The 72,089-nt window shown below is 35.4% G+C and overlaps 1 protein-coding gene across 1 annotated transcript; it reads right to left on the reverse strand.

Annotated features, from left to right (window-relative positions):
• Positions 1-13,931: 13,931 nt before the first annotated feature.
• LOC128223765 (large neutral amino acids transporter small subunit 2-like) lies at positions 13,932-57,053 on the reverse strand. Its single transcript, XM_052933134.1, has 12 exons — positions 56,262-57,053; positions 52,346-52,471; positions 48,848-48,947; positions 44,121-44,165; positions 29,729-29,852; positions 29,240-29,343; positions 28,537-28,633; positions 26,094-26,243; positions 24,982-25,066; positions 22,554-22,646; positions 21,574-21,673; positions 13,932-20,432 (listed from the first exon to the last, which is right to left on the reverse strand). Exons 1-11 carry the CDS (start codon positions 56,743-56,745, stop codon positions 21,603-21,605), a joined length of 1,479 nt encoding a protein of 492 aa, XP_052789094.1. The 5' UTR covers positions 56,746-57,053; the 3' UTR covers positions 13,932-20,432; positions 21,574-21,602.
• Between the last annotated feature and the right edge of the window lie 15,036 nt (positions 57,054-72,089).

Here is a 72,089-nt window from a genome sequence, read left to right on the forward strand (position 1 = left end):
TCCGGAAACCGTTTTTCTATTTTTAGTAACAGTGACCTTGACCTTGGGCCCACCAGCCCCAATATCGAACTTGACCTGTATCTTCTGATGTTACACCTGTGTACCAAAAAAATTTCAAATTTGTCTAGCCTTTCATGAGTTATCGTCTGGAAACCATGAAAACCGACAGACCGACCGACAGACAGACAGACCGACCGACCAACCGACAGACAAGCTCACTCCTATATACCCCCTCAAACTTCGTTTGTGGGGGTATAATAATTCCTATCAAAATGCAGAGCTTATCAGATGGGTCGTTTTCCCGCGGTGAAGACAAAAATGTGGTCAGTTAATGTATGTAGAAACTATTTTTAGATTATCGGAAATTGTCTGTTCTAAGAATTGGTTCTAAGAATGGGAATATGATTGTGCTTTTTCAAGTTTAATTGATAAATAAATGTTATTTATGTGTTACATAAATATCTGTGTAGAAATAATACAAGTATGGTGATGAAGGCTTCGCACACTTTAGATGTTTTACAGGTTGAATCCGAACTACTTTGCTTCATCAAGCATATGCATGACTCACTATCGTATCAGGGCATGTATGTTAGAATAAATTAAAAGCCTTATGTCCAAAGCAATGGCAAGAATTCACCGGAACGAAGCTATTATGCAAAAAAAATGAAAACATCTTATTAGAAAAGTATACGCCTAAAAATTACAGAATGAATAGTATTTTGTAATTGTATAGCAGGCAAATCATAGTATTTAAAGCATTAGCAACGCAAAATTGAGATACAACTATTTTGACTTTCAGACAATCATTATTGTATATACAATATATACCATTACATATACGCGTGCTTCAGGGTCACTACAGGTTATAATAACAAACCCTGCAGGCGATGGGAAACTTGCAGTCGGTAATAATTTCTAGAACATCTTGGGCTTAAAACACAGAGTGAATATCAGTATGTTACCTTCCTACCAGAGTCTCCATTATTTTGACCCATTAATCTGATAAATATAACGATCTAAAAATAGTTATATCCTGCTAAAAATATAACGCCGGGATACATAAATACAGCGCGGAAATAGCCGAACAACCAAGAACTCATACTCGGAACACAATACAACTAATCTATTTTTATGATTTCGTCGTCATTCTGCTAAACATAGAGCGCATTGAGACAAAAAAATGGGCAAAAACGACATGAATAGAAGTAGTTCTTTGGAGTTTGCGGTCTTAAGACTACCAGCGCGCATGATAGTCTAAAAATCATAAAATGGGAGAGGAAACCCCTCCCTGGCCCACCACCTTCACTCAGACATCCATAGATCCTGGGGAAAACACTGCATGTAGGCTATTTCTGTTCAAACACACTTTGTCTTCAACAAGGTGTTGAGCAGATATTAATTTCAAAATCGTCCCAAGAGACACAAAATATGATGAACAATGTCCCAAGAGACTCAAAAGTGAGAAAAACTTGAAAAACAATGTATTTTTGTTTGAATCAATACCTTAGGCCAAAACAAATTGATCATTTGTTCGTTGGATTTGCCGCACCTAAAATTTGAAAAACGAAAAAAATAAAATAAAAAAACTTCTTTTTGCGCCCGCAGAGACTTTTTGGCCGCGCATATTACTTTTTTTTTGTTTACTTCTGAATTTTCTCTATTTCTGACGTTCTTTTACATAGAATTTAAACCTGCAACGTCGACTTTGCCATTTTTGAAGCTATTTCAATGCTTTACATTCTTCACAACCAAAATTTCCTCGTTTCAGGACAAAATCAGGTCTGGGTTATCGCAAAACAGACGATATTTGTTGACAAGTCTTTTTTGTCAGGAATATTTTGCAGGACGCACCGTTGTTATTTATTTCCGGCATTAATTTTCAGGTTACTTTCAGTTTTCGTAATGTAAACAGGGCTTTTTCTATAGTACCCACGGGTCCGACTATCGGACCCATTCCCAAAGCAAAATATAAGATATTTTTCCCAATCTTAAGAAAAAAATCCCAATCCAGAAAAAAATAAAAAAAATATTATTTTTTTAGCAATTCTTTTTACCTGTACTGGTTCATTTTCAACATCCTAATAAATTATGTGATGTGAAGTTTTTTTGGTAATTGAACTCAGAAATCATTGATTTTCATCACATTCAGAGATATGAAATATTATCTGTCATGAATTATTGCAATAGATATTTACACTCCAAGGATTGATATTTCAGCCATTGTGGGTCTTTTAAAAGGAAAATAAACTAATATTAAATCATTTCCTATTTCACAGGAGACTAGACAGCTTTTTCTTTTCACTGTAAATTTTCCCAAATTCCGCATTTTCACGACGCAAAATTTCCCAAAATGTCTAGGGTCTTTTTCCCAAAATGGGCAGAAAAAGCCCTGGTAAAATACACGTTTTAAATGAAAATCAGCGTCATAGTCTTGGATTATAGTCTTTAGTAAACAACAACAGTTTCACAGCGTCGAAGGCAATAATTATTCATGTGAGTTTTAAGTAATTCATTGTTTTGTACTCAAAATTTAGTGTTAAAAAATTAATTTGAGTGCAAAATTTATATTAAAATACACCGACACACGATTTACAACAATTGAACATGTTTTCATGAGTTATTTTTTAAATTCTAAAATGCATTTCTCAGTTTTCTTATACTCATTATTGTTTTTAACAGATAAAAATAGTAGGAGTTGTAAATAATTTTAGAAATATTACCCCCCCCTCCCCCACCACCCCCACCCAGGGTCCGGGGGTAACCAGGGATAGCCGGGGAACTAGGCCGTGTTTTAACCTTCAGGTAGGCCCACAGTGCCGGCTGCTTGCGGTGGATTTACCAGGGGTTGGCTGTTGCCAGTGTTTCTTACAGGCCGTCATGATTTTCTTTTTCATGGCACGGACCAATAAACCATAGGTTCATGGTCAAGGCGAGGTCTTGGAAGGGAAGCATCTTTATTCCACCACCTGCTCTAATATAATGATCGGTGCCACATTTTTGGTGCTGCTTTAATTATGTTGTTCCGCAATTTAATCCACATAGTCTTTTTTTAGAAATGTTCTCTGTGTTATTTACATTTTCAATCTTCTGCAATGTCAAAGTCACTATAATTTTATCATGTGCTTCTAGAGGTTCAAATTTAGACCTGACCCAATATTTGGAAATGCTCAAATGATGAATTACTCTTACTAGTCTAAAACGTTTTTTGCGATAGTAAGTTACGGAATGAATACAATAGTTTTCTATTTGGTCTTCGATTAATTGCATGTTACTATGAGAAATGGTGTCTACAATATATCCACGTTTAAATTAAAGTTAATAGTAAAGCACTGGACCTTATTGCCATTTGTTAAATATTGAGACAGATTTTCATGTGATACAATCAAAACCTTTTCATTTATATCTGAGAACCTATGTTTGCAATTAAAAAGCATTTCTTGACATAATTGTATGATAAATTTGGTTAGAAATAAACTTTTTTTTTTTTAATTTTTATCTTTGCGCTCGCCTCTCAATTGCTTTTAAAAAAAGTTTGTTTTTTTCGCTCCTTTTTTTTTCCGTAGAACAAATGATCAATTTGTTGTGGCCTTAGCTGTAATGTGTGGTGTTTAACAAGTGACGATAACATCATTACTTCATATGGCAAACAATCAGCAAAATAATAATACAAACATATGGCCAATCTGTTGTCTAGAGGTAACATACTGGACAGTCAAGCCTGGGGTTGCTGGTTCAATTCTCTGCCTCATCACTTATTACTAAGGGTTCCTTGTCAGTGTTCTACACTGGCCCACATTATATAAAAAAAAATTAGATTATAGTTGTGGATCAATGGTCTAGTGGTTAACACACTTGACTGTTAATCCAGGGGCTGCAGGTTCAATTCTGCGCCGCACCATTAACAAATACTGATCGCCTTTCGAAAGGGACGTTAAATGGGGGTCCCCGTGTGACAGTGCTATATACAAGTACATGTTAAGGAACCAGTATAGCTCTAACCAGGGTTACATTCTGTCTGTGCACTATGCTCAAAAAAACGTATATGATTACCTTATAGTCGAGAAAATACGGTAGCACTTTCTGAATGGGCTTTGCCCAAGTGAGAGTTTAAATAAATTTAAAACGCCACATCTCAACATAATTATTCCTGTAACTGTTGGTACTTTTGAAATTGTTATTTTTCCCTGTCACAAGTCTGCCAATATCAAAAAATGTAAAAAAAGCTTCTTGCGTCTATTCAATTGACTACAAACTAGAATAACTTAATCCACAATAAACTTGATTATCACTGGTGTTGCTCGATTAAGTACTAATTAGTCCCAGGCCTGCGCAAGATTTTCAAAAATGGTATTTTTAAATAGCCCCAAAATACATTTAAAACTTAAGGGGTGGGGCAGGCGCGTAGGAAGGAAATTGACATTGGGGCTGCAGAAGAGGTGGGCTCAGGAGGAGATTTTTTCAATTTTAAGCATTGAAAGACTCGAAGTGTCACACCATAGAGAAAGTCAAATGAGGCCATCTGACTCTTCACACCTACAATGCGCGCTCTGGTCTCACTGTCTTTTGTGGTATCCCACGATTTCTGGAGAACGGAATAATTGTCTAAGACACTTTTCAAACACATCCCTAAACAGTCCATCTAGTCTTGCACAGCACACTAAATCCAGGTGTGGCGGGACTCATTTCCCTTCTCAGTTCTTCAACTTCAGTTTTTGAAACATCAAAAACAATACAAATAATTATTGTCTTATTGCCTCTTCTTCCACTTACCCATCTTCAATAATCCGCAGACTGTTTTCACGCCATTCACACGCCAATTAGCTAGATGGTCACAGGTTTAATTATGACATGGTGACCTGTTTATTCAATATTGTATCAGACTGCTATTGATCTATATATGCACGTAGCTTTATTTAAAATACGATTTTTAAGAAAATAGGTATCAAATATTCATGGCCCCATTGCCATTACTAGCCAGAATATTGGGGCCGTGGTTGCGGCCCCAGCTCCTACGCGCCTATGGGGTAGTCTAATTCATTGTACATTTACATTTTGTTTTATTCCTTTACGTGTAAATTCCTGGCAATAAAGAATCCCGTCTGGGTAACCAGCCCCACAAAAAGAAAAATTCAGCATTTTTTTTTTTTAATAAAATATTTTTAATATAAAATAAAATTGTATGTTTTGCTTCTAATTACAAGATTAGTGAAACAACATAGCTTTAGAAGCACATTATACATCATGAATTAAGAATCACAATGGGGTGGGGGGCATGCGCGGGAAGGCCTTCAAGCAAGGCGCGACAATTAAAGTCTATCTACGACCCTGGTATCGTCTACCAAAACACTCGTGACAAGCAATACATGGTGCAGTGACAAAACAGTATTATAATTTCCGTTAAATAATGAAAGAAATTGCAATTACCCATTGTCGTCTGCTTCTTGAATATCGTTAATTGGTAGAACCGCGTGGAAAAACGTGTATTTTCAAGGGAGATCACTCCGAGTTCAAAGTATCGAATGTACCCGAAGTAATTCGAACCTCAGAAGTTTTGAACATAAAGAGGTGTCGAAGCTTGGGTTTCGTGAAAGCAATATTAAAATAAGACTTTAGAAGAAGTTTAAAAAAAAATGTTGGGTAAATTTTCAACATTTTTTCATCTTTCGGGATAGGCTGCAAAAAATAAATATATATATATGAAGCAACTCGTTATTGCAAAAAAGTACTAGGCGCATAATGGTGACGGGGCAACTCGGCCCGATTATTTTTTCGGCCTTGTCCAAATCGGCCTACTTTTGCCAGGAAGCGTGTCTATGAAATGTCGATTGGTATTGTTGCTCATACCTAATTTACGGATTATTTGGAGCCGTCAATGTGTTACTGTAGAGTATAATCTGGGAGTAGGTATTAAAGGATCTGGGACAAATAAATCTTGCTCCACAAAATAATTATACACTGTAAATCATGCTTAAAAGGTGAGTTTTCACATATAAAGTCAGGGGTTGGATGGGTCCAGGTTTTTACGTTAGAAGGGGCTCGTAACTTAGGGGCGTAACGTTTTGAATTTCGCCCCATGCTTAGAACCGAAATTTATTTGGGTAAAATGTTTTGGCACGTGTGTGTGGGGGGGGGGGTAAATTTTAACAATTTCTAATCCGAAATGGTGCATTTTGGGGCGTTTACTATTACTTTGTTTCTTTCACAATGGTAGAAGATAGACCTGGGACCTAGACAGTGGGGGGTGGGGGATTTCACTTTAAAAAAATAGCCATATGGTAAATTTCTCGAAACTCTTCTGAACTTTTTGTTTGTATAAATTGATAGGTATTTTTTAAAGATATCGATGGGTTTTCAAAGGGTAGTCGGAATAAGCTTACAAACATCAGTCATTTACATGTAGATGGTATTTTTAAACAAATATATTGCATTTCATGAGGTGGTTTTATCGTCTAAATGTAAAAAATAGTTGACCAATTATGAATAGACTGAATGTAATAAATGAGGCCTGTCGAAAGATAGAGATAAGATTTGTATTAAATATAAAATATACTGATACAATTTTCTTATGAAAAAGAGGTCACGTTATTCTGATACCCTCGAGAACCCTGTATATGTATATTTCACACAAAAAATCCAAACAACAACAAAATTCACACTTTATTTCCCGTGACTCCATTTAATATATATATAACTTTACCTTTACACCTATCCTTTACGGTGACACTGTAAGATATAATAGTCACCTGGCTGCTTTGTAAGCTTTCCTCGCATTAAATGTGTGTATTTTTAGTCAATTGATGCTTTTTACTATGACATGTTTGTGATGTACACAATGCTTAATTGCCTAACAGGGAGCTCGCAGAGTCATTTTAGGTGCATATAACTTGTTAGGTAAAAGGAGTGTTTTAATCGAAAGCCCTTTTACCCACGTTCCATGTCAACTGGCTATCAGACGTTATGCACCAGTCAATTGTAACCACGCCCTCACCCAGGTCGGGGGTATACCGGGGATAGCCGGGAAAATGGGCCGTGTTTTTACCTTGCGAGTGGCCACGCAGTGCCGGGTGAATGCGGTGGTTTTGTCCCGCGCCCAAAATAGTATGGAATGGGCACTTGGGTGCGGGTGGGGGGGGGGGGGGCTTTTAGCGGGGATTTTACCAGGGCGGGTATTTTACCCGGGGCTGGCTGGACCGAAAGTCAAAGTCCCCGCTATTCCCCGGACCTGAGGGGGGGGGGGGCGTGGTACCAATTGACTGGTGCATAATGTACCATGGTTATAACACGCAACAGTCGCCTAACAGGGCGCTCATAATGTCAATTGTGACCTTGTCCCTTTAGTTTCCATTGTACTATTTGAAAACGCATGTGCTTTTCATGATACGATTAAGCGTTGAAGCCTGTCATTTGAAAGCAATCTTGAAGGCACTCTATGGATGTCCAAATAACTGCAACTATTTACATCATTTCAGAGTATACCTTGACTGACTTAAAACTTACATTTAAACCAATGCCCACTATGAAAAATAATAAATGATTAATAGAGTACCAATACAATGATATTCAATTCCAAAGGAACATTTATACTGATCAACATTTGGTAGATTAACAACTAAACGGTTATCAAAATGCTATTTTCATTGACCATCTATATCGAAGGCGAATGACGTGTTTTTTGTCATCTACCCGCTAGAAGATTATAAGTATATACATGGCCGTCTGTGTAAGATTCTAAGGTACATCCCAACCTCAGCAAAGGCCGGTGTTTTGTGGAAACGAGGTTTACCAAGTTTCCGCAGAACACTATGCCCGAGGTGTCGGTCGGGTCAACTCGGCCCAATTATCTTTTCTGTATAGTCCAATTCGGCCTAGTCCTTTTCGGCCTACTTTTGAAAGTTCACACCTAAATTACGGATTATTTAGAGCAGTTTTATAAATAAAGTGTTCGAGAGTTGACGTCAACCTATCTTCCACAAGCGGCCATGGTAGATGCTTTTACTCCCTCCTTATTTAAACAAAATAGATAAGAATTATATGTATTTTAATTAATTATTTACATACTTTTTATCTTTGCCTATGGGCAAGATAAGGATTTCCATCATGGCTAAATATTAAACCTACTTGTCTGAGGTGGGAGAAAAATGCTCCTGTGTTTCTTAGTAAAATGCGGATTTAACGCTTGATAAGGTGAATCCAAATGATTTTATATATATTGACAAATTCAGAAACGCGCCGTGTGCGACTCAAACCTGGGAGTATGATGAATATGCTTATATTGGTTCCAGACCCAACCCGCAAATCATGCGACAGATGCGACTAGCAGTGAAACGTACTCGTCCTTTGCGGCTGAGCTAGCCCAGCATGGTGTCAGGGCATTACTGACCATTGGCATTACGGACTAAATTTGGGGACAAATTACGGACCATATTTGGGGACATTTAGGACCATGATTTATATAAAATTTTACTTACAGTTTGTTTAACTATGTAACGTTCCATATTTGGGGACATTTATTACACGGACCATAATTTATAATTTTACTTACAGTTTGTTTTAACTTTATGACGTACTATATTTTGGGGACATTTACGGACCATGTATATTTGTGAATTATATGTATATTTTTATGTTCTTATATGTGCTCGATTGCTTTGTGAAATAAACTATATCTGTAAATATTTGATTTAATTCTTCCGTCTGTTTAATTCGACGTAGTTCCCCCTCCCCCCAAAAAACAACAACAAGAACTGTCACAGTATGTGACGAATGCCCCCGAATATGACATTGACCTACGAACAAGGTCAGTACATAAAAAGTTGATCTTGCCTTTACGTGTCACATATATATGGCAAGTTATTTTAAATTGCCTCTGAACATAAAAAATACCACCCATACTTGACAACCTACACTGTTATGTCCTTATATTCAGAATTCCCTTGTGAATAAACACTTTGTGTATCTTTCACCTTAGAGGTAGGGACATGGGTCTTGCACACGACACGTCGTCTTCGTATGCTACATGTAGCAAGTGATTTTAAAATCTGTCCATACAAGGGAAAGTAACAGCCCGGACATGACAACTTATACTCTATGTCCTTATATGCAGCACTCCATTGTGAATAAACACTAAGTGTGACCTTGACCTTTAAGGTAGGGACACGGGTCTTGCACGCGACACGTCGTCTTGGTATGTGGAACACATGTGGCAAGTTGTTTAAAATCTGTCCATACAAGGGAAAGTTACAGCCCAGACACGACAACCTATACTCTATGTCCTTATATGCAGCACTCCATTGTGAATAAACACTAAGTGTGACCTTGACCTTTGAGGTAGGGACACGAGTCTTGCAGGCGACACGTCGTCTTGGTATGTGGAACACATGTGGCAAGTTATTTTAAAATATGTCCATACAAGAAAAAGTTACAGCCCGGACACGACAACTTATACTCTATGTCCTTATATGCAGCACTCCATTGTGAATAAACACTAAGTGTGACCTTGACCTTTGAGGTAGGGACACGGGTCTTGCACGCGACACGTCGTCTTGGTATGTGGAACACATTTGGCAAGTTATTTTAAAATCTGTCCATACAAGGGAAAGTTACAGCCCGGACACGACAACCTATACTCTATGTCCTTATATGCAGCACTCCATTGTGAATAAACACAAAGTGGACCTTGACCTTTGAGGTAGGGACACGGGTCTTGCAGGCGACACGTCGTCTTGGTATGTGGAACACATGTGGCAAGTTATTTTAAAATATGTCCATACAAGGGAAAGTTACAGCCCGGACACGACAACCTATACTCTATGTCCTTATATGCAGCACTCCATTGTGAATAAACACTAAGTGTGACCTTGACCTTTGAGGTAGGGACACGAGTCTTGCAGGCGACACGTCGTCTTGGTATGTGGAACACATGTGGCAAGTTATTTTAAAATATGTCCATACAAGAAAAAGTTACAGCCCGGACACGACAACCTATACTCTATGTCCTTATATGCAGCACTCCATTGTGAATAAACACTAAGTGTGATCTTGACCTTTGAGGTAGGGACACGGGTCTTGCACGCGACACGTCGTCTTGGTATGTGGAACACATTTGGCAAGTTATTTTAAAATCTGTCCATACAAGGGAAAGTTACAGCCCGGACACGACAACCTATACTCTATGTCCTTATATGCAGCACTCCATTGTGAATAAACACTAAGTGGGACCTTGACCTTTGAGGTAGGGACACGAGTCTTGCACGCCACACGTCGTATTGATATGTGGAACACATGTGGCAAGTTATTTTAAAATTTGTCCATACAAGGGAAAGTTACAGAGCCGGACGGACGGACGGACGGACGGACGGACGGTGCGATTTTAATATGCCCACCTTCGGGGACATACAAAAATTACCCCGCTGTATGACGTATATCTCTTCCGTTTCACGACACAGTACAATACGTACAGCTAGATCACTACGTTTACTGATCGACTAAGCGTTGTCTTTGAACATGAGTTTAAAGCTAGGAAAGCACACTTTTATCATCTTTTTTTCATAAAATGTTCTCAAACGAAAAAGAAATGATAACATATAAGAATATTTATAAGAAAGTTAAAGAAATCAATTCGATTCTGTCAGGTTCCACGCAAAATTTAAGGGTACAATTGAAGTTTTACAATTTCCGGCTAATTCTATATTGAGCAGGACGAAGTTCGTTCAAGGAGTTGAGGAAGAAGACGTTCAAGGAGTTGTGGAAAGAAGATGCATCCGTTGAGTTAAATCGCCGATCGCTCTTTTTATAAGATTAATAGGTTTGTACTGACTAACTTTTATAACAAGATATACTATTAAAACCAAAAATATATGATATTTCGTAAGCGCGAACGTTTATTACCGCATGAAAGCTGGACCTATGATGGCCAAAACATCCAAGTCCTTAGTGATTTTAACTATCCAAGAACTGTTTTTAACTATACTGGTTGTAATGCATTAAACCAAGAATATTTTGCTGGAATATAAAGGCTTTAAATGTGTCACTGTATAAATGTAAAGAGTATAATTTAAAGCTTCATATATTTTGTCAGTTGTTTGATACTATTGTAGGGTCTATATTAAAGCTGCACTCTCACAGATTAACTGTTTCTCCAACTTTTTTTTTGTCTTTGAATGAGCAATTTTTTGCATAAGTATCTGCAAACCAGTGATAGAAGACTGCTGACAAAAAGATCAGATCGCAGATTTTCATATTTCCAATCAAAATTAACGTTTTATGGCTTAAACCGTTACTAACGGTTTAAGAAAAACGCATAAAACATCGATTTTGGAACGGAAATATGAAAATCTGCGATCTAATGTTTTGTCAGCAGTTTTACACTGGTTTGCAGATATGTTTGCAAAAAAGTTGTCAAAACGTTCAATCTGTGAGAGTTTCACTATTCACTATTCAAGTGAAAATGGGGTATACTAAATCGAAAGGAATAGATCGTATTCATTTGAAGTTCTGTAAAATATTATTACATGTTAAAATCAACACTTGTACTGCTAATGTATATGGAGAATTAGGCAGATATCCTATATTTATAACTTGATACTCAATCAATCAATCGTATTATTAAGTACTGGTTGAAAATAGCTAATACTAATAATATATTGTCAAGTGTTGTATATCTACAACCAGTAGCTGATAGTAATAAAGGATATTCCAATTGGGTTACCAATGTTAAAAAAACTTCTTAATGACTATGGTTTTACACATATATTCGATAATGTACAAAATGTAAACGTAAACGCATTTGTTCACGAATTTAAATGTAGAGTTATAGATACATTTAAGCAGGAATGGCATGACTCATTATCTAATAGCTCTGTTCTTGATATGTATAAGGTATTTAAAAATGCATTCCAGTATGAAAAATATCTGAATATATTACGAAGGAAATACCAGCAGCCTTCGACTCGGTATGGCACCAAGGACTCTTCCTGAAACTTGGTCGACTCGGTATGGCACCAAGGACTCTTCCTGAAACTTGGTCGACTGGGTATTAGAGGCAAACTTCTGCGTATACTATTATCTTCGTTTAAAAACATGAAGTGTGTTAAAAGACTAAACGGTGATATGTCTGAAGAGATAAACATTATGAAATCTGTAAGGCAAGGTGGGATCTTATCAACGTTTTTTTACCTCGCTTATCTAGATGAGCTACTTCACATACTTGAAAAAAGCAACAATGGATGCTCAGTTCTTTCTACCAAGAGCAGTAATCCGTCATTTGCTGACGACATTTCCTTAATGCGTTTATCTCCCTTGAGTCTTCAACGTATGCTGGACTTAGTGTGTCACTACTGCACCGAATGGAAGATAGCTATAAATGTCATGAAATCTCTTGTCTTAGTGTTTAGCAAAAAGCGAAATGTACCGCCCGTTGGCATGTTATGCGGAGATAAGTTCCTTGAACAGGCTTACAGCGCAAACCATCTGGGAATAAGACAAGACTTCAAGTGCAAAATTCGCATTGAGGAACGCTGCCAAAAAGCAAAAAAATGCGTTTTTCCGCACAAGGTTTACACCCTTACGGTCTCAACCCTTTAGTTTCTATAAACCTTTACAAGAAAATAATCACGCCAATAGTCTTATATGGCAGTGAACTGTGGAACAATATCCTAAATACGACATTATAACTATCAACAGACTGCAACAATTTATTGTTAAAAAGACACTAGGCTACGGTTACATCCGCTACACTAAGTCAAATAAATGCGATGCAACTTAGTTAATTGTGACCACAACTAAGTTTAGCCAATCAAAACAGCGGTGTCATCTTTGACTCTTTTTGGCCTTTACCGGTGATAGTACGGTGCTATGGATACCCCGTATATTTCGCCTTATTTAGTCAAGATGAAAGCAATAGGAAGGTGAAAGAGGATGAACCGCTGTCATGGTGGCGAGTCCTGGTTATAATAAAGACATGAAAGATAAACTCAAACCTACCGCTCAATTCATTCGTCAAGCACAGTTGTCGCAGACTTGTGTAACCATGATTACTTTCAGAATGCTCGACCACGTTGACAACAGACACAAACGGAACGAACGTCACAGCATTCTCTTAACGTCTTAACGTCAACGACCATAGGTCCCAATTTCTCGAAACTTCTTAAGCTTAACAGGCTAAAGTTGTTTATTTCAATTAACATTTTTATAAATGAAAAAACGGTTTATTGTGATAATCTTAACGATAATTCCTGTCTGAAGTATTAAAACTTTTAAGAGTATATAAAACGCAAAATATTGAAAGACAAATATAGTGGGTTTAGCTTAATCCTGTTATAAGAGACTTAAGAAGTTTCGAGAAATTGGGGCCAGTTCTCTGTGCAAAGGACGTAAACTGATTTGAATTATTAGGATATGACTTTTCCTCGAAACGGTCACAATGTTAGCATTAGAAAGGCCTTCCTGGAAGTAATCTGATATAGGACTTTCCCTGTCTTGTCCATATTTATTCACTTTTGCTGGGTACAAATAGCGTTTAGGTATCAGGGATGCTTAGTGTGTTTTAACCATAGAGTGGCAAAGATTAAATGGCTGTTTAGATTGACTGAACTAAGTCGTGGGGCAACAATTTACTAAATTCATTGTTGTTATCTTTTTAATGCTCTGTGATAAATATTATTTGCTTATGAATTAATGAAATATACATCAACAATGCAAACATACATCTGGGTGATAAAATTAGAATTTAAATCTGATCAAGGATGCCAATAATATCCGATTTGCATTGAGATGGTAACACACTGCTGGTAACACACTGCTTAGTCCGGAAATAGTCAGGGCTGGTACTGTTTTGCAGGTATGACTGTCCAGGTAGTTTCCCTCATAAAATTGCATTGCTTTAAATGGTGAGTTTAACCTTCATTTTTCAATTATAAATAAAAGTAACACAATTGACTTTTATAATCATTTATTCAAATCACAATCATTCTATAAATATTAGTCATCTAAATTAGAGTTTTGAAGAATAAGCCAGAATTTTCTTAGTCCAGTGTTTGAAAATACAAATAATAATCAACAATCCCTGCTTTATAAAATCCCGAATTTGAGCAAGCCCAGAAATCATTTTACCAGTGCAATGTTTGCTGGCTTATACTAATTTCGACCACTAAAATATGTTTGTTATCATAACCTCCACCCACCACAACATACTGAAGTTTGTACATCTCTAATACACAAACAACTACATGTATATAAAGCTACTAATCAAACAGGGACTAAAACTGCAAACTGGCAGTCAATGCTGCAATGCCTACTTTAAAATGCATTTGAAAATAAAACTGTGAACTTTCTTTAAAGAATGGCCCTTATGTCTATTGAACTTTTTCAGAGTAGAAGGTTAATAATTTCAGAGTAGAAGGTCAATAATTTTTATTTACTGCTTAAGCATGAAACACAACTGAACAAAAATTAACCTTAAATCCCAAAAGAAAAGCACAAATGAAGCAAACTATTTGCTTTAAAATGTGAATAAAAGACCTTGCTTTAAAACAAAATGTAAATAAAACCAACTACCTAAATTGCTTATAAACAGAATGTAAATGAAATCAACTACCTAGATTGCTTATAAACAGAATGTAAATGAAATCAACTACCTAGATTGCTTATAAACAGAATATAAATGAAATGAACAGTTTGCTTTAAAATAAAAATAACAATCCAAACACAGTACGCATTCAAATGAAAAATAAATGGACTTTTTTTATTTAAAATCAAACTCCTTAAAAGCAGAAAAATAAAAACACATACAAAGTTTAAATCACTCTCAAACAGGCTCAGATACACAAACATTACACTCATAAACATTAGCTAGTACACAACAGATAAGTTAGTGATTAACAACAAAAACACCAAGTTCTGCACATCAATACACCATTGAAAACTCACAAACTACACGATACATCTTTAAATACAGACTAACAATAACTATAACATTTCAATATACTTAATAAGAAAAGCTTTACTGGTACATAATCATAATTTTTTTTATTCACTTCATGGATAACATTTACGGTAGCACATGAAAACAGATATACAATTTTTTTTTAACAATATCAAGTCCCTCTTTGTTTCTTTCTATGGACCTTACTGTCTTTTGAAAAATACATGATCATTTCCATGTAATAAAATCAACCCTATTGTATATAATCTTAGGGCTATTCCAGTAAAACATATAACCCACCGGGGGATGGCAATAATTTACATAGTACAAAGGGGGTGTCTTTTTCGCTAATTTGGACCCCAAAAGGGTAAATTTGCTTTTTTAGCTGTGGCATAATTTAGAAGTGCCTTCCCCCAGGGGTTACCGGGTATATTATGTTCCCCCATGGGTTACCGGGTATATTATGTTCCCCCATGGGTTACCGGGTATATTATGTTCACCCAGGGGTTACCGGGTATATTATGTTCCCCCATGGGTTACCGGGTATATTATGTTCCCCCATGGGTTACCGGGTATATTATGTTCCCCCATGGGTTACCGGGTATATTATGTTCCCCCAGGGGTTACCGGGTATATTATGTTCCCCCAGGGGTTACCGGGTATATTATGTTCCCCCAGGGTTTACCGGGTATATTATGTTCCCCCATGGGTTACCGGGTATATTATGTTCCCCCAGGGGTTACCGGGTATATTATGTTTAAACGGAATAGCCCTCATTATACTTTCGGATCAAATAAACATATGTAATTCAGATATAGATCATTTATGTTATGAAACTATACATTGTAACATAGCATCTTTTTTAATCATCGTTGCATCGCATGTACTTTTTTAACTTTGACATAATATATATTTATGTAGAGAAATCTCCTCCATAACCTGTGTCAATCCATTCAAAATAGTTTAAAATGTTTTGAATACCAATTTGGACATTCATATATAATTATAAACTACATGTACACACATGTATGGTTACATTCAAAATCATTCCATAGGAAAAAAATCACTTCTGATTATAAGTTACCAGGAACATGTTCCGTCAAGAACTCTAGAAGCTATTTTGTAGGAAGGATTTTAAACAGTGCAGGGGACATATTCATAAACATTCTTAAGTCCTTTCTTTGCTTAAGTTTCAAAACTTAAGTCTTAAGATTTTTAAAGTTATATTGAAAACAAAAGTATACAAGTTTTCAACATAAAAGTTTGTATATTTGATATCCATCAAAACAAAGTACTTCAAATATTATAAGGGTATTAAACAGTATGACCAGCGAGATACATTAGTGAATTTGACAGAAGATAGGAAATAACTCAAGATGTCTTATGAATATCCGCCTCGTACCACCATTGTAAATATTTCCTAGGTTTGAAATCACACCTAGGAAACCTGATGAGATTCTCCCATGATAATCATAAAAAAGTTTTAATGCCCCCATGAGATTATTAATCAAAATTTGACTGAGATTAAAAAAGTTTCCATACACGAGAATTCTCCTCCAAGTTTGGTATGATAAATTATAAACATCTACATGTATCAAAATTAGAAATGGTGCGGTAAGTCTTAAAATATTTAACATGAATCATTTTAAATGTATATAATTATGATCGCTGTAAGAACAATTTGAAGTAATGTAAATTCATACCTTTATCATTAAAAGTCATGATTGTCATATAGTTAGAAGAAATAAAATTTGTAAATTGAACACATTTGAAGAAAAATGCTGTTCTTCCCTTTTACAATACATTTTAAGTTTAAATGATATTTTTTCCACCGATAAATGGAGATATGTTTTAATGTATTTACCCTTTTTTATATAATAGCCTTTAAAAAAAGGTACACAAAACAGGTAAATTGTAAGTAATGGCAATGGTTATGAATACTAGAAAGCTGTCAAATATTATATGTGGCACAAATGGCCAATATAATGCACAGAACAAGTACTGGAGATTTCTTTTATTGAACAATTGTTTTATATTCCCTAATCATGATTATATCCGGTAGCAAAAAAATAAAACAACACTAACATTAAATGTTAAAAAATTGCAGATGAAATTAATTGATATTTTAATGGAGTCCTGTCATATTACCGAGGTAGAAACAAAAAAACATTTTTTTACTCACCTAATTTAAGCAACTACAGAATGTAAGCCATACCTGGCGCTAGTTTGTGCTTTGTGTAAAAATTCAAAATTTGCTGTGCAGAGTACAATTTACAAAAAAACTTTCCTAGCAGAAATAAACCAGATCTTATTCTCTTTAAAAAATATATGAAATGTCCTTGATTGCAATTATATTTGGTAAATCATGAACTTGATATCGTATATTACTATTGCACATAGTAAACTTTGATGTGGAGAAAAGCGTCAATTAAACCACCAGCTAACACAGGAGTTTAAAAAGTCCTTGTACAAGGGACATGAAATATCAGTCAAGTAAAATGATGAAATAATAGTGAAGCAAAATTAAAGATTCATTTCATACCCTTGCCAAATAACACAAAATGATCATTTATATGTTTGAAATGGAATTTAACACTTTTATGAACTATCAACTACTCATCTTAACAATTCCTTAAGAAAACAGCTTTCACTAATTTTTAAAACCAAAATAAGAGCCGGTAATCAAAACACAATTATTTCCAATTACATTTATAAAAGGAAATCGTTCATTGTTGTTACTCAATTAAAATCAAAATGATGGGGTAATAGAAACTTGAAATACTCATTTATAATGTGAGATACCCAATATTTTTCAAAAGTGTGGAGTAATACTCAAATACATAGGAAAATTTATACATAGGAAAATTTATCTGTAACTCTGCACATATATCTGCGCACAATGTTCAGTAAATGGCTTTGGATCATGGCAACAATATCATGCTTAAACTGCACAAACTAGGACATAACAAATCATAGGGGGTAAAAAGAACTCAACTAAACTTCTATGTCACTTGTAACTTCATGGCAGTACCCCCTAAAAATACAGGAAGAAGTGTTCCTTCTTCACAAGTTTACAACTATCTAAATGGCTTATTACCAGTTATGCACAGGTAACATAATTCTCTATATATATATCTATAAACACACAACACATGTTGAGAAGGTTCATCAGCAAATCGGAATGAGGCTTTACAGTTAAAGCCAGGCAAGTAGATCAGAAAACCTCAAAAAGAGTTCTGCAAGCAGATATCAATACCTCTTAGCTCAATCAAGGGGGATAATGCAACAAATGTATAAAGAGTTACGGGTCTTGCCACACAGATGCATAATGTCATAGTGAAAATTAGTACCAAGTTTCCTACTTAGGTCTTTTTGCATGATACCTCAAATGACGGTCAATGAGTCACTACTGACCAGTCATCAGCTGTCAATCAAATAATCAGTGAGTCAGTGGTCACTTATAATTACGATTAAATTTGGTAAAAAAGAACAAAATAACATGACGTTTGTTTGGTGACCGGTCAATTGCTAACTTCAGCTTCCAGGTTTTCCTCAGAAAAGCAGATCAAACTTTTATAAGATGAATGCAAGATGAACATGAAAAACAAGTCAAGCCAAATCCAAACCATTACTGTTAATAGATATGACCTTAAAGCTGCACTCTCACAGATTGACTGTTTTGACAACATTTCTATTTCTTGTCTTCGAATGAGCCAATTTTTGCGTTTACAAATGTCTTGAAACCAATGATTCAAGACTGCTGACAGAAGATAGGTTATTTACTTTTGCAAAATTGATGTTTAATGGCTAAAAGATTACAAATGCATTAATAATAATAAAATTTTGGGCAGTTTTCCAAACAATTGAGATCTGTTCTATTTTGAGTTATCTTATATGACTGATTTGATGGCATTAATTGATTTTCATTGATTGCAAAATCAGCTGATTCTGAAAAAAAATCAAAACTGTCAATCTGTGAGAGTGCAGCTTTAATACTCTGTCTTGCTCTGATTTGCTTGCCCGCCTTGAACAGCGGTTATTAATAAATAATATTAATAAATACATCATCACATGTTCACATGATTCATAGTATGAGAGCTAACTACACCAAACCTGTGGTGAATTAAACCATCACAGACTATTTACAGATCAAGAAATAAAAGTGACAATGGTCTTTCAGTTTCTTGATTGAATGTCACTTAGAACCTAAATGCTTTTTTCCTCGAGATAAACATGCATAAGTAATAACATGTTTGTTCTATTTGATCTATAACATAGATTTATATGACATATGTGTGATAATATAAGTGCAGAAATAATCATAATTTGTACTTTGTGTTAGTGTTCAGTTTGACAACAAACATGGAAGATTACAATGTCTTCATTCTAAATCACAGTTTTAAAATGAAGCACAATTACAGCTTTGTTAAACATATTTTCTCACCGCTTGGAATAAAATACCTACGGTAAGATATTGCTCACTGTAAATTATATACAATTATGTACTTATTAATTGTGAAATATGCTGTCATATTGACCAAAAAATCCTTCATGACCGAGGTGATAGCAGAGGTCAATAATGATTTTGTGGTTAATGCAAACTGCATAATTTACAGCTAACAAGTAAATAGCTGTTTTATTACATGATACTGCATGATATATTATGACACCATGTGCTAAACTGTAGCCAGTCTTAACAGACTGTCAATATGGCATTTTTGAAGTGATTTTTTCAGTGTTATTATGATAAACTGTTTCAAGTCTATAAAAAGACAGATCAATATTGCATTTTATTGTCTGTGAAAATAGCTTTTCCTCCAATCATGAAAGGTTTATTTATAGATCATGTAATAAAACAATTACTCCAGAAGGTGCTGATCATAATTTTCGGTCCTAGGCAGCAGTACACTTATTATGTGGTTATGAACAAAAATCCAAAGGACACAAACATAATTACACAACAAAAAAAATCCAAAATCTTAAAGGAGATCAGAACAACACTAAAACAATAATCATAAACTGTGAGTTTTAAAAAATAAACTTTTAATTAAATGAACTGGTCAGTCAAAGAAATAATCAGAATGAATCAGGGTATTAGAGTTTGAAACATAAAATAGGTATTTCTTTTGAAAATAGCAAATTTCAAAAATGAAAAGAAACCTACTTTGAAACAAATAGAGGCGGTTGAAATTTAATTTAATGAATGAAAAAAATGATTCAAAAACAATTTGAGCATTTTCAAAAAGGACTAAAATCACTTACAAATTAAATAAAAGATTTTCATTAACAATTAAATGCTGATAAAAGACTTCAAGGGAAAGGTATTATTGATGTATGGTGCCGCCTTAGCTTCAATCGAAGACGGCTTTTCCAGTTTTGCGATATGGAACATGATTTCTTTTTTACATGAAGATGGCTTTGGCAAGGTCTCTTCTTCTGGCCCTATTTCCATCTCCATCTGACATCTGTAGATATTTCTGCCTAACGCAGTTGCCTTCATCATGGCAAAAATCTGCAAATAAATACATGTTTTGTGTAAATTAAGTCATTAAATTCAATTTAATGCTGAAAAAAATGACTGGGGACCAGGTACCTGCCAAAACCTATCCATCCATGCCCTAATTCTCAGTAGGTTTTAGTCATGGATTTCAGTACAATATGTGTTAAAGATGAGAGACACACCATGCTCTATTGGATATATCATTAAATTTGTATTTTTATCCCATAGAAAGATTGAACATACTCTGACCGAAAACTGTAGATCAAGTATCCAGTTATCTCCCTTTATAAGTATTCCTTATTAAGGCTTTGACTACTCAACCCAGCAAGGATTACTATATTCACATAGAGTCCTATCTACAAAGGTTATCTTTCATTGCATATCACTTTAGTTTCACTATTTAAGGAAATTTAACGTATACATATAAAAAGGACTTCAAACAGGTGTTCCCCTGTGAAAATTATTACTCAATCATGCAATTTTTCTATACATTTCGGACGATGGTTCCCCAGTGTGTGAATTTAATGGTAGTCTGATCGTCAATGTTTACCTCGACATTGTTTACTGACTTCAGGATAATTTCTCATTGGTACAGATAATTTCTAAAGCAGTGATCGCCCTTAATAAGCAATAATGTACTGCTTGAAATTAGTTATTTTGATGTAAATCATACTAAGACTGTCAATACTGTTTCTGATATAGGGAAATATTGAATAGTTGATTTTTTTGAAATAAGCTTTGATTATGTAATTACAACAAGAGCTGTCACACAGACAGCGCGCTTGACTATTCCGCCGCTTTTCAGTGTAAGGATTGAAAAGTTTTGGTGAAACATGCATGGATCACTTTTAGATTAGATTTCAATGCAATACGTGATGTGCGGAGATATTAACATAAATGTGGTTACATGCAACATTTTAACAAGAATATATATATATATATATACTTGCATTTCTAACTAAATAATATACGATATTTATGTACAGTTTTCATATCTTTCCTTGTCTTTAACCATCTAAAATACTCAAAGATGCCCCATGTTTTTTTGTAAACTGATTGGCTACGGAAATCTGGCTCTGGCTACAGAAATCTCAAAGTTTGAAAATATTTAAAATGATATTTAGTTTGATAGGATTGAGCAACTTATCCATACCTTGAGGTATCAAGCACCTCCATATCAGTTTATTCTCTCTTCTCAAACCCTTCCTCTGGGACACACATCATCAGTTTCTGTAGAGCTAATGTGGCTTTATCTGGAAATAACAACACAGAATTTACACTCATATATCCGACTCATATAGAACCAGACATCAAAATTGTGATTTACTTAAACAATATTTACTGTATTCAACAATAGCCCTTTTTAGTATCATTGATAGATCTTTTGAACAAGTATGAATACTTTATGTTTATATTATTTGAAGATTTTCATGAAAAAGCCACAATGCTTTATGTTCCATGTATAATTTGCTAGATGCTTTTCAACAAGCCAGAATATATAAACAACAAAACAAACTCCAGACAAGCTAAATAGCAAATGCTTATTTTGAAGTATCAAACCAAAGCCCATAATATTTCCATGAAGTTCACAAAAGATTACTAAAGATTCACATTTTGACAAATTGAGGGGCTCAACTCTAGAGTAGATAATACAATCTGGCTGTTGATCAAGCTCAATCAAGACATATCTTTACAAATTGTAACAAAGTTCGGGAAAGATTGAGTAAGAAAATTCAGTGAATAGACCAAAGGTACTGGGTTTTTTTTAACAACTCAAGGGCCATAGTTCTGGAGTTAATAGTGTGACCGGATTGCTGATAAAAGACAGTATGCCAATAATCGTAAAAACCAAGTTTAGTAAAGATTGTATAACAAATACATAAGTGTATAACTGCAAACAGCAACACAAGCAACTTTCTGGCAAAGAACATTGGCAGGGGCCGTATTCAAGAAGCAGGTTGAACTTAAAAAAAATAAAAAATAAGAAACTAGGCGTTTTGATTGGCCTGTATATTTAGCTGACCAATAGGCTGCATGAAATCCATGAGGCATGTCTAAGGATAAGGATAAGATCAATATGGAAAACTGGCCCGGGGCTTGTTCCCTAAACTCAACTAGAAACTTATTCATTACCTATAAACTGTAGAATGGACTTTGGTTTGTTTTCCCAGTAGACAAACACGAAGTAGACCGGTATTCCCGTGGAGATAATTAAACATCCAAACCCTGGAAAACAGATAGAAAGGAACATTAACTTAATTTAGCATTGTAGACAATTCAACAGTTTACATCATTCACAACAATCGTTGAAATTAGCAAATCTCTGCATGTCTGTCACAAGTAAAATTGCTGTCAGGATTATTTAATGGAGGCATAATCAGGCTCAGCTTCAAAGATATGTCAGGTATCTTCTAATTACTGAGTAAAGGCAGTACAACAAAGTTTGACCAAAATTCTTGAGCATAAATTGTTTCAGTATCTTATTTAGTGGTCAACATTTTCTTTTGACAAATGAAAAGGATGTATTTCTAAAGATGTCAAATACATTTATTTCAGTATATCAGTAGAATGCATGTATCAATGCAAAATTCATACCAAAACCCAAAAACTGTTCAGTTGATCTTGTTAAAACGACCATAAATTTGTTTTGAAAAATTGGGTCATTGTGAAAAATGATAACACTGAACTCATCTAAGAACAGTAAAGAATATTTAATACTTTGCTGTCACTGATATTGACTAAGAAAAGGATGACATGGTAATTTCATTTTTAAAGTCGAATGCTAAACTTTGATCATTGGTCAATAAATTGCCAGGGGTCATCCTCATTGCCATAATTGACATGAACTATATAGAGTATAGATTAACAAGTCTGTCATCCTTAAAGACAAAACAATTCATACACTCAATAAGCATTACTGTACACATCACAGAAAGATTGTCTGCATTAAATTGAAGCATACTGATACTGAAAAAAAGTATTTGTTTACATCTTCAGCAACACACAGCTGTTATTAAGCTTTGAACAGAGCAAAAACCTCAACAAAAAGCAACAACTTTGCCCACGTCACACTACAGAATGAGCCATGCCTGACGTAGTCATATCAATCCTGTTCAAATAAACATATGTGTCAGAGCTTTAAATAATGAGAATTGAGTAATATATTATTATTTACAACAATTCATGTTTGTTTTATTGACATGCCACAGGAAACAGCTTGCATGTAAATGTGGCTGGCAGTAATAAAGCTAAAACATCCAGCGCATATAGATTTTAAGCAGAATCAACTGGATATAATGTCAATGGCTTGTCAAAGTATTCTCATTATTATTCATCCACAAATTTCATTTTGTGCACACCAGTGTTTTCATGTTACTCAATTCAACGTAAGAAAACTGATGATCTGGCTACTTTTGACTACTAATTGATTATAACAGCAATGCTTAAAACTCATTCAAATGTCAGTAGATCATAATAAATAGTTTTTAAATTTTATTTGCAAGCTAATGTTTCGATTTTTAAAATACAAACATGTAGCTATGCATTTATATATATCATGAGTGACCTAATCTATCATGCCTTAATATTATGACTGGCCTTATTTCAGGACCAGTATGTATAGAACTTCTCACAATAGTTGTTAATGAACTTAAGTAATGGAATAACAGTTTTTGCTTGGTTAATCAGTTATACGCAATTCATAGTTACAATTATGTAAGTTGTTATTGTTTTAAAAAAGAAAAACAGTATGTTATTTGTTTAACTGATTTTTGTACAGGGATATCCCATTTAAACATACAATCCATCCTAGGACGTCATTTTCACCATCACCCTTTAGGTTATTCAACTTAAAAGAAACATAAATGCTCCTCAGGAACCCCTCCTTATATAATTTCTATATTTTGCCTTCATGGGCGATTGTATGTTGAAATGATAAAACCTTTATTCCTCCAGGTCACAAATGCATATATTATCCATGAAAATCAAAAAACACACACGACATTTTTCATGCATTTTGTTAAATAAAATTTATAAAACAAAACCTATTTCCCCAAAAATGTCTTCAAATTAAGTCAATTCCGCATGAGAATCAAAACATTACATGGGTTGATAACCAGAATGTATCATATGCCTAAATGCATGCGAGGAAATACTTTTATGTTTAATACAGGCAGACAATTATATGTTGTTTTTTGTAGTTATTTATGATGTATCAAAAATGTCGCACACAATTCTTTTGTACATTCATAACCTTAAAAATTGTTTTGAGAACATTAAACAAGAAATTCATCTGGATAAATTGTTTGAAGTTGGGAAAACAAGTAAAGTGCAACTGGCACGTCTCAATTGTTTCACGCCAATGCAAGCATCTTTCTATGTAAATAAGTCTGAATACGCATGTAAGCAATATTGCTGATGAAAGAATCCAAGGCTGTTCCAAATGAGTCTATATTTGATTTAAAATCCCTTATAAATGATTGATTTTATTATGGGAAACATATTTTATTTAAATTGTTGGAGAAAATGTTCCCTTAATACTATAGAACTATATTTAATTTACCTGTTTCTGTAGGACTAGAGTACATAGGTAGAAATACGAGGATCATGGACATCACTACATATATGATTGGCCAGATAATAGCAACCTGCAATACACATACAGTCATGTGGTTACCATAGAAACGTATTACAAAAGCAACCTGCAGTACACATACAGTCATGTGGTTACCATAGAAACATATTACAAAAGCAACCTGCAGTACACATACAGTCACACTGTTACCATAGAAACATTTTTAAGTAATTTATAGAACAAGAAAATGATTGAGAGGATGCCAACACATGTCTATTGTTTTTTTTCAGTCAAAAATGGGCATAAATAAAAACATTCTTCAAGAGTTATTGGCCAAATGCTTCACATGTGTGTGAATTTTCTTTAACAATGTATGCATCAAGTTTCACGTTAATGTGTTGAACTTTTTTATTACTTATTGCCAAGGTTAACAATTTTACACACCAACAACACCACACCAAGGTTTTCACATTACTCTTGCGTTGTCGGTTTTCGTAAACATAAAAGGTGAAAAAGGTTAAAATGTTCTAATTCACATTAGAAATATTGATGTTTAACAAAAACCAGTACGAAAGCATGCTTTATTGTAACTAAATCTTTACAAACTCGTACTCAAAATCTCAATCCATTTATCAACTATGCATACAAGGAATTTAAGTCTAGTCAACATGAACGCATGTCAAATGTTCATGGGTGCAAGCGGACCACTGCATTACTTTTCTGTACTTGGTTTGAAAAACTGTACTATGACATTCTTACAGTCAATTTGTGTCAAGTGGCATCCACTTTTAGTCTCATTAATTGTTCTCTTCTAAGATAAGCAGGAAATAGAACAATATCAAAATTGCATGTCAGCAAAATTATCATGTTATATTAAAATTCATCATCCAACATCATTAGAAGGGTGCTTTACATTTTAGAACGGAAATAAATCCAATGTTTTGTAAGTTGTTGAAAAATTATCTCTTTTTTTTCAACTAATACTCTGTCCCTGGGTGGTCACTCTTTATTAGGCATTTGCCTCTAAGGTACAATAACATAAGAACAGACACCCAATGGCAAGCCAGTTAAAATTCCTATGATCAATATGTGAAGCTCACCTTGATTGGTCTATCCATATTTGGGCGTTTCCATCTGAAGTACAATAGCACAGTAACAGACAGACCAATGGCAAGCCAGTTTACAAAGCTCACATAGTTGATGAGGGCATACATGTTGGATGAGGTCAGGTAGACTAGAGATAGCAGACCCTGAAAGGCAGGAAAATGTTATAAATACATGTACAATTGACAAAACATGGTAAGGTGATAAGTTTATAACCATTCATGAGTAATTTATATAAGTTAAAAGCTAATATTGACATCTTTGGCTTTATATCAGGGAATGGAATAGAAGTATCTACCATGGCCAAGAGTGTTAGATAGGTTCATCCCAACTCGAGTGTAGGGTGTTTTGTGGAAACAAGGTTTACTGAGTTTCCGCTGAACACCTTGTGCGATGGTTAGGATGAACCTGTCTCATACAAGCAGCTATGGTATATGTTTTTTTCTCCCACCTCAGGTAAAGAAAATAAAGTAAAAAAAATAAAATTCGCAGGAACTCTTGAGCGTAGTGGAATAATGTGTGTATAGATATGTGATAATTAGTGATTGTAACGGATATGCCCGCAGTGATTCAGATTATGTAAATCAAAATCAAATCACTCTTTAAAAAGTTCTGAGTAAAACATTATTTCTGGAATGGAGCATGAACAAAATTTATGGTGCCATTTGAAGCGAAAAATAATCAATTTGGTTTTTAAATATTGCCACCAGACAAGGTTTTCATGATGCTACATACAATGGTTTTCAACAAATTTTTTGATCTACTGATCTGAGGTGGGAGAAATAAAGGTCAGAATGTAAATAGATAAATACACTGAAATGTGCTTATATTCATTGTTGAACCACTGGTGTGTGGCAATTAGAACAGTGCTTATAAATAATGCAGCTTTTATATGAACACTGTATAATGTGTCTGCTTGTGATGTGATATTTAATAGTCTTCGCTGGCTGAACATACCTCATTAATTCTGAGCATTTCACTACATGACAGAGGCACAATACACTTTATAGATGCACAAAAGAAAGAGATTAATTTCAATGCATTATTATCTTTCATTAATTTGACTTAAATGACTTCAATGATAAAAAAAAAAGAATATGATTTGTGTACAGATAAAAAAGTAATTGCCTTTGGGGGCACTTTAGGCACCTAATCGGGGTCAAAGCGATTTTGTACCCTTTAGAGGGCCCTTGCGACTTCAAATTTGAAGCGAAGTGGAGTGCCAAAGTAGCTATCACGTACCTATCAACAAAAACAATTTAATATGTTTTTTTAGTCCCTGCAGCCATGTGATCTGCGGAAAACAAATCACATCCCTGAATATTAAGAGGTTTTCAGATTAAAGCTACATTGGATAAATGACCCAGTTAGAGCGCCAAAATATTGCCTTTCTTTTGTACATCCACCATAAACCTATATTCTGCCACTATAAATGGTAGTTTTAAATAGGGATGGAAGCGAATATCCGAGTATCCGGATATCACGCAAGTATTCGGATACCAAAATGGGTATTCGAATATTCGTTAAGAATTAAAATTTCAATGAAATAGCTTAGCAGAGACATAGCAATTGTTATAAAACTTTTCAGATGAAATATTTCAGGTGATCAACAGTGTCTGTCGCGAAGCGGGTATGTGTCACAAATCGTCTGCTAAGGACTAATTGGGTGTTTGCACAAGGCGTGATATTGTGTCCTTGTGCAGCACCCTGTGAATTTCTATGACCTTGTTTACAATGACAAGTGTTGTTTTATGATCTCAGATGTGCTTAATTGACACTAATTGGCACTAGTTGATATTAAACGGATTGATCATTAATCCATGTTTAGTTTATTGATAAATAAAAAAGTACACGCATGTAAATAAAGAAAAATCAGATTGTCTTTTTGTCTTATGTTTTCCGCAATTATATCCTTCATTACAAAACACCGCAGAAATTGTAGGTATTGCATTAAATCAAACAATGTAATGAAATAAAATTACAATCGACTATCAAATAATCAAAGCGTCATTTAACATGAAACCTGCTGATAAATAACAAACTCGAAAGCACGTGGCAGTAACCAAGCAACCACCTCGGCCGAAGTGACTATCAAATTCGCGAAGTGTTTATGTGGTATTCATCATGAGTTTAATGACGTAAAATGAGTTGTTTAGCTTTGATTATAACATTATAAATTATTAAGACTGAGAAAGAATGAATGAAAAAGTGATATTGCCATATGATGATTTATAAATTAAGTGGACAATTATGTCAAATAACAGGTTGGTGACATATAATAGGAAATTTACTTATTATGAAAACAATTTGATACGAGTATCCGGATAGTATTCGAATACTTGATACGAATATCCGGATACCGATTTGGTATCCGGTTTCCATCCCTAGTTTTAAAGGATGAAAATACCTTAACTTGTTGATAAATAAGCCAAGAGTTACCATGAATAGACATGCAGGCATGGGTGTGAGCCTCGTGATTTGAACCATAGAGAGGATCTGAGGCATATGTCCCTCTCTTGCTCCAACATAGAACAACCTGCAATACAGATACATGCAGTAAGACTGGTGCTCACGGCTGCCAAAAGTTTAATGATAAAATGTGAGAACATGATTTATTCAACAATATAAAAGGGCTATCTACTATGAGTGAGTGAGTGAGTGAGTGAGTGAGTGAGTGAGTGAGTGAGTGAGTGAGTGAGTGAGTGAGTGAGTGAGTGAGTGAGTGAGTGAGTGAGTGAGTGCGTGCGTGCGTGAGTGAGTGCGTGAGTGCGTGAGTGAGTGAGTCGAATCGAGTCGAGTCGAGTCGAGTGGGCAAAGCGAGAGTATATTAAATCTGTCCAAACACACTGATTTTTTTAAATGGGTTCTTAAATCAAACACAATTCTTACAGCACGCAGGAGAGTGAAACAGAAGCCATATTTCTTCAAATGAGAACTTAAATAAAACAAGAGTGCCACTGGAGCAGTGTTAGTTTACCTTCAATCAAACACAGTGTATAACTACATGATTGAAGTTAGAGATATGGACCAATACAGAGTTTCATGCAAACACCAATACCAAGGCTATCACAGTGTCATTATCTTTTAAACAAACTATCAAAAGCATCGTTTATTGAATGTCAGGGAATGTTGAGTTTCGTACCTGGATGAGGTGAAGAGGATACCATTCACGCCTCCAAACGTGGAGAGTGACACAAAGATGGGCATGATCACCCATGCCACATTATACAGACGCTTGGAAAACATCTGAAACACACACATCACCAATTAGTATCATACAGAAGCTGTATGATGTAAGCAAAGTCATATAGGAGAACATCTTTCACAAAACTTCACTGGTCCCCTGCCTAGGGACCTAGCGAGGACTTTTTTCTTGTCAACGTTATGCAACAATGACAATTTATCATTATGTTACAGCGCATCTAAGGTGTTGAGAGCCTTACCCCTCTGGCGTCCTACCAGTATTTGTTATCATGCATCTTTTGATAACATGATTGCTCGCTGATGGTAGGGACATGCAGTTATGTACATATCACTTCTGGTGACCAGATTGAAGTATGACTATTGTTGAAAAAGTTTTGTCAACTTAAAATGTCTCAAAACTTAGTAAAATAAAGAATAATCTACACACCACGGCAACTGCAGCTCCACTGAGAACCTCTACTCGACTCACGGTGGTAAAGTATGCCACGTTCGCGAAAGTGTACACTAGGGTTACCAGGCTGATTGAGATCCATATCGCCTTCGGGCAGTTTCTGGAATGAAATGAACCGGTGCTAACACTATATCTGAGTTCTCAATAAGAACCAATCGTCGGCCAAAATGTACCTTTCAAATGTACAGTGTAGAATTAGTCCGAAAAGAGATATATCATAATATCTAACTGTACAGCTTCCAAATAACACGATGTCAATAAGTAATTGAAGAACTTTTTCCTACAGAAATGCCTTAAAAAAGATTGTAAATGTTTTGGGTAGGGTTACATCTTGATCTTAAAACAGGTAGGGCTGGGTATGAATTTCTTAAATAATTTTATTTTATTTTACTTTATGTTAAAAAAAAAAATGAGTGTTATGTTGTCAATCTAAACTTATGTTTAAATATGTAATTAATGACAATACCCTGATTATATTGTCTTTTTTTTTGAAAAACTTTTCTTTTCATTTTATTTCAACAGAATGACTAAAAAGGGGGAGCAGCCTCAACCAAAAGTTGTTTTTTAGGCCTGATCCAGATGTCATCATAATGTCTGAAGAAATATTTTGCCAAGAATAATGAGAGATGCTCCGAATTTATTGTATTGGTCTTATTACTATGCGTACCTAGTTTCATGAGACCATCTTTAACAGTCTATGTTTTCGCTATGTCCAACATGTTAAACAATTGTGTTAAACAGTTGACATAAGCTTTGATTCCCAGGGAACTATTTGTGCATATTGAAATACTTTGAACTTATGAAATGAAAATATCATAAAAGGAAATGAAATATCAATGATGGATAATTTGAGAGTTTTACAAATGTTCACTGTTTAGTTTTCATTTCATCTCAACATTGTTTATATGCAAGCAAGATAATACCACAATTCACCAAGTGAACTTAACAGATGTGGCTTCTTAAGATATGTCAATTTTTCACTTTTTCTTATAATTTCAGAAATATCACCAGCTGTTGTGAATATGACATGACACTTCACTGTGAAACTTAAATTTTCAGTTTCTTAACCATTTTTTAACATAAACTTTGGTTTGAACGTGATAAACTAGCATTTATCTTTTAACTGGACCATATAAATTATAACTCATATAAATACCAAAAATCATTGTTTCTAAGTAATAGTGATTGTTTAATTTTTACTTTACTAAGGGTGATATAAAAGCTCATATAGATACAGCAAAAATAAATATTAACTGTCTTAGGCCACACCAAATTGATATTTCGTTCCGCGGATTTACCGCTCCTATTTTTTATTTATTTTGTGCGCCCGCACCTCCATTTTGATCGCCCAGCAGATTTTTTTTCAGGTAATTTATTAAAAGGCTAAAAATAATCAAGTTTACGCTAGTTTTCGTGTTTTTGTAAAGGGAAATTACCGATGCGTAGTGTTTTTATACTGTATATCGATCGGTTTAGCATGGGTTTCAATAAATTCAATCAAAATGGCGGCTTCCGGTATAAACAATGTGGCTCGAAGTTTGGAAATTAAATCTTATTTTTGACAATAAATATGTTTTGAGCATGCTTGAAGTCATTGTTGATCGTCTAATGCACTAAAGGATCATTATTTAAAGCAATCATTATGCAATAAAGCATGTGTATCTGAGACTGGTAGCGATTATATTGCGTAATTAGTGACTCGTTTTGAATGGAAATCGGAATGATCAACTTAGTACTATTTTATTCAAGTCATAAGACAAGGGACCAAAATTTTACCTCGTTACGACGATGCTGAAAATGACAGGTCAACTTAACTGGAACATGAGTCATTGTTTGGTCCAAAATGATATATCAAGGTCATTTTTGATCAAATTCTGACAAAACAAGTTTTGAACAAATATCTTTTCACAAATAGCGATATAAACACTGGTCTGGATATACCTCAACATAAGTAAGCCTAAGTTTATCACCTTATATTTTGTTTTTATTTGCAGCATAATCCGGGATTGTAATGCACTTGTCAATTGTAACCACTGCCCCGCCCACCCCTCGCCCTTGTTCCATGGGTATACCGGGGACAGCAGAGGCAATGGGCTGTGTTTTTACCTTTCAGGTGGCCCCACAGTGCCTAGTGAATGTGGTTTTGTCTTCATATTGAAAATAGTCGGGAATGGGCCTCACATAGGTAATTGGGGTTGCGAGGCCATTTGGCAGGGATTTTACCAGCAGTGTGTCCCTGCAGGTCGGGTATTTTACCCGGGTTTCGAGAGACTGGAAGTCAAAGTCCCCGCTGTTCCAGGCTTAAGGGGGGGGGGGGGGGGGGGTATACAATTGGCTGGTGCATAGAAACATCTAAATAACCAAAAAAAGTACTCAGAAAAATACCCTTGTTCTTTTTGTTTTAATAAGCACATGTTATTGCATTTCCTGTGATAATAAAAACAAAATTTAGTCTTTGTTATATGGAGTCTAATGTTTGATGATGCCTGTGTAAGTGATCATTTTTTACAAATCCAAAATCAATCCCAAGTTATGTCTAAATACAGTTGAATATGATGTTAAACTGATTCAGGTAGATTTATATGTCGTTTCAAACTTTTTACTAAAAGCAGGGTTATTTATTATTATGAATGATCGTCATATTAAAGTACATTTTAATTATATAAGAAATTAGATTTATCCATATAATGTTTGTACTAAACACGGATGAATAAATAGTATGTATTTTGACATTTTCCCAATGTCTATTAGAGGTTCAGTTCAAGATGGCATTAAAATGGGTTTAAGGGCAATTATTTTGAACAATTTTTCTTATTTATATTGAATATAAGGAAAAATATATTTTTCGCTCTTTGCTCGCTTTGGTTTTTATGAAAACTGACAAAAAATTATTTATTTTTTTCGCTTGCTCGCTCTAATTTTTTTTTGCAAAAATCCGAGGAACTAAACATTAATTTGGTGTGGCCTTAGTGTTAATGCCTATTTCTTTCTACTATCCACTTAATCCAACCAATGAACGATTAATAGGGCCATTTCACCAAGGATGGTTTTGGTCCCAAGAGTACCGGATCCCTTTTTTAGTCGATCAGCCCTATTTTTGCAAAACAAGTCGGGAACCTGCGTGCACTAACGTGCACTAACCTATACCTTTGGGGTAAGATCTGGCACTATCACATTAGTCCCCCGAGGGTCAGGTACCTAGAAAGTGATCGGCTACTGTTTTTAAACAAGTTGAAAAACAGTAGCTGATCAAAAACCGTCGGCCCGTGGTCGCCTTGGTCGTCTGAGGGTCCTCTGAAGGTCCACTTGTCTCGCCGGCCTTCTGGAGCTTTCGTTTAGCCTCTGCCTCTCTCTTCCGAGGGTCGTGCGTAGTGTCGTCGGAGTGTACGCACCAGACCATCACCAGATCCTCCGTGAATCGTCCATTGCCGTAGTTCATTGGTCGGGACACAATCGGCTTAAAAAATGGGGACAATTGGAGGCGATTCAGGACGACAATCTCGCCGATCAAAAAAATACATAATTGGGGATAATCTGGTACAGATCGAGACGACTGGAAAAAAAACAATCCTTGGTGAAATTTGGGTATAAGATAAATGGAACCTGATTAGTCCTTTTTGTTACAAAGCTTTAAAAATGATTAACTCAAAATCTGTCAGCAATCTCCCATTCAGGGGTGGGGTTAGGGGGGGGGGGCATTATAGCTTAAACACTTAACTACATTTTGGCCACCCCTTCGTCCAGTTTCAAATTGGTTTCAACCAGCTAAAGCCAAACAGTGCACTTTTCATTCATCGGATATCTTCAGGGTCACAACCCAAACTACATGTTCAATGCTTAAAATCAGCTGATTTCAAGGTTTTTGGGCTAAATATGGAATTGATAAATAATGAGCTAGATTTATCACAGGTATTGGACTGACAGTCAGACATTTTATTCTTGCTCGTAATCCATAGAATATATTCAAATCTTTTCGATTACAATTATTATGCAATTAATCCCCGAATAATCAAAAACGTGCAGCTTAGTGTTTATCTTTGAAAAGTGAAATTTATGAGCTAAATGCAAACACAGAAAATCTTGGTAATTAAAAATTGAAACGAAATCAAGATTTTCGATCAACAAAATCAGGATATAATCAAATGGCAAATGTTTTTTTTCTTTAGAGAACTTTTTTTAATACATCAGATCAAAACTGAAGTTGTTTGGGTTTGGGTTTTCTTGCCAAGCTTTAAAGGAATAATTCATATCAGTATTCCGTCAGACTACAGAATCCATACTCAGTCTCTTTCATCATGTATTTTAGGAAGATTTATTTCCAAATGAGGCATTGTGCAAGAATTTGAAGAACTAACAATTTCCCACATGACAAATAAACTGCTGTTACAATAAGATCAACTTGAGTATTTCTGTCTAAATGTCATCCTAAAAGAATCTTTGCTCTCTAGTTGAAATATTTATGATGCTCTTAATGCATTAGCATATTTTTTTACCATAAAGACAGAGTGAATGAGATGGTTTTGTTTTCACACCGAAAGTACAGGGGAATTGGCCTAAACAGGGATGTACCAGGGATGTACCCAGTCCCCAGTTTGTCCCTGCAGGTTGGAGATTTTACCCGGGATTCGCTGGACTGAAAGTCATTAAGACCTGGGGGGCTGAGGTTACAATTATAGAGGCTCAAATCAATTATAACAGATATTGGTGATAACGTTTAACCTCCATAATCTTTTTATAACATAAATCTTTAAGAAATGATATTTTGAAGTTAAAGAGCATATTGAAATGCACCAGTCAAATGTAACCACAGCCCCCCTCCCATGGTCTGGGGAATAGTGGGGACTATGACTTTTGGCCCTGAGCCAAGCCCGGGTAAAATCCCCGTCCTGCGAGGACCAACTGCTGGTAAAATCCCGGCCAAATACCCCTGTACCCCAGGGACCCTATGTAAGGCTCATTCCCTGCTACTTGGTGCGAAGACAAAACCACTGCATGGCACTGCGGGGCCACCTGGAAGGTAAAAACATGGCCCATTTCCCAGACAATCCCCAGTATACTCCCGGACCTGGGGGGGGGGGGGGGGGGGGGGGGGGGGGGGAGAACCATTATCTTTCTACAAATATAAGCAAACAACTTCAATGAACATGTTTGTGGTCTTCAATTATAAGGCAAACTAGAGAATTGTAATTCAATCTAGATGTGGAAGGTGTTACTTGTTTAACAGGCTTGCACTAAGCCCTTAAATTACTCATTTTGCAGGATCAAAGGCTCACTGTTTGGACTTAATAATTCCCTGTGAGACTCACAAAAAAGTGTTGTTTTTTTATGAGATTTCTTTTGAAACTTATTGCAACTAAATATTGATAGAAGTTTAATTTCTTAAGTCACTACTTTTTTAACAGCCCTCAACACTCCTTTCAGGCAGTTGAATATGGTATTGCATCATTGTAAACAAAATTCAATAGCATATGAATTACCTTACAGTAAACAGTGATATTGCATCATTATAAACAGAATTCAATAGCAATGATGCTCACAGTTAACAATCGATCAGCAAAGTACATTCTGATGCAACAGGTTATTGTGGGCATTAAGCGAGATAGGAACCCATTCACTGGTTTAAATAATCAAGACGAAAACAAATTCATTCACAATACAAGAGAATGAAGGAAAATGTTAAAAATTAAAGCCGGATTATCTTTGGATATTGTGTCACAGAGTTATAAAACAGTTCATTATTTTAAATATCAAAAAATTGATTATTTATATTTTTCTCAAATTGATTGAATGAGGATTTCACTGCAAGTCCACATGAGGAAATCATAGTTGCTAATTACTATATATTGTTATGGTCTAGTACTAATTCATAGTCTTTGAAGTAGAAGTTACAGAAGTCTGCTAGTCTTGTTCTTAATTACTGGACATACTGTATCTTCCATAATTAATTGAATGAAACTTGGTAAGCAGTTGCGCTACTTATATCAAAGCATATAACATGAAGGTGTGAATTAGATTCTTATGAGTTCTGGTCTGAAGGTAAAGACAATAGAAGGTTACATTAGGGGTTTGTATGAATGAAGTTTGATAAGCTATTTTGTATGGTTGGTTATAATTATATATGGGTGTGGCCTAATGAGAAATTGTATGTTGTATTGTAAGTTTTATCCAGGTCTTGTTAGGGAGTGGATAGACAAGGTTAAGAGACCTCTCACAACTTAGCGAGTGTATTATATATGAATAAAATAAGGAGAATGTATTTGGAGCTACGTGTTAATAAGCCATAGTTTGGGGACGAGAACCTCGCCCGGTGACAATTGGTTAAAAGGCAAAAAAGTAAAAATGGTTTGGTTAGGGTAATATCCTTTTCACAAACAGGTAGGGTACTGGTAGGCATTTTTTTCATTTATTTATTTAATAAGGCTTAAAATAAGAACGTTATTGTCATCATCGGAGAATGGTGTTAAAGTATTTTGCTTCTGTTTAAAGCTCTAAAGGTTAAAACTACATATTACAAACAGTCACACTTAAAAAGATAAAAAAAACAAGAGGCCCAAAAGGGCCTATGCTCTACTGGCATGGCTTTTGTGGTCATATCAATCCAGAGCATGTATGTATGGGTAAAAGGCAACAGACATATACTTTGTTTTGTGTTTGGGTTACCTGAAAACGTAGCACGTTCAACATCTGAGCCCAGAAAGTATTGTAAGCAGATTAGTTGCATGAACTATTTTAATATGTGCCAAGTAAAAGTCATCTGACAAAAAAAAAATGCTTTCAAAGCTGTACTCATAGTAAAAATTTCTGTAGTTTTAAGTTAAAAAAAGTTGGTCAAAAGGTCAAAGTGAAGGGCATCCTAGGACAACATTGATCAATTTGAACAAACATTGACAATCAATTGTGCTGAGATGGATGCAAGAACACACAAAAAGATTTTCAAACCTTTCCAGATTTATGTTTACCAAACCTGTGAACCCTGGGTGTGGCCAGTAATGACACCAGGTGCATAACTTAAACATTCACAACCAATTTTGTTAAGATGAATGTGCAAACTACAGAACTAAAGCTAAAAAATGGCCTTTGGGCTTTCAACAAGAACAAGGCAGAGTAATTCACAAAATCAACTGCAGAAGCAAAAAGCAAATTGTCTCTCAAAATCCTAGACTTGCAAATTGTCTCCCTTAATTCTAGACTTGAATTTACATGTACATGTAAACTTGGCTAAAAATAGAATTCGCTCATGCAGACCTGGCTAAAAATAGACAGCATTTCTTTAAAACTTTCATGGCCCATAATCTAGGCATTTATGGGCGGAACTGGCTGGTTTTCGACAGGAACCGAGCTCTAATGGATATCTATATACTCAGGGTTCGAATTTAGACTTGCATACTCGCAAAATGCGAGCGATATTTGCAAATTGCGAGTGACTTTTATTCAAGCTCGCAAAATTCTGCGAGTGGCTTTTTCTACAGTACGGAGTCACGCTCTAGTAAGTTTTCAAAAATAGAACAATTACGGGAAAGGCCAAGTTTTATCTGGAATCTTTCCGGGATGCTCAAAGTGAATACAAATGACGTAATCACCTAGCTCGATCTTTGGCTAAATTTAGCGCCTTTGTCGACTATAATATATGTAAACCCCATCAACCTTTTAATATACTGTATCCGCCCAACTGTCAAAAAGAATCGACTTCGATATATTTTATAGTCCAAAGCGTCCACGCTACATTTACTGTTGCTTTTATTTATTTTAAATTTATAATGTTATTGTTTTTAATACTTATAGACTTAATGAAATCTGTAGCGTGCTCGCCCAATGGGTATTACCCGATGGCGAGGGTAAATAAGCTCATCAACAAGTTCCAGTAGTCAGCGTTCGACACTAACGGGAGTCCGGTAGTCCGAGACTCCTAAAATTCGGCTCGGACTACCGGATTTTCCGTCTAGGCAGTCCATCGGACTCCTTCATTTCAAAATCCAATTGTACACAAATCGTATCCGAAGGTTAAAAGTATCCGAAAGCTCGTATGGTTATTTTGTGACTCGTCAAATCGTTATCATTTAGACGCTCTTTAAAGTGACGTCATAGACTGGTATTCATGTATCTTTTAAAGTTTGTAATATGGTAACTAAATCGATAAAACGCGTCAAACAGTGTTTACAAAAAATATTCCTCGTTGATTTTAGATGTAAACAATGTTAATGTCAACGGTAAAATGGATTTCGCCACCGGCAGCGAAAATAAAAGAACTGAAAAAGAAAAAATGGCAAATTTTGACCAATTCAAGGGCCATAATCCTGAAGAGCCTGGCTGGTTATAGAACTTTGCCAAGAATATATACCAACAAACATTTATAGTAGCAAGTTTGGTGAAATTCGGATAAAAACTGTTCAAGTTTGAGAGTAGACAAAGCTAAAATGGCCAATTTTGATAAATTCAGGGGGCCATAACTCTGGAGTGCCTAAAGCGATTAGGCTGGTTATCGAACTTGACCTAGATATTTCACCAACAAACACTTTCATGAAGTTTGGTGGAAATTGGATGAGAAATGTTCAAGTTAGAGAGCGGACAAAGCTAAAATGGACAATTTAGACAAATTCAGGGGGCCATAACTCTGGAGTGCCTAAAGCGATTTGGCTGGTTATTGAACTTGACCGAGATATTTCACCAACAAACACTTTCATGACGTTTGGTGGAAATTGGATGAGAAATGATCAAGTTAGAGAGCGGACAAAGCTAAAATGGCCAATTTTGACAATTTCAGGGGGCCATAACTCTGGAGTGCCTAAAGCGATTTGGCTGGTTATCGAACTTGACCTAGATATTTCACCAACAAACACTTTCATGAAGTTTGGTGGAAATTGGATGAGAAATGTTCAAGTTAGAGAGCGGACAACATTGTGGAGCCGCCCGCCCGCCCGCCCGCCATGGGTGTTCCCATAATACGGCCATTATAAGATGGGCGTATAAAAATCATAAAGCGTTTGTATTTTATACATAAAGGATATTCAGCAAGCATGATTAAAAAAATTGTCTTGGCTGATGTTTGAACTGACATCTGTATGAGTACCTGACTGTAGGTAGCTTTGTCACTGTGCGCTCTAACGTGCGATTGAAAGCCATCAAAAATCTTTTAAGGGCCATGATAATATTATAAGCTAAGAAAATGCAAAAAAGGGAAAAATAATTAAGTTAATCACCAGCTGACTGCTTGTTAATTCAGCTGAACAAAGCTATCTTTGACAGGTAGTGCATTCTGTTTATGGATGCTGAACATTATTCAGAAATAAGGACAGTCCTACACAGACTATGTCACAACGTACCAAGCTTATAGTGCAAAGTCTGTTAGCATTGACACAACATATAAGGCATGTCAGTGTCTCATTGCACTGATTGCAGATGAATGTTCCAATTAAACAAAATTCAGTATTTGATAATTCACAAGAGGCCAAGGTTCTATATGCTAGATCGTCAGTTCGTGGCAATTTTTTCTAGTCATATTAGAATCTATAAGATAAATAGTTTCAGTCATGTTCATGTTATTTGAATAAAACAATTAAAATATAACTTAAATGTGCTCTCAGAATACAAATCTCTAGTTTGCCTTTCAGAAATGAAATACCAAAGGCTCTGTGAAATCATTGAATAAATAGTCATCAGTGCTCCAGCCAAATGACAATTTTGATGTGAATTAAATTAGCCTTTATGGGACACTTGCAAGGGCCAGTACTCAACTTTTTATGTAATGTGATGTTACTTCTTTCAATACGGTACTTAGAGTTTGTTACCTCAGCTGTTAACTTTAAGTCAGTGTCAAAAGTATGTACATTTATAACTCATTTCTGGACATTGACTGGCAAACAAAAGGGCACAGCAGTGTGTAGTAAAATGGGAACCGGGTACTTGAAAAAGGGCAGCGGGTGTCCCAACCTGTTATTTAGGGCTAGCTGGAGCATTGAGTCAATAAATTTAAATAAATGTTCTAATTATCCTGGACTCCTTAATTTTATGCCGGACTCCTTGATTTTGGAATTAAGGAGTCCGGTGGACTCCTTCTCTAAAAGTCTTAGTGTCAAACACTGGTAGTCGAGTCACTCAAGATTGATACTTTTTATATTCATAGTATGTCTTAGGTGTAAATATTTACTTTAATTAGACAATATTATAAGGGAATAAAGCAAATAATAAAATTGCAAGTTGATTTTTCATTTTGCGAGTTGCCTCAAAAAGCACTCGCAAAATTTTGCGAGTGCTCTTTAAAGTTAAATTCGATCCCTGATATTGTACAAGTTTCATCGAGATACAATCAAAACTGAAGACTGTATCGTGTTCACAAGCAATTGTTTACAGACGCACGAAAGGAAGACCGCACAGACGCACGGATGCACATACTACGTACACATTACCATCGCATAAGCTCTTCTGGCCTTTGGCCAGTAGAGCTAAAAATTATTAACAAATGACTTTTAAAACGGTAGGGGTTGGTGCCTATTTCATAGTCAGGGCTTTTTTCTGCCCATTTTGGGGAAAAAAAACTAGACATTTTGGCAAATTTTGCGTCATGAAATAGTGCATCATAGGTAGGGCTGGGTGACCAGAACCACCTGTTGTTGTTTTTTAGGCCTAAATGCTGAAGTGTAGATGTAATATGATCCCAACATATCTAGAAATCTGCATTGCAAGGACTTCTTTCCTAAATAAAGATATAATAATGCAGTTAAATTCTGAAGGTTATTGACAAAATAATTGCTTGTTTTGAGAGAAAAAATACCAAATTATATCAATCCTAGAAAATAAAAAATAAAATTTCACAATTTCAGTTAAATTTGACACAAAGTTATATATATGCGAAGACGTCATTAATAATAACATATTATTTTTTTTTCAACAATAATTGTTGCATAAAACTGAGTATATTTATGTCTGTTTTAATTCACCTTATTCCATTTCTGGCTTAGGACAATATGAATTTAAATTAATTGCTACATTTACATTTTCCATTGAATATGTGTTCATGCTCTTTCTAATTGCACAAAGACCATTAACATGAGTTTCTACACAAAGCTTATCATATTTATGCTTAAACAGGTGGTTTATATATAGATGTTTCAGAGAAATAAAATTATGTTTTACAGATTTAAACAGGGAAAATTCACTTTTTTGTGATATTCACCCGCTCATGTCGGAATGAAAATGTTAGCACACACAGGATTAGAACACAATTTAAATAAGAAAGTGTTACTTTCAGTATAAGATCACTATAAATTTCACCTTGTGTACCTTGGTTACCCGGTGAACTTAATTGTGATTTTACACTTAAAACTACCTGAAACTAACAAATATCCTCTACAATTATTCATCCTTTCATTCCCTTTCAACTACTTGACTATGCAATCTTCATCATAGTATGCATTTCCTACAGTTTCACTTCTAAGCCCGCATAAAATAAATATTTCTTCAACATCAAGATTACATCATCCGACCATATTAGCTTTGAAACAAACACTAAAGTCAAGGTCACTTATGCAAGAACTTGTCTTAAAAGATGTACTAATTCCTATTCATTTGTTTTTTCAATATATATGGAACAGTCTGTAATAAACAATATGCCATGATGTTAGGCACAACAATGGCTTTATATCTGAAAACAAGTAATATAAGACTGCAGACTTGACATCAGATCACAGGGACCAGACATTTATGCATAAATTGGCTTATTCCACGACAGAAAAAAAGAAGTAAAAAAGTTGTCAAAAAATCTAGCTTTAAACAAGAGGATGGGGTGCAGGAAAACATATTTTGGCAAATGATGTGACTCGTTACATTGAAAGATGGGTAAACAAAAATGTCAGCACACTTGTGAATATTTTCAAGAAATCTTGACATGGTTAATGAGCCACATTTAATGTCTTAAGGTTGCCAACTGTCTGAAAACAGTTGTAAGTGACATGTAACTGCACGACTTATGTCAAATTACCAAGGCTATAACTTGCCAAAATATTTAGTATGCAACAGTTTTTGAGTCAAGGCCATCCTGAGGACTTTTACATGGCAAAAGGCTTGACAATACATCAACAACTTTTCCTTATTAATCAGACAAGCTCACAAAGTCAACAACCTATGATACATTTTTTTAAAAGAATATAACGTTTTCTGCGACCCTTAAACATGTGACAGTATAAAGGGCAGAATATGATTGAACTGACCCCTGTACTTGCCCCATGAATGAGTAAGGGGGCAGAATGTGACTGTATTTATTCAAGGCCAGAATGCAATTGAACTGACCCTTGTCCTGACCTGTAAATGGGTTTGAGGGTAAAATGAGACTGTACTGACTTGTACATGAGTCGAAGGGCAGAATGACACCGTGCAAACCAGTAAATGGGTGGGAAGGCAGAATGAGACCGTGCTGACCTGTAAATGGGTTGGGACCAGAATGAGACGGTGCCAACCAGTAAATGGGTGGGAGGGCAGAATGAGACCGTGCCAACCAGTATATGGGTTGGAGGGCAGAATGAGACCGTGCAAACCAGTAAATGGTTTGGGACCAGAATGAGACCGTGCTGACCAGTAAATGGGTTGGGACCAGAATGAGATGGTGCCGACCAGTAAATGGGTCGGTGGGCAGAATGAGACCGTGCTGACCAGTAAATGGGTCGGTGGGCACAATGAGACCGTGCCAACCAGTAAATGGGTTGGAGAGCAGAATGAGACCGTGCCGACCAGTAAATGGGTTGGGATCAGAATGAGACAGTGCCGACCAGTAAATGGGTCGGTGGGCACAATGAGACCGTGCCAACCAGTAAATGGGTTGGAGGGCAGAATGCGACCGTGCCGACCAGTAAATGGGTTGGGACCAGAATGAGATGGTGCCGACCAGTAAATGGGTCAGTGGGCAGAATGAGACCGTGATGACCAGTAAATGGGTTGGGGGCAGAATGAGACCATGCCGACCAGTCAATGGGTTGGGACCAGAATGAGACAGTGCCGACCAGTAAATGGGTCGGTGGGCAGAATGAGATCATGCCGACCAGTCACTGGGTTGGGACCAGAATGAGACCGTGCTGACCAGTAAATGGGTTGGAGACAGAATGAGATCGTGCTGACCAGTAAATGGGTTGGGGGCAGAATGAGATGGTGCCGACCAGTAAATGGGTCGTTGGGCAGAATGAGACCGCACTGACCAGTAAATGGGTTGGGGGCAGAATGAGACCATACTGGCCAGTAAATGGGTTGGGGGCAGAATGAGACCGTGCTGACCCATACATGGGTCGGAGGGCAGAATGAGACCGTGCCGACCAGTTAATGGGTTGGCGACAGAATGAGACCGTGCCGACCCGTACATGCGTTGGAGGGCAGAATGAGACTGTACTGACCTGTACATGGGTCAGAGGGCAGAATGAGACTGTGCTGACCCGTACCTGGGTTTGAGGGCAGAATGAGACTGTGCTGACCCGTACATGAATTGGAGGGCAGAATGAGACTGTGCTGACCTGTACATGGGTCATAGGGCAGAATGAGACTGTGCGGACCCGTACATGGGTTTGAGGGCAGAATGAGACTGTGCTGACCCGTACCTTGGTTTGAGGGCAGAATGAGACTGTGCTGACCTGTTCATGAGTCAGAGGGTAGAATGAGACTGTGCTGACCTGTACCTGGGTCGGCGGGTAGAATGAGACTGTGCTGACCTGTACATGGGTCGGCGGGCAGAATGAGACTGTGCTGACCCGTACCTGGGTTTGAGGGCAGAATGAGACTGTGCTGACCCGTACCTGGGTTTGAGGGCAGAATGAGACTGTGCTGACCTTTTCATGAGTCAGAGGGCAGAATGAGACTGTGCTGACCTGTACATGGGTCGGCGGGCAGAATGAGACTGTGCTTACCTGTACATGGGTCGGCGGGCAGAATGAGACTGTGCTGACCTGTCCATGAGTCAAAGGGCAAAATGAGACGGTGCTGACATGTCCATGAGTCGGAGGGCAAAATTAGACTGTGCGAACCCGTACATGGATCGGAGGGCAGAATGAGACTGTGCTGACCGGTACCTGGGTTGGCGGGCAGAATGAGACTGTGCTGACCTGTCCATGGATCGGAAGGCAGAATGAGACTGTGCTGCGGGTACCTGGGTTGGGGGGGGGGGGGGGGGCGGCAGAATGAGACTGTGCTGACCGGTACCTGGGTTGGCGGGCAGAAGGAGACTGTGCTGACCTGTCCATGGATCAGAAGGCAGAATGAGACTGTGCTGCGGGTACCTGGGTTGGGGGGGGGGGGGGCAGAATGAGACTGTGCTGACCCGTACCTGAGTTGGGGGGCAGTATGAGACTGTGCTGACCTTTAGATTTGTTAAACAGAAGAAAATGATTGTACTTACTTGACAGGGTCTTGCAATTCTTCTATCACATAGTTTAGGTAATTCCTGAAAAAGATACAAAAAACAAATTCATTAACACTTCAAATACATTAATATTGTTGGATACTTTGACTTTTTACTTTGATTGATGTTCTAACATTCTGACATACTATTCCTATATTGTGGAAATACACATCATTGGTTTGCCTTCCACCGTCCCACTGGGTAAAACGTTGACATTCGCAAAATGTTTTCAATGTTATGTATACTGTATTATTATATAAACATGCACTTTAATTAATGATGATGAATAATGATCAATTATGTTGAAGCAGTATATTCATCCTATGTAATTTAAGTTATTAATTCAAATAATCATAAACTCATTTCACAACAATCTCTTTCTACAGTATGCACACTTAAATAAGGTGACATTCAAAATTGGCTAAAAACAAATCCATGAACAACAATTTCCTTTCAGATAAATAAGATGACAATTGATCATCTATTGACAAGACTGTAAGACAATGCTTTTATTCACAGACATTTTTTCATTAAAGAAAACAAATTGCCTTTTTTTATCAGTTCTCTTAAATCAATGATAATCTCTTTATTCTTTTATAGTGACAAGTTTTTTTTGTCAGGAAAGAAAGCTTTTGGGAGGAAAACTTATTTGAAAACCCAGCTTGGGAAAGACTTGATTTTTATTCCTGTGATCAAAATTAGCACAAGCACGCGACCCTGAGCACCATGGTCTCTAGGATCTCTGCCAGCATGAACAAAATGAACAAAATGTTAACAGGGCTTGTTCAACATTTCAACTTTACACAATCGCGCTTGTTACTATTTTTTCAAAGATCCCAATACTGAATGGTAATGTCGAGATTTAGACATGTTGATAGAATTGTTTAGACCTCAATCACTGGGTACGGTGGTTACCATAGCAAATACCACTATCTTAGTTCAAATATTAAAGCTGCACTCTCACAGATTAAACATTTTGACCAAAAAAATGTCTTGGAAGGAGCGAAAATTCATGAAAACCAGTAATAAAAGACTGCTGACAAAAAATCAGATCGCAGATTTTCATATTTGTTAAAAATTTATGTTTTATGTATTTTTCTTAAAGCCTTAGTAATGCTTTAAGCCATAAAAACTTTTAATTTTGAACATAAATGTGAAAAACTGCAGAATAATTGGCTCATTCAAAGACAAAAATCAAAAAAGTTGTCGAAAACTGTAAGTCTGTGAGAGTGCAACTTTAAGTCAACCCCATCTTGCAATTTCTCTAGTCCAACAGGTAATCAGCCACCCAAGATAACATGAAATGCAGGACTCATTGATATATCGTCACCTTAGTGCAAGAACTCAATAACTGCATATAGACATAGAAGCAGATATTGAGTTCTTGCACTAAGGTGACGATATATTGAATAATAGGAGTGGAAGATAGTAAATTGCCATGAGTTCTAATATAATATTGTCATCCTTGAATGTACCTAATTTGCATATATTTCAATGGAATAATCTGATTAAGATAAAGTATTTGTAAACACCAAATTATCTTGAGTGGACTGTACAGGCCCTTTTTCTGCCTATCTCATGGGTCAAAATATCTGACCTGGCATTCCCAATGCCAAATAAGTACATTATTTCCCAATATCAAGAATAAAATCCCAAATGAAATGTAATCGCTGTCACAAAAAGCCTGGCTTCTAAACTCATACCTTGCCCCTTAGCCTGGGTTATGGCTTAGGAACAATTCATTCTGAACAATTGTTCATTTACAATTATTCATGCATTTATCAGCACTTTCGGGTGACATCCATGGTTAAATACACTAATTTCACACAGAAATGTTACCCAAAATGATGGCCTTGTTAATAATTTTTATTCCAAATATTGCCCAATAAAACATGACTCAAAAAAATTTTTTTTTTTTATCTCAAATTGACATAAAAGGCCAGAAATTTTCTTCAACAATTGGTAATTTTTATGTCGCAATATTTCCCAATTTGTCTTTGGTCTTTAATCAAAAATGGACAGAAAAAGCCCTGCTGTACTCCAGCCATAGTTTAACCTGTATGCCGCCAGGTTATGAACTTTGCTTGAGCTCATTAAGATGACAATGTGTGGGTCATTCTAATTAATTTTCATCATCACAAATTTCCTTCTTTTCATAATGTACATTTACGTCAGCTGACCAATTAACCTAGATACTCGTAATTGAAAGTATAATAATATGAGCTACAGAATTAGGTTAAAGTTGTAACCACACTATATAGATACATTTTGCAAGTTTATTCATCAAAAAATATCAATGCTTATATTCATATAATTTAAACGACATCAAGCTAGAAAACAAAGTCATCAAGTCATGTCACTACTAGGGAGATGTTTCAATCAAGTCATGTCACATCTAGGGAGATAATTCAATCAAGTCATGTCACAACTAGGGAGATGTTTCAATCAAGTCATGTCACTACTAGGGAGATGTTTCAATCAAGTCATGTCACTACTAGGTAGATGATTCAATCAAGTCATGTCACTACTAGGGAGATGATTCAATCAAGTCATGTCACTACTAGGGAGATGATTCAATCAAGTCATGTCACTACTAGGGAGATGATTCAATCAAGTCATGTCACAACTAGGGAGATGATTCAATCAAGTCATGTCACTACTAGGGAGATCATTCAATCAAGTCATGTCACTACTAGGGAGATCATTCAATCAAGTCATGTCACAACTAGGGAGATGATTCAATCAAGTCATGTCACAACTAGGGAGATGATTCAATCAAGTCATGTCACTACTAGGGAGATGTTTCAATCAAGTCATGTCACAACTAGGGAGATGTTTCAATCAAGTCATGTCACAACTAGGGAGATGTTTCAATCAAGTCATGTCACTACTAGGGAGATGTTTCAATCAAGTCATGTCACAACTAGGGAGATGTTTCAATCAAGTCATGTCACAACTAGGGAGATGATTCAATCAAGTCATGTCACAACTAGGGAGATGATTCAACCAAGTCATGTCACAACTAGGGAGATGTTTCAATCAAGTCATGTCACAACTAGGGAGATGTTTCAATCAAGTCATGTCACTACTAGGGAGATGTTTCAATCAAGTCATGTCACAACTAGGGAGATGATTCAATCAAGTCATGTCACAACTAGGGAGATGATTCAATCAAGTCATGTCACTACTAGGGAGATGATTCAATCAAGTCATGTCACTACTAGGGAGATGTTTCAATCAAGTCATGTCACTACTAGGGAGATGATTCAATCAAGTCATGTCACAACTAGGGAGATGTTTCAATCAAGTCATGTCACAACTAGGGAGATGATTCAATCAAGGCATGTCACAACTAGGGAGATGTTTCAATCAAGTCATGTCACTACTAGGGAGATTTTTCAATCAAGTCCTGTCACAACTAGGGAGATGATTCAATCAAGTCATGTCACTACTAAGGAGATGTTTCAATCAAGTCCTGTCACAACTAGGGAGATGATTCAATCAAGTCATGTCGCATCTAGGGAGATGATTCAATCAAGTCATGTCGCATCTAGGGAGATGATTCAATCAAGTCATGTCACAACTAGGGAGATGATTCAATCAAGTCATGTCACAACTAGGGAGATGTTTCAAGCAAGTCATGTCACTACTAGGGAGATGTTTCAATCAAGTCATGTCACAACTAGGGAGATGTTTCAATCAAGTCATGTCACATCTAGGGAGATGTTTCAATCAAGTCCTGTCACAAATGCTATTGAGGTGAACAAGTCAAGTCAAAACTAGAGAGGTTAACATGTCAAATCGCAACTAGGGAAGTAAACAAGTCAGTCACAACTTAGGGGTTTGTATCAAGTCATTTCACTGCTAGGGAAAGTTTTTATCAAGTCATGTCAAAGCTTAGTATGGTGACATTTCAATCTACTAGAGAAAAGTTTCCGTCAAGTCATATCACCTTAGATGAATAATTGTTATAGAGGAATATTTCCCCTAAGCTCAAAATGATTCCAAAGTCTCCCTCTAGCCTGATCCCTGCATATTGAACACTGTAATGATGCTTACAGTCATTAAAATGTTATACTTTTTGTTTAACACACCCAAAGGGGGTAATACATGTATATCTATGTTCATTTGACAACAGCATGGAGCATATTGAGCTCAATTTAATCTAGTGGTTTTCCAGTGAATTCAAACTGATATACTGACTTGAAACCCTATCTATCAACTTTAAATCAGTGAAACGATACAACATTTTATTTTTTAATTACATAGATAACATCTGTTATGCATTTTAAAATTTCTCTCATCTTATAAAAATCTGAACATTTAAGATGTTTGCATAAAACACAAACTCAAAAAAAAAGCTCAATAAAAGTGAATACTGTGTTTTCATCTAAACTAACACATCTAAACTAACAGTCTCCTTTCCATGTTCAACTTGAGTTTTATTTAAATGTTTTAACTTCAATTCAAAGATTTGTAAATATGCAAACCTACCATAGGGGCCCTTTAAAAGCTTTGAAACAAGTTATTTTAAGTTGAACAATGAACATTTGAAGACAACACCTGGTACAAGTAAAGCATTTTTTGTTCTTATTTATTTATACTGGTCAGTACATGGAACATAACTATAACCTATAATTATTGCGTACACTGTCTGCTTAACAAGCATTTAAAAACTAAGTCATTTCAAATCATGATAAATAAATTTTCACCAAAAAACGTACCATCCATTGTATGCGAACAGTCCGGAGTAGAATGCTAGTGAGGCCTTGGCGATGTTTGTTTCCGTGTGTTCAAAAGGATCCTGAAAGTGCTCAGTCTCTCCTGTATAAAAGTAAAAGAATGATAAAAAAATATACGTTTAATAATGATAAAGCTATGCTGCACTTCCTAAAAGTATGATCATAATGCCTTTTTGCAAAAGGGAGACTCCCTTTGAATTACCCCAAAAGGGAATTTGAACAGCCTGATTTTGGCAATTCAAAAAGCGTAATTTAAAGGCTACTTTTATTTGCTTCTATTAATTGTAACTTATATTATTTGTCCCTTTCATTGGCTGGAAGTTGAACATGTAAACCAAAGCAAACTGTACATGCATGTGTGGATCCTTTATGGGCGTATGAGCTTTAAGTTCCATTTGTATAATTGTAAGATTACACTCAATCTCTTGGAATCATCTGCTGCCTAAACTCCACTACGTGACTGCCACCCCAACTATCACAGAAAAATATATCTTATCCTTGAAAAATACTGTATTCATGGCACTGATACAAGTACATGTTACTGTATTCATGGCACTGATACAAGTACATGTTACTGTATTCATGGCACTGATACAAGTACATGTTACTGTATTCATGGCACTGATACAAGTACATGTTACTGTATTCATGGCACTGATACAAGTACATAAATACTGTATTCATGGCACTGATACAAGTACATGTTACTGTATTCATGGCACTGATACAAGTACATGTTACTGTATTCATGGCACTGATACAAGTACATGTTACTGTATTCATGGCACTGATACAAGTACATAAATACTGTATTCATGGCACTGATACAAGTACATGTTACTGTATTCATGGCACTGATACAAGTACATAAATACTGTATTCATGGCACTGATACAAGTACATGTTACTGTATTCATGGCACTGATACAAGTACATAAATACTGTATTCATGGCACTGATACAAGTACATGTTAACTTCAGTTCCTGTTGGGTGTACATTCTTCTAAAAAACATTAACTGGGAGTAAATGTCTAGTCAAAGTCACAGGGGGCAGAAACAAACTATTTTGATTTTTATAGCATATATTATATGAGTCGCGTCGTGCGATTTTGGGCCTTCGGACATATTTTTGCTATTACAATGTTTTAAGGTATTTGAATGCCATGTTATTTCAGAAAGATATTCAGATATATTTTCATGTTGATATCACTTAAATTGCGTAAGTTACATGTGAGATCCTGTATTGCGCATTTTGACTACTAAATTTGACGTCATTCAAATGACGTCGTAATGAAAGCGCATTATTCAAATGACGTGCAAAATTATTGTATCAATATTACAACTAGCTTATAATTTTAAATTAAAATATTTTCTTATCACAGAATCTTTAAGGAACAAAAATTAAGATAAAAAATAAAGAATCATTTTTGTATTTTTAATACATTTGGCCGTTTTAAACACAGACTATTAATCCAGTCAAAATATGTCGGGACGAAATCCGTGGTTGCTATGGAAACATGAGTAAACCAATGGTCATAAATTATCCAGAAAATGATGCACCAATGACAAACCCTTAAAAGAAAGAAGTCAGGAAAAAAATTACATAGAAAAAATCATTATTTTTGGCATTTTTTATTAATGATTATTTCATTTGTAATAATTATGTCCGAAGGCCCAAAATCGCGCGATGCGGCTCATATTATATACACAGTAAAGGGAAACTTCCTCTTTTTACCTCACCTTTTTTTTGGAAAATGTCAATGTCCATCAAGTATATAAATTGTATATATAAAATCAAAATAACTTGCATCTTCCACCTGTGGTCCGGGTGACTCACATGCATGTCAAGATTGTTTTTCAATATGGCATTTTTTTTACACAAAAACTACTATTTGCATGACATAAAATATAAATCTTTCTCAGACAGGCAATCTAATGTCTTACGTTTTAAAACTATTATTGTTATGTTTAATGATCATTAATGTAGTGCATTATGATCATTGCTTGTTATGCATCAGAAAATATTGACAAAAGGTTTCGTTAAGTGCGCAACCATGTCAATAGATATGTGTACAATTGTGTTTATGTCTGTTTCAAGGTTTCAATTGTATAAAGTTGAGATGATGCAACATACAGTTCCTGCATGTAATATTTGAAAAGGTATTCTTAATACCCAAAGGTTATACCCACAGACCATTTATGTGGGATGATGCAATATTTCATCAATCGAACACTGAAGTTAACTTTAAAAATTAACACTTCAATACACTATCACTGTATAAAAAATGTTGGTTTTTGTTATTCAACTTATTTAATTTCCATGCATCAACATGATTTTAAGTTTTGAGAATTAGGCCTAAGAGTCAATTACTCTAATTGACTCTTAGGTTTCAGACCCTGTTGAATTTGAGTCCTGATTAACCATCTTTTACATCAACTTCAGAAAAAACAATGAACTTCAAAGAAATTAACAACTGATCTTGGTAAGCCCTAAAAAACTGTATAAGGTAACATCCCAAAATTCATTAGAAAGGGTAGGTAGGGATTTTTTTTTCAAACATACTTTGTCAAGATCATTTTCTTGCAAATAGCACAGTCTATTTCTTGCAAATAGCACAGTCTATTTCTTGCAAATAGCACAGTCTATTTCTTGCAAATGCCACTTGACTAACATATTGCTGTTGTCATGGAACTTTAATCTCTCAGTCTGTAGGAAACTTTGAATGACAGTTTATGTTGAAACAAAATTGTATTTATGGCGGGATGACTTTTTTTGTTGGCGTTTTTTGGAAAAAATACTAGGGTCAGCAGCTTTTATAAGTGAGGGTAGGGTTACCTAAAACAAACAATCTGTTTGGTTAGGCCTTAGATAGTAACATGCACAATCATTTACACATACAGCAGCACAATACTGGCATTCTTAAATGTGCAAAACCAGATGTAACTTTTCAGTTTGGAGACAAACTCGAAGGTAATAACCAGATTTGCAGGATTTTCAATTGAATTACTTATAAATCAACGTAGTAAATAATGCCTTCAAAATTAAGATAAACATCCTGATAAACCTTAATTTTTCAATTTACAATTCATGGCCAGTGTTTTTACTCACATTTTTGTGAATGTGGCCATGGTCCTTAGAACTGTGAAACTACCAAAAAATCTATACAAATTGTGAATTAACAAAAGTATACTTTTTTTCAAACAAAGCCATTCCTTTTTTCAGAATTGTGAATGATGTCCAACATTTGTGAAAAAGTATACTTTTTGAAAATGCAAATTTGGCCAAAAAGTAAAAAAACACACAGCACAAACATTGATAAATCCCCACATATGGTATACATTTTGTACTGTACATGTATGTGGTCGTCTTCTTTTAATATGGCATCACGCACAATGGGCATTTATTAAAGGTCAGACTACTTTAACTGACATCAATTTCAGATAACCTCTAACTGAGTTAAACTTGGACAGAAATCTCACCTCTGCATAGCTGCACAACCCCTGTGATGATAATGAGCGCCAAGGCCAGCAGTTTGGCATAAGTAAACACATCCTGAACTCTAGTAGCCCACTTAACGTCGTAGCAGTTAACAAAGGTCAGGATTACTGAAAAGAAAATTTAAGAAATAGGTGAAGATCTTTTGTTTTTAAGGTTGCTACTGATTAATACATGTATTTCATATGTACAAGTAGATACCGTTCATGTATACAGTGAACATTGTATTTCTTCACCATTTAAGGGCCTTTCAAGTTGCGAGAAAAAATATCATTTTTAACCCAAAAAATGAAAGAAAAATTAATTAGAGTGCAAAAAAAAATAGAAAGGATAAGGGTGATACTTCAAAATGTACCAACTCTTTCCATACACAAACTGTTCGGGTACATTTTTTTTTTGTTAAACATAAAATAGGGAATTTTATCCCAATTTTACTTTTACAACTGGGGAAAAAAGTACATGTTTGAGCAATTGGAATGTGGCAGAATTTCAAACCCAAATTGGATCAGAAAAAAACACACCGGTAAAGTAAACTAAGCATCAAACTAAAACTGTTACTTTTGCACAAATGAATCAGTGAGTGAGTATTTATGACACAAATAATTAAACCAAATAAAAGTCTGATTTTATTGAGCAAATATCACTACATGTACATGATTGTTCAAGTAATTCTTAGTAAACTTGTGAAGGTCTAATCAACCAGAAGTGCATTTTAAATAATATTTACATGAGGACATAATAACTTGTACACAGTACTGTAAACAGCAGTGATTCATCATTTTGCTGCAGATCCCAAAATCTTTAAGTGGCTATATTCATTCCTTGCTTACAAGCAGGGGTTTTCTTAAGCGGACGCCCGCTTGCCCGCGCCGGGTTAAAATCGCCGCGGGCAAGCGATTTTCCAAAACAGGTAGCCCGCCGGGCAAGCGAGCTTTCGTAGTGAACGCTTTCCGGTAGTTTTATTTTATTTTTCTTTGGGTTAAAATATTTCCTAACAAGCATTAGTTAAACCAATTTTGATTGGTTATTGGAGTTTAAAAAGCCAATCAAATGAATCGTAACGTATAGCGTTCGTCAGCCTTGGCAAGATGGCGGACGGAGACAAACTGGCCAAAACTGAACACTTTTTTCTCAATTTTCTCTAAAAGTAAACAAAATCCTAAGCCGAAAACTATCGATAATGAAAGAAGAAGAAAATACGAAAAAGATAGTAGAAAGAGAATCTTTCAATCTTCCTGGTTAAACGAATTTAAATGGTTAGAATACGAAAATCATCCCATGAAATGTAAAGTTTGTACGAAATATGATGATGTTGGTTCTTTTGTTACTGGTTCAAACTTTTTTCGAAAACACTCTTTAAAGGCTCATGAAGAATCGCAAGGTCATTGTAAAAATGAAATGATAGAAAATGCAAAAAATCGACCAGAAGTGACAGTGAGGCTATGGCTGGATGATGCTTGTTTGAAAATAAAATGTAGCAGTTAAGATCTGTTAAATGTTATTCTTTGTGTTTATTAATAAATATCATTGCCTTTAATACAGATTGACTAAAATGGTATACATATAAACATTTGCAAAGATCGGGCAACAAAATTTCACAGGGGGCAAGTAGATGTACAAATTGACTTGCCCCCGGGGCAAGTGAAAGTCAAATCATTAGGGAAACCCCTGTTACAAGGCCGAAAAAACAACATTAATTTTGGTTCGGTTTACCCCACCCTACCTACGAAATAGGTACCAACACTACCGTTTTTGTAGTCAGTTGGTAAAAAAAAGAAGAGAAAAACTAGAAAGTGTGATCTCATATTTATGTAGTTTAAAACATTGAACGCTTTATACACTTTATTACTTTAACACCATTCTCCAATGATGAAAACAACGTTCTTATATAAATAATATTAAAAAATAAAAAGCCTACCTACCCTACCCATTATTGAAAAGGATGTAACCCTAACCAAATTATTTTATTTTTTGGCCCAATCCAATATTCTGGAAAAAAAAAGCAGGACCCATTGGCCCATGGTTGTCTAAATTCATGAATCACTGAGCTACAGTGCTACAGCACCAGATGTTGCATCATTATACCTGTAGTGGCAGTGAATTTATTGACCACCCACACACTGGCTTCTCAATAGGAGGAAAGTCAAGTGAATGAATGAATGGAACTGGGAAGGTGAAAGACAGCCATCAATTATTGTGGAGCAGTGCAGTTCATCATGTACACACTAGTGTGTAAGGAAATGACGATGACATCAAGGAATTGCATCATTGTTTGTGAATGTTATTGATTTATTGGGAGAAAGGGGAACAGGGGGGGAATTAATTCAATCATCAAATAAAAACAATCCACACATATATGTATTATACTGTAGTTAAAGGTCACAAGCATGAAGGCTGACTTTCTAAGGCTGGTAAATTATTTTCATTCCAGTGCTTCACCCCGATTGGTTCAGTTTGTACCATTTCCTTTTAGTGCTATTGTAAAGGTGGTTTTAAGTAGTCTACAAAACTGTATGGCCCTTCATACTTTCTTCACTTCATAAATTTATAACCATAGTAACCATGGGTCCGACTATTGGACCCATTCCCAAAGCAAAATATATGATATTTTCCCCAATCTTCAGGAAAAAATCCAATCAAAAGTAAAATAAAAATATACTATTTTTTTTATCAAGGTCTATTTATTTTTTTATCAAGATCTTTAATATATATAGCCTGGAATTAACTTAACTGGGTTTTCCCATGCTGGTACAAATAAAAGGTGAATATCGAGCTATTGAAAGTCATGTAACAGTCCAATGACTCTATTGTCTCCGAAGTAACGTGTGTATATAACAACGATTTTGTTTGTACCGGAGGATTAGGCTGGGAAAACCCGAATAACTATAATTCCGGGCTTAAACTATTACCTGTAGTACTTGTTCATTCAAAATCCTAATAAATTATGTGATTTGAAGTTTTGGGGATGATTGAATTCAGAAATCATTGATGTTCATCACATTCAGAGATCAGTATGAAATATTATTACCTGTCATGATTTAATGATATTTACACCCAAAGGATTGATATTTCAGCCGTTTTAGGTCCTTTGAAAGGAGAAATAATCTTAACTTTATTAATTTACTCATTCACAGGAGACTGAAAAGCTTGTTATTTTAACTGTAAAATTTCCCAATTTAGGCATATTCCTGATGCAAATTTTCCCAAAATGTCTTGGGTCTTTTTCTCAAAATGTGCATGAAAAAGCCATGAACCAGGCAGATATCTCTAACTTTCCCACTGTAGGTAAGACAACTGCATGTTTCAATGCACTGTCTGATTATTATTTGATGTTTGTTATGTACATCATTTGAATTATTATGATATCAAATTTCGCAGCATAATACTTTGACAATTGCTCACCATACACACACAAGATCAATATAGTTTAGACACATTAAATGTGCAGTATTCTTATGCTCCAGTCAATTGTAACCACGCCCCCCCCCCCCCCAGGTCCGGGGGTATACCAGGGATAGCCGGGGAAATGGACCGGTGAATGCGGTGGTTTTGGCTTCGCGCAAAATATAGCAGGGAATGGGCCTGACCTAGGCTCCCTAGGGGCGGGGGTATTTGGCGGGGATTTGACCATCAGTTCATCTCTGCAGGGCAGGGATTTTACCCGGGGTTGGCTCGACCAAAAGTCAAAGTCCCCCCTGTTCCCTGGACCTGGGAGGGGGCCGTGGTTATAATTGACTGGTGCATTATTGGAAGCCAATTAGTATACCATTGGTCCGAGATTTTATTTTATTGTGAAATCAATCAATCACTAGCTGGTTGGCAATTTGAATGTGAATTGTTACATCACTCATCAATCTGTCTATTGTTACAATGCAACTTTTAAACAAATGAAATACTTACATATACAAACAACTGCAAGCAACCTTACAGCAACGTCTGGTTGTTCACAGTCCGGGAATAAAGGTTCTATGACATAATATGAGAATGTTAGCGCAACAATCGCTTGTGAACATGGTCGAACAATCATACACTCAACCCAAAGTCTTAAGAATGCTAAAAATGGTCCATACGCTTCATAAATATAAGCATAGTCAGCACCCGACTTCATAATTGAAGTACCTAGTTCGGCATAACAATAAGCACCGATCATTGAAAATAGTCCACATGCTACCCAAATTATTAACGATAGTCCAACACTACCCGCATGTTCTAAAACACCTTTTGGACTAACAAAAATTCCTGATCCTATAATTGATCCAACGATAATTGTAATTCCGTTAATTAATGAAATTTTAGGTTTAAGATTCACAGTTTCGTCTGCCTCTGAAGAATGACTTGTTGAACCGTTAGCTCCAGCCGGAGCCATTTCATATTTTTCTGACATTTTCTCTTCTAAATTGTCGAATTTTGAAAACAATTACAACATTAATCTCATTGATAAAATATTCAACACAGACAACAGTACAATAATTATACGCTTGTATAAATTAGCGTGTCAATGTAAACAACAGTCACTCAAATGGTCCTTATAATTGACATTAAATATTCCGTTCATTAAAAACGATCGTATTACGATTCAACTTTCACTCTTGTACACGCTGTATGTAACAATATGTTTACGTCAAAACAACGTTTTTCTGCTTTCCATGCTTGAGCTGACTGGTTCCATCCGCATGGTGATACACATGGACAAGTTAAAAATATTTTGCTACTGTAGAAATAGCAAAAGCTACATGTAAAATGAGGGTCGTTTCAGAAATAATACAATCAAGACACTGACATGCATTTTACTCATTGATTTAAAAAAAATCGTTTTGAATGGTGTTTTTGACCAGGTTTTGTCCCAAATCGCTTTTTTCTGCCAGAAGTTGTCATAAAATTACTTTCATACACAATTTCAGGCCAAACAATTAATGAGTAAAATTCTTGCACACATTCATGGCGGTAATCATTGGAGACATAACATTTTGTTATACATGTGTTGAAAATACTCCAACGCGTCTTCCGTTATAGTGCCAATGAGTGGAATATGGATGTAAACAGTGAGTATGGTTTCTTATTTTTCATTTTTAGAGGTTTATGCGCGTAAATTTATAAAAAAAATGAGAATGTAGTTCCACATGAGTTGTTCTAAATGTAAAAGTTTTGAATAAAATTCAATATCTGATCGTCTAGAACTTGCATAACTTGCTAGACGTTAGTGTTGACAACGCAAAAAATCTGGATTTTCGTGAGAATTGTTCTCGTACTTTAGGTTTAAGCATTTTCTTTACATGTGTGTGACTTTTTTTTATTGTAGTCGGTCAAAAGCTATTCATAGCTAATGTTTTCTCTGTTATGTCATACCGACTGAAAATAAAATTTGATTTGATTTGACAAAAGGTTGCCGCGTTACAAATTTTAGAACTTTGTTTGTTATACTTGCTGCACTATGCTCGATTTTATGAACGTTGTGGTGCCAATTAATAGGTTGTGGTGCTCATGAATAGTAATTTAGTTGGAAACGAATTGTGAAAAAAACTGTAGCAATTTCATTACATGAAAATTAACAATTAACTGAATTAATATCATTCTCGACCTTTTTAAAGTATGACCAACTACCACACAGCTTCGCGAACTTTAAGGTTCATTTTGTGTCTAATAAATTAATACTTGAAAGAAAATGATAGTCGTAATTACAATTCTGTATTTCCAGGTATTATAAGGCAAAAATATAACGATTGTGTTTACATATTGTCAGATGGGTGTGTTTAAAGGGAAAAAGAGGCGGGTATAGTCATGTAGAGAGAAAAATCACTCCGTAGCTCAAAACTTGCAAGAAAAGGTATTTTACAGTCTATTTAAGTGCACTATAACGGAAGACGCGTTGGAGCGTTTTCAACACATAACGCCATGCAATGAAACTTGAAACACCAATATTTTATAAGAAAAGTGTTACGTTTTAACTGTCTTTAACAGAGATTGCGACTAAATATGTAAAAAAACGCTAAATCTATTACTTTCATTTTTTGGCACATAAACAATATATGGCATAGAACTTCTAATGTAAACGAATAATCGAGTATCATATATCATTTCAATAAAATAATAATGATAAAAGGAAAAATCCGAAATAGTTATGCAATAAATTTATAACTATATATGACATACTTCGTTGCACATGTCATACCCAAAGTGTCATCACCTTGCCGATGGATTATTTCTATTCTGCTGTGAATATGCCGCGGGTTGGGCCTTGCAACAATTATCATGCAGTTGAATACCCAGTTTCTGGGCATCAATTTTCTACAAATTTTACATAAATGTTCAAAAAGGACCAAAAGATATTTAAAAATTCATTATTTCGAAAAGTGCATTTGAAAGAAAAAAATAAATCTGCATCGTAGCCCGCTGAAAGTTAAGCGATCGGATGTTTATAAATAATTTAAAACAATGTTTAGCTCCTTCTTAATGCAATGTACATTTGGTGACCAACAAAACTCTTAAAAAGTAAAATGTAAAAATCATACAAGTAATACAAAACCATCGTAACATATATGTAGGAAGTAAGTTGATCTGTTAAAAGACTAATTCATGAGAACTGTTTAACCATATTTTCTCCATATAACTCTATAGGCCCTTTCGCTTCAGCCGATCTCTCCAAAGTTGGCAATGGATGTCATGTTCCCTAATTTTTCGCCAATCCAACGTCTTACCCATTTCACCAATTTCGCAGTTATAACAAACAATGTTCAATGGCATACTGTATGCAGAATTGCAAATACTGGCCTATGTCTAGAAACATTATGATAATGATCATCAATAATTTCACAATAAGTGCACACATTAACAGGCCCAATAGACATGCATATAAAATCAATCAATGTTTGGTACTTATCATCAGTGGCGGATCCGTGGTCTAGTGGTAACTCAATTGACTATCAATCCAAGGGTCGCAGGTTTGATTCCCCGTCGCATCACTAAACATACTAATCGTCTTCCCGGAGGAACGTTAAATGGGGGTCCCGTGTGACAATGCTTTACACTGGTGCACGTTAAAGAACAAGGGTAACATTCTGTGTCTGCACTGTGCTCCAAATAAACTAAAATGACTAACAATCTTAACGGAGCACTTGCCGAATGGGCAAGGCCCGAGTGCGAGTATAAATAAGCTTACACACCATCCTACTATGTGAAACGTATAGTTTGCATTGGAATCACCTAAGGGCACCACATCCCAATGGGACTAAACGTTCCATACATCATACAATTTGTCTATTATTTCATGATAGTGGGCATATGTAGTTTGCAACTGAGTCCCTGTGATCCTATCGTCGTCAAATTCAAGCGGAACAATGAAATTGTCTATATTGTCAATATTCTTCTGTTAGTAATGTCAAGGCTTGTATCACAATTAATGGACCAGCCAATTGTAACCACGCCCCCGCCCTCCCAGGTCAACGGGCATTCCGGAGATAGTGGGAGAAATGGGCCATGTTTTTACCTCCCAGGTAGCCCCGCAGTGCCGGGTGAATACGGTTGTTTTGTCTTTGCGCCGAAAATAGCGGGGAATGGGCCTTACCTAGGATGTCCCCGGGGTCGCGGGGGCATTTGGCGGGGATTTTACCAGCATTTTTTTCTCGCAAGGCAGGGATTTTACCCGGAATTGGCTGGACCAAAGTCAAAGTACCCGCTATTCTAGGACGGGGGGGGGGGGTATGGGGTGGGCGTGGTTACAATTGGCTGGTGCATAACGATGTTACTATAACAGGAAAAAACAATTTCCATAAAATGCACATTGTGAGGAAAAGGCCAATGTTCTGAAATATGACAAATACTTATTAACATCTTTTTGCAGTAAGACATCGAATAAATAAGATGAGCTAGAAAACATACCAGTCACATTCCATGTTACAATGTTCAAGTTCATATCGTTCAAGGTAGTTATATATTTATATATGCTAGATGAAATATTATTAATAGGACTCCAACAAAAATATGACTTGAATTTAGTACCATTAAACTCCTAACTATATACTATGTTCTGACTATAAAACATGACACATTCGTTTCTGTGCGAATAAAACGAACTGTGAGGTCCACACCACTTATTTTCTACGTTCACCAGACTGTCGCCGCTCCATTTCCGGACGCCCCTCCCCCCCCCCCCCCCCCCCCCCGTTGATGGGATCTTTAGGACCGATAGCCCTGCGTTTCCTATCGTTCCGCATTCTTGGTTCTTGGTGGTTGACGTCGCTGCTTGAGGTCCGACCCTGAAAGCAAGGGTTTCCTGAAAGCCAGGGTTTACATGTGACAACATCCAGACCAAATGTTATCATCCAATTCTAGGTTGGCATTTGCGTCACCTTGATCGTTTAACCGGATGATCACGTATGAAGATGAATTCCTGCATGGGATAATGTTTATATTGGTAAACTTTGGGCCACGTGATTGAACATATCTTGACACTTCGTCGATTGAAACACCCTTTTTAAATCATGCACATTAGAAGCGAGTGCGCTAACCCTTGAAACAATATAGGCCCAATTTCTCGAAACTTTCCAAGATTAACAGGGTAAAGTAGTTTATTTCAATATATCGCATATATTGATTGGTTTAGAAGTGTCCCTGGTGCAATGGGCTTGCGCATGCGGCGTTTTCATTTTTTTGATCGCGCATGCGCCGTTTCTTACCGTCCGCTCTCGGATAATTCCGAAGCAGTTCGCCATTAGACTGGTTCCTGTTCGATTTTGCAATAGAAGATTGGTAATCTTCTAATATGTGAAGCTTTGAAAATATAAAGCAAATTAAAACCAGAGATTTTTTTAAATAACTCTCTTAGAGAAAAAAATATCACAAATGCACAGTTGTTGAGAAAACTTCTCTTTTTATTTAAATATTTTTTCATAAAAGAATAAACCACGAATGCGCAGAATGTATCTTACAATGGGTCGGTATGAAATGCATACAACAAAGAAATAGTGTAACGCATACAACATAGGCAAAGAAGGGTTTTCACATTTGCATACAACATACACAAAGAAGGATGTTGAGAAACGCATACAATATAGAATAAGAACAAAAATATTGACAGTGAAATTTTATTGTTAAAATCAATAAATTATTATGTTTATGAAGTTTAGTCAAGTGAAAAATAGTTAATTCACTTTATTTTTGAATTTTGCTTTTAGAATTAAAACCTAATTGATTGTTTGTAAACTTTTTGTTTTGTTTGAATAGGGAAAAGAACCTTATTTCAAATCCTTAAAATTGGTTTAATGGTTTAATATCTAGATTTATAAAGAAACAATTTATTATTTCTTTTATGAAAACTTTGAAATCGGGGAAAGCAAAGACACGGAACAACAATAACAAAATATAAATTTTAAGATTACCTGAAGAAGCATGAGGATTATAAAACCAAACACAGAATTACTTTTAATAACTTTCATTTCATCATAAGATGAAAAACTAAACCATTTTTTGGTAGTTGTAAAAATGTCTGAATTGATGATTTGTATTGGAATAGGTGAAAATAGGATTTATATGTTCTTACCATTATTGCAAAATGAGAAATATAGATAATTATTAATATATTTTGTAAAGGGATAAACCTCAGATGTTAAATTTGTTTAATAGTTTAACTTTTAATGCAAAAAAACAACATTTGATCTTTCCGTATCCAATACATTCATCAGAACAAACAATCCCAAATATATAAAATGATCCTTTTGAAATTATAAATTGAAAGGAAAAATGAGTAAAAAGGGTAGGTATATATATTTCGTGTAGTAAATTTGGTTATTCTGTTAGATTAAATTTGTAGTTATTACATGTGCATATTATATTGATTGCAATATTTGTGATTGGAATTTTATCATTTTTTTTTATAAACAATGGCTTTAGTGATAGGACATAGTCAGACAAAATATTTGTCAGAGTGCTTGGATAAATCGTGTTATAGTGTTTTCTTTCCAATAAAATGAGTTGAGAAATAACAATCCTTTGATTTCATTTATTGACTTCCTTATTATAAACTCCCCAAAATTCTGAGACAATACTCCAATTATCCATGATAGTAGGTGCTATGCAATCGTTTGTTTGTTCTTTATTCACACATCGTTAATTTAAGGGATGCCATAAAGATAGGTGTTAGGTGACAAATGAAAATAATATAATGAATCATGATTATGTCATTAATGAATCATAATAATGCCATTTGGACACCTTATGGCAGACAATACACATAAGTAATCTCCAATAACTGGTATTTTACTGGACAAGTGACCCTTAATTTTATTGGATAAGTGACCCCTACCAATCTGTATATAGTACACAGTTTCTGTGTATTGATCTTAATCTTTATTGAATTTGATGATTTTGTAAATCTAGACAACACATTAAGTTTAACGCCAAAGAAAACACAAAATCCAGGGAAAGCAAAAAACACTTTTTTTACTCTGCATTAACGCCAAAATTACTAATTAAACATCAAGGACTCCAAAGCAGGAAAAAAAAGATTTTTTTAAATTAAAGTTTGAGGCAAATTGAATTCATAAAATCCCTAAAATAGAACCATTACCAGAAAAAGAAAAATGTGAAAGCTTTGTATATCTTGAAAACATAAGAAATTATAATGAACTAGTTTCAGAAATGTTTTTTACTGGTCAACCTTAATTTGACTGTTAATGACAAAAACTTAACAAAAGGCTTTCTTTGAAACATATGGAAGCAGCACATATTTTGTGTAGAACACATTTACTTAGTACGTAATACTATATAATGTCTCCCACTTTTCGATGAGGATGAAGAACGGTGGAAATATAATTTTAAAATGGACCCAACAATTTCGCCTGCATGTCAAATTCACCAACAAATAAAGACCAACAAATATTGTGTTAACACACCTTCAGATAATTCAACAACCACTGAGGAATTTCTGTGTTTTTCATGCAATATTTAAGTAAAAAATTACTCATTAAAGTAAACAAATGAATGTACATTTATCATGTGTAAACTCTTTACATCCCACATGCTTCTCTGTTGTATTCATTATTTTTTATATAATATATTTATGCAAATGTGTTGTTCATTTCGGATACAGTTTATAATTGTTACATATAATTTACAATAATTCTTAAAAATACATGTATGTCTTTTATCAAGTACCAGGTGCTTTACTAAACTTATGAGAAATTATTTATATAGATTTATTTTACAAGTTTCTGATGTATTGTAATCAGTGTGACATGATATGTTTCTGTTTCCTAAATATACACAATGAATACAATCTTTATTTTATCCAATTGCAAAGTTTTCATAAACTTTTTGTTTCCTTCAAGCTATTAAACCAATTTTAATGATTTCATATAAGGATCTTTTCCCTATTCAAACAAAACAAAAAGTTTGAAAAACAAATCAATTATGTTTTAGTTTTAAAAGCAAAATTCAAATATAAAGTTAATAAACTATTTCTCACTTGACTAACCTCATAAACATAATAATTTATTGATTTAAACAATAATATTTCAATGTCAATATTTTTGTTCTTATTCTATATTGTATGCGTTTCTCAACATCCTTCTTTGCCTATGTTGTATGCAAATGTGAAAACCCTTCTTTGCCTATGTTGTATGCGTTACACTATTTCTTTGTTGTATGCATTTCATACTGCGCCTCTTACAATAATCTTAGAAAATCGGTGAACCAGTCTATTATCTGATTACCCGGTTTTGACACGTACGGGTCAGATGCAAGTAGTAGACTAAGAATATCGAAGTCAACACGCTGGCGTTTGGGGAAAGGTATTTTCATTTTTAGACTGTCGGCTGCAAGCCGACAGTCTTTAGAGAGCGGTACTTCAGAAACACGACTAGTCGCCTGACACGACATATTGAACATGAATATATTAATACACATCACCTGCGTAGCAACAGAACTACTTACGTGAATGCGGGGCGTCAAGTACTTGCTTATGTGTATTTAACGCGTTATTGCCTTTTTTTATGACAAACATTGCGTGTTACTCTTAGTCTAGTTGTACTTGCAATTTGGTGAGTTTTATTGAACAAAGTAATGAAAAATAATGAAAGTATAGCATTTACATACGAAGTCATTTTACCCTACAACCAATAGAAAGCTACACCACATGTTTGCACCCCGTGTGACGTCACACATATCCTGGCATTCAAGACTGACCCGGCAAACCCCGGCAAAGAACATATTTTATGAATGAAAGCTATTAAGAAATAAATAATACGCGGTTAAAGAGTTCATATCATGTAATATTTGTTAAATAGCTTTTATGTTTCAAATGATTTATTTTCAGCAGCAATCGAACTATTGTATTGTTTGAGTAAGTTATTTGGATTATAACTATCACAGTTATGCCTATTGTTATTCTGTACTATAGCCGAGGGTGTAGTTTAAATTTAAAGTCATACACAATATGGCGGCGATTATGCGGAAATGAAATTAAATGTTACTTCGAACACGTTCCTCTACAAAATAACCGACCTGTATTTAGTGTTATTGCTTCAACATCAATCAAAAAAAAAATGGCATCAATGTATGCGTCTAAAAATGTTAAATTTAGATGGAGACAATCCAGAAATGAGCTGCCAGGAAGTGATCGATTTCGGACACGAAGTAGTCATTCTAAAATGCCGTCCAGGCTTTGTTTTAATGATGGTTAGCCTGGACTAACCATCATTAAAAAAAGAAGCCTGGACGGCATTTTAGAATGACTAAGACACGAAGGTACATGTAGTATGATGTACATTAGTCTGAAATAATAGACGTGTTATACGGGATTCTTCCAATCCCTAACGTCTAAACGGGTTTGTGCAAAAAGCGGGAGTGTTTGGAAAATATTGAAATTGTATTAAATGAAGTATTTTATGGTTGAAACAGATAATTAAGGTTTATATTCATATTTTACCATGGAAGTGCAAAGCTATTTTGCAAAAAAAAAGCATTTAATGCATTAAAACACAGTTTTTACCTTTCCATTGAAAGGAAAGTTGACTGACACCGACAACAATTAGGCCAAGCGGAACAACTTGACCCAGTCGTAATAACTCGGCCACCTCCGACAAGCTTCTAGATAATACAATCGTAACAACTCGGCCATGGCCGAACAATGGGAACACACAATTGTAGAGCCAAGCTGGGAACTGCCTAAAATCAGTTACCCGGTTAGCTCAGTTTGACAGATCTCCATGCAAGTGTTCACATGGTCGTGGGTTCAAGCACCATACCAGTAGCATCTTTTCTCACAGGTTTACTTTAGAACCCATCATCCAGGGGTTGACGATTATATTTTTTTTATTAAATATTACAGGCCATGTTCTTTTGTAAACTTTCAGATTGAGAAGTGCCTGGATACAAGGCTAGTATTGTTAACATCATCTGATACAATCAACTGGAACAAAGCTGAAATGGCTGCCTGACCTGACTTAAAAATCGGATGGCAATACATCAGACTAGAAGATTATTAGTATTGAGATGGACAAAATGAAACATGAGCCTACCAAAGCTGACAGATTGCACAAGAAACACATAAATGCAGGTATTTGCTGAGATATTGTATTTTTTTTGAAACTTCTCATTCATTTAGGAAGTTTAGTTGAAACAGAGTTGGCAAAAAATGAACTAAGGTATATACATTTTGAATTCTAATTTTTAAATGAGAACTTTACTGGCCAGCACAGATTGGTAAAATGCTAGTCTACCAATCTAAATGTGCCTGGTTCGAATCAGTAAAGCTGATGAATGTACTAGTTGTGTAGCCAGGATGTGAATAGGTCGGCACTTGGCTGATAATGCATATCACTTTAAATGTTTAAGCTGCACTCTCACAGATTGACTGTTTTACTAACTCTTTTTTTTTATTTCTTGATCTTGTAATGAATTATTTTATGCGAATTTCTGAACACTGGTCATAACAGACAACTGGAAAAAGTAGATCGCTGCTTTCTTATATTAATTCAGTCAAAAAAGACAAGTGAAAATATTGGAACGCTGATTTCTTATTTTAATACGATCAAAAGATGGTGTTCTATGCCAAAAATCTCATTATTAGTAAAGCGTTAGTAATGCTTTTAACCATAAAACAATTAGTCACAAATGTAAATATAAAAAAAACATGATCATATCTTTTGCCAGCAGTCTTATATCATCAGTTTTCATACTGCTTTTCATTAGCTTATTCCAAGCCAAAAAGTAAAAGAAGTTGTCAAAACATTCAATTTGTGACTGAGAGTGCAGTACTCTCACAGATTGAACATTTTGACTACTTTATTTATTTTTTGTCTTGGAATGGGCCAATTTATGTGATAATGCATGTTAACCATTCATATAAGTTTGCTGACAATAAATTAGTCAGAAAATGTTTATATTTAAGTTCAAAATGTTTTATGCATTTTTCTTAAATCGTTAGTAACGCTTTAAGCCATAAAACCTTAGATTTCGACCTGAAATATGGAAGTCTGCAATGTAATATTTTGTCAGTAGTCTTATATCACTGGTTTACAGATATTTAAGCAAAAAATAGGTCATTCCAAGACAAAAAATACAAAAGTTGTAAAAACAGTAAATCTGTCAGAGTGCAGCTTTAAATGACTAAATGTTTTGATATGGCTCAATTCTCACCTAAAATCTTATAGTTTTGTTGCACCTAAATGGTTTGTTTTTAACAACATTGCACTTGCATATGTATAAATTTGTTCTTAAATTTGTAATTTAGATTGGAGGATTCATTCTCTGGAAAATAGAAAAGGGCATGTTACATTCTGTTATCATTGCCATGACAGAAACCATATTGAGGAGCTGGTCCACCTGTAGGAAGAATTGCGCTATTGGTTGGAGCAGCACTATTCCCCAGCCATACACCAGCTCTTAGTTTGTCATAGGGAGCATTTCTGAGCAGTTATGGAGACTACTAACTATGCAGGTATGACATAATCAAAATCTTGGTTTATATATTTTTTATAATTTAGCATACGTTGAGAAGAAATTTATTTCTAGATTGAAGGCACACACTATAATTTGATGCCCAAAAATATATTTCTTATTTTAATGCGTTATCATGTCTAACTCATTTGACTTAAATGTTCAAAGCAAAAGAAAAGCAATTGATTAATCTGCAGATCTCCTAGACCTATTGTCAAACTTGACATGAAAGTTTGGTTTAACCAGTAGATGACGCCTTTTGATTTTAGGGGTAATAGGGTCAAAGGTCACAGTGACCTTGGACAGGAAGGTGTCAAAGAATGTCTGACTGATAAGTTGACAATGCCTGCACCTATGGCCCTGAAACTCAACATGGAGGCTTAGCCTGACTATTAGATGATCCTATTGATTTAAGGGGTCATTGGGTCAAAAGACAAGGTCACAGTGACCTTGAATGCTTAAAGGTTGTACTAATAATGACTGGACAAAGCCTGCACCCATGGCCCTTCAACAACTTGACTTTCGGGTTTGGCCTGACCAGTAGGTGAGCCCTATTTATTTGTCACAGAGACATTGAATGCAAAAAGCTTGCCTGTGTGACAACTCGACAAAGTCTGCACCCATGGCCTTCAAACTTAAAATTTAGGTTTGGGGTGACCAGCAGATGACCCCTTTGAATTTGGAGGTCAAGGTCACAACTCCAATATTGGTCATTAAAACTATGTCATTTACTTATTCCCTGCTGCTAAGAGGATACATGTTTATCAGCAAATATCAGCCATCATCTGAATATGATTGAAAACTTAACCAACTACCCTCATACTTTGAATAGCATAATCTTAAAACTGCCTCTAATGCATCTTTTGTCAATGAAAAACCAGCTGTCATTTCGGTCCATGCATATTTCATTCAATTGTCCAGACATTCTTGACAGCATGGCGCTAATTAATGCCGCAGTTTTAAAATTTAAGACATTAGTTTTTTTCTTCAGCACCATGCAGATTTATTAACACTTTTATAATAAAAACAAACTAGAAACATATTTTAAAGATATTGTTTTTTTTCATGGTATGATGCCACAGCACCATGCAGATTTGTTTTCACTTTTATATCAAAGAAAGTAACTCAAGCACAAAATTAATTTTGTAGATATGTGGACTCTGTCGATAGAAATTCTGGGAGGCATTTTTAGGCTTGAAAGAGCATCATTTTAAAGTTATATTTTTATTTTGTCCCTTGAATCTTGGGTATAGTTTGTATTGCATTTGCATTTTAAATACATTGGCTTCAACAGACTCTAATGAAATGAAGGAATGTAATTGCTTACTGAAACTGTTAAAAGCGATGTCATAAATTGAAGCAATTTTAACATAAGGAATATGCATTTAACTAATTTAAAGCGGTTAAAACTTAGGAAACTTGAATTAAGAACCTTGTAGGCCATTGGATACATGATTAAGTAGGGCCAATATATTTGTGTTTATTATAATCACATTTATCCTTCTTCATCTTCCTTAAAGAGTGTTCATCATTTGTATAAAATCTTTTGATCACGTTTCATTTGAAAGAACTTTGCGGTAGTGTTTGCTTGCGTCAGTTACATCACCGACAGTCTTGCAGCGCTTTCAGCGCTTTGATCTTTTTACGTAGTGAACTGAAAAACTATTATTATTTTAAAAGCAGGTTTCGTGTCTTTCGATTTAAACAGTAGCACGTTGTTTTTTTGCGGTATTCCTACTTTCATTTTGGACAACACAGATATTTATGCAGAAATTGCCTCATTACAAGACAACAAATAAAAAGTTGTCAAAACAGTAAATCTGTGAGAGTGCAGCTTTAACAGCCTCTTTCGAGTCTTTTATATTTTTATTTTTATGACTTTTTAAACTTGGATGATCCATTCAGAGATGTCCATTCTGGATGCTTGAGTCCGCCAAGTTGATGCTAAACAGGAGTAGGCAGTTGATACCATTGATCTGATAGCACCTGCTATATCAGTAGTTTTACAAGATATTTTTGTGCAAAACACAAGAGACTGGATTCGGTACAAGAACAGAGATAAAATAAATGAAGTGTGACAATACGAATGAAAACTTTCCTTGACAGCATGGACTAAAGAAATGCACACAAGTGGCATAGATTTAAATGTTCGGTACAAAAAGTGGACTTTAAGAACTTTAGAATTATGACACAGGATGTGAAACAACACTTCATAGCTGATAACAGTCGAACAAGAGATTTTTTCAAAAAGAAGCAAGATGTGTTTTTTTAACACTTGGCAAATGAACCATTAAAGGGATAATTGCATACCAAGGACAGTTTTATTGTTGTTGAATTATATAATGTTTAATGTTATTATTAAATTGTAAAAATACCGTTGTTATTAATATGATTGGCTATGATCTTTTTACTCCAATGGCTGTTTAACTCCCATGGTTAATATTAAAAAGATATAAAATCGAGTAAACGTTTGTGGGCAATAACTAGCCACCCGGTTAACTTAGTTTGTAGGAGTGCTGTGCTAGTATACCGGCAGCCCTTGGTTCGAGCTTTTTCCTATCATGTTACTTTAGTATTGTTATAGTCAATAAGCCTAGGTGTCTTTAGCGTACTGTAGGCCGAATATTTTCTTGGCCCAAATTCAAACAGCCTTGAGATTTAAATGAAACTTGGTACACATGCAAATTTCCAGAAACAATAGGCTCATGTCCAGCAAGATCATACATACTATTTCAAGGCTCATGTCCAGCAAGATCATACATACTATTTCAAGGCTCATGTCCAGCAAGATCATACATACTATTTCAAGGCTCATGTCCAGCAAGATCATACATAATATTCAAGGCTCATGTCCAGCAAGATCATACATACTATTTCAAGGCTCATGTCCAGCAAGATCATACATACTATTTCAAGGCTCATGTCCAGCAAGATCATACATACTATTCAAGGCTCATGTCCAGCAAGATCATACATACTATTTCAAGGCTCATGTCCAGCAAGATCATACATACTATTCAAGGCTCATGTCCAGCAAGATCATACATACTATTTCAAGGCTCATGTCCAGCAAGATCATACATAATATTCAAGGCTCATGTCCAGCAAGATCATACATACTATTTCAAGGCTCATGTCCAGCAAGATCATACATACTATTTCAAGACTCATGTCCAGCAAGATCATACATACTATTTCAAGGCTCATGTCCAGCAAGATCATACATACTATTTCAAGGCTCATGTCCAGCAAGATCATACATACTATTTCAAGGCTCATGTCCAGCAAGATCATACATACTATTTCAAGGCTCATGTCCAGCAAGATCATACATACTATTTCAAGGCTCATGTCCAGCAAGATCATACATACTATTTCAAGGCTCATGTCCAGCAAGATCATACATACTATTTCAAGGCTCATGTCCAGCAAGATCATACATACTATTTCAAGGCTCATGTCCAGCAAGATCATACATACTATTTCAAGGCTCATGTCCAGCAAGATCATACATACTATTTCAAGACTCATGTCCAGCAAGATCATACATACTATTTCAAGGCTCATGTCCAGCAAGATCATACATACTATTCAAGGCTCATGTCCAGCAAGATCATACATACTATTTCAAGGCTCATGTCCAGCAAGATCATACATACTATTTCAAGGCTCATGTCCAGCAAGATCATACATAATATTCAAGGCTCATGTCCAGCAAGATCATACATACTATTTCAAGGCTCATGTCCAGCAAGATCATACATACTATTCAAGGCTCATGTCCAGCAAGATCATACATACTATTTCAAGGCTCATGTCCAGCAAGATCATACATACTATTCAAGGCTCATGTCCAGCAAGATCATACATACTATTTCAAGGCTCATGTCCAGCAAGATCATACATACTATTTCAAGGCTCATGTCCAGCAAGATCATACATAATATTCAAGGCTCATGTCCAGCAAGATCATACATACTATTTCAAGGCTCATGTCCAGCAAGATCATACATACTATTTCAAGGCTCATGTCCAGCAAGGTCTTACATAATATTTCAAGACTTGAATGATTAAATATATCTGCTGCTATGTATTAAATTTTACTTAAGTAAGATATTTCATCATTGTTAATAGTGCTCAAGTTTAAAGCTGCATTCTCACAGACTGACTGTTTTGACCAAAAAAATGTCTGAAAACCAGTGATATAAGATTGCTGATAGATCAGGATACATTTTTATATATCTTGACCGTTTTGACAAAAAATGTCTGAAAACCAGTGATATAACATTGCTGATAGAAGATCAGATAACAATTTTACATATCTTTGTTTGAAATTTGATATTTATGGTTAAAAGCGTTACCTATGCTTTAAGAAAATGAACTCTTTTGACAGTGTTTCAAACAACACAGATCTGTTCTATTGTGAGTCATTTTATATGATTGACTGAATTGAAGGCAATGATACCCAAATCATTAATCTGTGTGGTTGCAGTTTTAAAGGTGCAGGTCCGTCAAGGTCAGTTGGTGGGTGATCTCATCAGAATTTAATGAAGAATCATACATTCAATGATGCAATTCAACTTTAATATTCATTTTAATGAGAAATAATGAACACCATGAACTCTGATTTTTTCCCTTTTTTATGACAAATTTATCATTTCTGTAGAAAATGTCTGATACTATCATACAAATTATAGCAAAACAGACAAAAAATGGTTGTACAGAATTAATATTTATTTAAATATTAATATTTAAATATCTATTAAAAGAGTTGTTCAAATAATAAATTATTATGAT

This window comes from Mya arenaria, chromosome 17, assembly GCF_026914265.1.
Source record: "Mya arenaria isolate MELC-2E11 chromosome 17, ASM2691426v1".
Classification (NCBI taxonomy): Eukaryota; Metazoa; Mollusca; class Bivalvia; order Myida; family Myidae; genus Mya; species Mya arenaria.

Excerpts from the sequence above, each read along its gene's own strand:
- LOC128223765 (XM_052933134.1), bottom strand. The coding sequence starts at position 56,745 with ATGTCAGAAAAATATGAAATGGCTCCGGCTGGAGCTAACGGTTCAACA. Across the intron at positions 44,166-48,847 it reads CTGTTCGCATACAATGGATG|GAATTACCTAAACTATGTGA; the intron begins GTACGTTTTTTG and ends TATCTTTTTCAG. Across the intron at positions 21,674-22,553 it reads GTCCATTCTACAGTTTATAG|ATAAAGCCACATTAGCTCTA; the intron begins GTAATGAATAAG and ends TGTTATTTCCAG.